At 49.4% G+C, this 69,709-nt stretch overlaps 12 protein-coding genes and 2 pseudogenes across 14 annotated transcripts; 7 read left to right on the forward strand and 7 right to left on the reverse strand.

Moving 5' to 3' along the window:
• Nucleotides 1–182: 182 nt before the first annotated feature.
• EV420DRAFT_1653414 (uncharacterized protein) lies at nucleotides 183–1,027 on the forward strand (the record flags this gene model as incomplete). The annotated part of the gene is made up of 3 exons (XM_060478738.1): nucleotides 183–254; nucleotides 306–413; nucleotides 503–1,027. 3 exons carry the CDS (start codon nucleotides 183–185, stop codon nucleotides 1,025–1,027), a joined length of 705 nt encoding a protein of 234 aa, XP_060321905.1.
• Nucleotides 1,028–6,260: 5,233 nt separating this feature from the next.
• EV420DRAFT_1488195 (uncharacterized protein) lies at nucleotides 6,261–7,520 on the reverse strand (the record flags this gene model as incomplete). Its single annotated transcript, XM_060470596.1, has 5 exons — nucleotides 6,261–6,500; nucleotides 6,559–6,837; nucleotides 6,944–7,022; nucleotides 7,149–7,418; nucleotides 7,471–7,520. The coding sequence occupies 5 exons, from the start codon at nucleotides 7,518–7,520 to the stop codon at nucleotides 6,261–6,263; spliced, it is 918 nt and encodes a 305-aa protein (XP_060321906.1).
• A 1,275-nt stretch (nucleotides 7,521–8,795) lies between these two features.
• EV420DRAFT_1488196 (uncharacterized protein) lies at nucleotides 8,796–9,514 on the reverse strand (the record flags this gene model as incomplete). Its single annotated transcript, XM_060470597.1, has 5 exons — nucleotides 8,796–8,929; nucleotides 8,989–9,036; nucleotides 9,090–9,169; nucleotides 9,241–9,253; nucleotides 9,391–9,514. The coding sequence occupies 5 exons, from the start codon at nucleotides 9,512–9,514 to the stop codon at nucleotides 8,796–8,798; spliced, it is 399 nt and encodes a 132-aa protein (XP_060321907.1).
• Nucleotides 9,515–12,331: 2,817 nt separating this feature from the next.
• EV420DRAFT_1653419 (uncharacterized protein) lies at nucleotides 12,332–12,834 on the reverse strand (the record flags this gene model as incomplete). Its single annotated transcript, XM_060478739.1, has 2 exons — nucleotides 12,332–12,702; nucleotides 12,753–12,834. The coding sequence occupies 2 exons, from the start codon at nucleotides 12,832–12,834 to the stop codon at nucleotides 12,332–12,334; spliced, it is 453 nt and encodes a 150-aa protein (XP_060321908.1).
• A 2,636-nt stretch (nucleotides 12,835–15,470) lies between these two features.
• EV420DRAFT_1594323 (uncharacterized protein) lies at nucleotides 15,471–15,683 on the forward strand (the record flags this gene model as incomplete). The annotated part of the gene is given in 2 exon segments (XM_060474957.1): nucleotides 15,471–15,554; nucleotides 15,565–15,683. Coding segments are annotated over 2 exon segments (200 nt in total), but the record flags the coding sequence as incomplete, so codon positions are not given.
• A 3,977-nt stretch (nucleotides 15,684–19,660) lies between these two features.
• Nucleotides 19,661–20,582, forward strand: EV420DRAFT_1679925 (uncharacterized protein; the record flags this gene model as incomplete). The annotated part of the gene is made up of 4 exons (XM_060479203.1): nucleotides 19,661–20,011; nucleotides 20,039–20,329; nucleotides 20,383–20,485; nucleotides 20,512–20,582. The coding sequence occupies 4 exons, from the start codon at nucleotides 19,661–19,663 to the stop codon at nucleotides 20,580–20,582; spliced, it is 816 nt and encodes a 271-aa protein (XP_060321910.1).
• A 374-nt stretch (nucleotides 20,583–20,956) lies between these two features.
• EV420DRAFT_1653421 (uncharacterized protein) lies at nucleotides 20,957–22,450 on the reverse strand (the record flags this gene model as incomplete). The annotated part of the gene is made up of 4 exons (XM_060478740.1): nucleotides 20,957–21,517; nucleotides 21,564–21,728; nucleotides 21,777–21,881; nucleotides 21,929–22,450. The coding sequence occupies 4 exons, from the start codon at nucleotides 22,448–22,450 to the stop codon at nucleotides 20,957–20,959; spliced, it is 1,353 nt and encodes a 450-aa protein (XP_060321911.1).
• Nucleotides 22,451–23,811: 1,361 nt separating this feature from the next.
• EV420DRAFT_t322 lies at nucleotides 23,812–23,909 on the reverse strand (annotated as a pseudogene). Its single transcript has one exon. The product of its transcript is annotated as a tRNA-OTHER (tRNA).
• A 12,268-nt stretch (nucleotides 23,910–36,177) lies between these two features.
• Nucleotides 36,178–36,275, forward strand: EV420DRAFT_t321 (annotated as a pseudogene). The gene has a single exon. The product of its transcript is annotated as a tRNA-OTHER (tRNA).
• A 19,105-nt stretch (nucleotides 36,276–55,380) lies between these two features.
• EV420DRAFT_1653431 (uncharacterized protein) lies at nucleotides 55,381–57,184 on the reverse strand (the record flags this gene model as incomplete). The annotated part of the gene is made up of 3 exons (XM_060478741.1): nucleotides 55,381–56,045; nucleotides 56,097–57,053; nucleotides 57,106–57,184. The coding sequence occupies 3 exons, from the start codon at nucleotides 57,182–57,184 to the stop codon at nucleotides 55,381–55,383; spliced, it is 1,701 nt and encodes a 566-aa protein (XP_060321912.1).
• Nucleotides 57,185–61,187: 4,003 nt separating this feature from the next.
• On the forward strand, nucleotides 61,188–63,210 carry EV420DRAFT_1653432 (uncharacterized protein; the record flags this gene model as incomplete). Its single annotated transcript, XM_060478742.1, has 11 exons — nucleotides 61,188–61,211; nucleotides 61,265–61,294; nucleotides 61,357–61,369; nucleotides 61,420–61,652; nucleotides 61,701–61,810; nucleotides 61,871–61,979; nucleotides 62,035–62,490; nucleotides 62,543–62,801; nucleotides 62,857–62,928; nucleotides 62,976–63,050; nucleotides 63,107–63,210. The coding sequence occupies 11 exons, from the start codon at nucleotides 61,188–61,190 to the stop codon at nucleotides 63,208–63,210; spliced, it is 1,485 nt and encodes a 494-aa protein (XP_060321913.1).
• A 617-nt stretch (nucleotides 63,211–63,827) lies between these two features.
• On the forward strand, nucleotides 63,828–64,591 carry EV420DRAFT_1217721 (uncharacterized protein; the record flags this gene model as incomplete). Its single annotated transcript, XM_060466426.1, has 4 exons — nucleotides 63,828–64,040; nucleotides 64,091–64,135; nucleotides 64,185–64,443; nucleotides 64,497–64,591. Coding segments are annotated over 4 exons (612 nt in total), but the record flags the coding sequence as incomplete, so codon positions are not given.
• A 502-nt stretch (nucleotides 64,592–65,093) lies between these two features.
• Nucleotides 65,094–66,892, reverse strand: EV420DRAFT_1653434 (uncharacterized protein; the record flags this gene model as incomplete). The annotated part of the gene is made up of 5 exons (XM_060478743.1): nucleotides 65,094–65,369; nucleotides 65,444–66,055; nucleotides 66,116–66,220; nucleotides 66,275–66,479; nucleotides 66,531–66,892. The coding sequence occupies 5 exons, from the start codon at nucleotides 66,890–66,892 to the stop codon at nucleotides 65,094–65,096; spliced, it is 1,560 nt and encodes a 519-aa protein (XP_060321915.1).
• A 572-nt stretch (nucleotides 66,893–67,464) lies between these two features.
• EV420DRAFT_1594357 (uncharacterized protein) lies at nucleotides 67,465–67,891 on the forward strand (the record flags this gene model as incomplete). The annotated part of the gene is made up of 2 exons (XM_060474958.1): nucleotides 67,465–67,584; nucleotides 67,683–67,891. Coding segments are annotated over 2 exons (329 nt in total), but the record flags the coding sequence as incomplete, so codon positions are not given.
• Between the last annotated feature and the right edge of the window lie 1,818 nt (nucleotides 67,892–69,709).

Consider the following 69,709-nt stretch of genomic DNA (forward strand, 5'->3'; position numbering starts at 1 on the left):
CGAGAGTGCGCAACTAACGAGCGTTCAGCCTGAGCAGGTAATAATCGCTGAAGAAGGACATACTTTGGTTGTGACTTGCCAGATGTCCGAACGGAAAACAAAGGCTCATGCCTTCAGGGCTCGTGATTTGTAATTAGTCCAACACCCACAAAGTAACCAACGCTCACCTGGAAACTTCCAAAATGAACCCACCCCGCGAAATGGAGGACTGGGAGGCTCCAATGTCCGATATACGCGACTGGACGTACATCCTGGTGAGTACAATCGCGTATGTTGAGGAATCGCCACTGATCGCCACATCGCAGATCGGGGTCTTTGGCTTTGAAAATGTCAAGGCGTTGAGGGAGAGGGCTCTGGAAACCCCGTTGAATGAGAGGGACGCGATGTTACTAGCCTGCGAGGGTGAGGTTTTGGTGAGTACATCGTATTCAATTACAAAAACTGGGGAACTCATTGGGACCAGAAAAATCATTCTGCCATTGTCGATCGGGTTACGGCCTAGAGGAGCAATATTCCTATCGTACCGAGTCACGAGCTGCCTATTCACCCATTCGATACTCACCGACACTTGCTATCGATCCTGAACGGCATGGACTATGTCCCCGGCGAGGTCCCGGACGACGCGCCGACCCTGCGTACTGGCGAATACATTCGGTGGTTCCTCTTAACTCTCCTTGGAAAATTCCGCTACGACGATAGGAAGGCCTGGGAAGAGCAGGAGGTAGTCTGGCGTAGCGTACAACTACAGCACGATCCGCATACCGAGCCCGACGACTGGGAGGACTTCATGCGCAGCAGGAGGGACGAAGAGACCCGGAACCGTCCCGCCAGTCGCGATGAGATAACCAACAACGTATACAACAATATGTCGCCGGTCAGCCCATCGGGGTTGGCGGCGACAATGCCAAATCTCCCGCCTCAGCTTCATCACTGGCACGAGGCATTCCAAGCAGCCTCGCCGACGCTGCAGCCACCATTTTCCATCCTCGATGCTAGATACCCGTACGGCTTCGCTCCATCACGCTGACAGGTCCGCTCACAAGAGGAAGATTCGGGCATGCAGATAGCGAGTAAACGTAGCTATGGTTTTATTCATTTTTTGCAAGAATTATAATGGTACTGGACGCACCTTTGATATCACTAGGACCACAAGCAAGACATCTCCTCATCGGTAGGTCTCGGGTGCACGCTACAAGAGCGCTAAAAGAACAGCCTTTTCTATGAACGACGGGGGAAAACGAGCCTCACAGCGAGCACCGGTTGAGGTCAATTCTTGACAGGGTAAGAATTGCGGGCAGTGAGTCAGGTTATCGTGGTGGAAGGAAGGAAAGAAAGAAATCAGGCCATGGTTTGCCGTCACGGTCACGGCCATCCTCCCGACGGCCATGAATAACCTCCTTCCGCTCAACATTGCTACCTTTTTCTGCTGAACCTCCCTTCCAGAGTAGTTTCGGCGCTGTCTATGACGGCGAAGAGCAAGAAATGGTACGTTTCCTGCTACATACCGTTGTCACCTCGTTGCTGACCGGCGAGACCATCCTGATTTCCGTAGATCCGTCGCTTCTACCTTCTCTTGACCGGCCCTTTTCATGCTGGAGAGAAGGCAAGGCACATATATGCTGGCTGGGTACCGAATATGCTGCAATTGAAAAACTGACTGGCGACCGGGTATGTCGTCCATGCAGCCTCTCTCTAATCCTTCCTTGACGCTTTCGGGCTCTCTAGGTCTCCACAGAATACTTGCGGTCGAAGCATGACGGCTCCATTATGGGCAGGCTACAATATAGACTCGACGATGACCACGCGAAGGCATCTACGGGTATCAAAGGAATCAAGCTCAATACTGTGAATCAGCCTGAGATATGACATCGCGTCCTCGGTCTCAGTCAATGCGATGTGTGTGCTGGAGCCTAAGAGCGAGGTCAAGCAAGGAAAAGGTGACCATCATTGAGGCTATTTTCCGGTGCGTTGTTTGTTCAATTTTTTTTTTACAGCGGGTCTTGATACATTCATCCAGGTCTCCAGGAAACGCCTCATGTCCAACGAGTTGACCGCGCTCACCAGCCGAATACGTGTGTTCTATTGCTCCTAATGCACCACCGATATCATCGTTGACAGCGACGACTCGCAAATACGGTGCGTGGTTAGTTTTTTATCTTCAAGCAGACCTAACATCTTATCACCTCTCCTAGGGTATCTCATCCCCTCAGACCTCAGTCTCGGTATATGCGTTTGTGATCCTCTGTGTGATGTGACATACCAACGAGCAGAGGTCGAGCAATGAAGAAGACACCATCATTGAGGCGACTTCCTGGTTCGTCATTTATTAACTTGTTCTTCACGACTAGTCTTAACGCATTTGTCCAGGAATCATCTCTATCCGGGATTGATTCGGACATCCTAAAAAAAATTAGATAATGGGCGACTGTACATCGTAATTCCGGGTTTCAAGTGCCTTCACTATCCTTACCAGCCAGACGCATGGCTCTTGTGGATGTCATGTTCAGCCCGACCCGTGAGTAGGCATCATATCTTCGCAAACAGTGCTGATATCTCTTCTAGGACGGTTCCATACAAACGCTCTAAGTACGTGCTAGAAGACATGTATGGTACGGTGTCCTGGATATACGCTACGGTGCCTTTATAGTCATATATGTCGAGTGTTTGAACTGACATTTCCGTCGTCGTCAGTTCATGGCCAGCCTGTTAACAAACACGGTCTGTCGAAATCTTTTCGTAACTCTGAGGGAGACTGGCACTCGATTACTTCGATGTAAAATGATTTACGATGAGACCAGTTCTTTACATGAATCAGACCACGTCGTTTGACAACACTGTCTGGTCAATATACGCGTGCGACATATATGTGAGAAGTTCCCATTGCTGAACCAGTCCAGAGGTACTGGTCCTAGGATATGGAATAGTAGGTAAGACCTGGCATTGAGACTGCGGAGGTCCGTTGATCTTGATGAGCCACTCGACAGTGGATCAACAAAACAAGTTTTACAATTATAAAGACGCGCAAGTCACCGGGACTCGGTCCCCGCCTGAACATATGGTGAAGAAATATTCAATTGTACTAGTAAGTATGACACCGATAATGCGAGTCATTTTAGCATCTTCCCGCGAGCATTCTCTGACAACGGCACCTTCCTACGAGACTCGTTGGGGATAGGTCTTTGAACCGCTCAAGGGAACCTGAGATTTCTGTAGTATTTCTTTTAGTCACCTGTCGAAATAATCCAAGTTGAACGGTGAACATGTACCTCACAGCTGTTGGCGTTTGAAGCGAGGTCGACGCTACGCCACAAGTTTGGATGCCGGCCAGCCGGGTCCATTACAATTTAGTAGGTCATTTAACTCACTGAGAGCAAAAGTGAAGACCAGAAAGGCCAACTCTTGAGGAAATTTTGGGAAAAAAGACGGTGTCTATCACTGTGGCGAGCCGGTCCATGATATAATTCGAACGCGGGTTCTTCGTTAGCGCACCAAGCAATAATTCGCGCCAAACCAAGAGAGAACGACCAGCGTAAAAACTTAATATTCGACGACGAAGGAGGCACCCTTGACTGTGGTTTGCTGGGCGTCCAAAAACAAAACAAAGGCTCATCATGCCTTCAGGGTTCGTGATTTGTAATTGGTCCAACATCCACAAAGTCACAAACACTCACCTGTATACTTCAACTATGAACTCGCCTCGGGAAATGGAGGAATGGGAGGTACCGGTGTCCGAGGTGCAAGATTGGACCTACACTTTGGTGAGTACGATCGCGTATGTTGAGGAGTCGCCACTGACCACCGCATCGCAGATCGACGTCTTCGGCTACGAAAACGTCGTATCTCTAAGGGAAAGGGCCCTGGAAACCTCGTTGAATGAGAGGGATGTGATGTTACTTGCCTGTGAAGGTGAAGTTTTGGTGAGTGCATCGTTCAATTGCACAAACTGGGGTACTCATTGGTAGTAGAGGAATCATTCCGCCGTAACCGATCGAGTTACGGCCTGGAGGAGTAATATTCCTGTTGTACCAAACCACAAGCCGCCTACACATCCCTTTGATTCGAATCGGCGCTTGCTCTCGATCTTGAATAATAGGCCCAATGTCGCCACCGAGGTCCCAGACGACGCACCGACTCTCAATACTGGCGAATACATTAGGTGGTACCTGTTAACCCTCCTTGGAAAATTCCGCTACGATGACAGGAAGGCTTCGGAAGAACGGGAGCTGCTCTGGCGCACCGTACAACGCGATCCGTATACCGAGCCCGATGACTGGGCGGACTTCATGCGCAGCAGGAGGGACAACGAGGTCCAGAACCATCGCGCTAATCGCCATAGACTTACCAATACCATATACGATAATATGGCATCGGTCAGCCCATCGGGGTTGACAATGATGATGCCAAACCAGTCGTACCCACCGCCTCAGCCTCACCACTGGCACCAGGCATACCAAGAAGCTTCTCCATCGCCGCAATCTCCATCTCTTGCCTTGCTTATCGAATGATTCGGTGCTCCAAGCTCGTAGGCTCGCTCAGCATACGAAATGTCGATGCATCCGCCTACCAACCGTAGAGGAAGGCTCTGGCAAGCAAGTAGTGAGGAAAAAAGGCTATAACTATGATTTTATTCAGTTATTTTCAACAATGATGATGGTACCGAACCCACTTTTTATATCGCTAGGACCACGAGCCAATCTCATCATCGGTAGGTATCGGGTGAACACTGCAAGCGTGCTACAAGAACAGCCCTTTCCATGAGCGGCGGGGGCGACGAGCTTCGTAGGCAAGGCGTGTTGAGTTCGCTCTCGAGAGGGTAAGAATTTCCAAAAATCAGTCCGGTTGGTCGTGTGGAAGGAAAGAAAGAAATCGGGCCACGTACCCGTACCCGTACCTCCGGGCCACGGTTTGCCGTCACGGTCACAGCCTTCCTTCCTCCCGGTAACCATGAATAACCTCATTTCTGTCAACATTGCTACCTCTTTCTGCTAAACCTCCCTTCCAGAATAGCTTTGACGCTGTGTACAATGTTGAGGACCACAAAATGTACATCTCCTGCTACATCCCGGTGCCGCTTCGATGCTGACTAGCGAGAATATCCTGATTCCTATAGATCCATCATTTTTACGCCTCATCTACTAGTCATTTTCATGCTGGCAGTAATTCAAAATGTATATATGCGTGTTTGGTGCCCAAGATATCGCCGTTGAAATGCTGACTCGCGACTGGGTGCGTCGTTCGTGCAATTTCTATCTCTTATTCTTTTCTAAAGCTTTCCTCAGGTCTTTATACGATACTTTTGGTCGAAACAAGACAGTTCAATTATGTACCGACCGCTATTCAGCTTCGTAGGCGACCCCCAAGGTGCCGACGGGCCTGGAAATCAGCTTGAGATGCAACGAAGCCTCTTTGGTCTCGTTATATGCGCTCGTAATATCCTGCACGGTGCGCCCGACTGCAAGAGCAAAAGGTCTAGCAGTGCTTAATGAAGAAAAGACTTTCATTGAGACTTGTGTGACTAAAACATCGACACTGCCGACCTTATCAACATCTGCGGTGGCCAACCAGATGCTACCATGGCCTATAGCTGTCCAGAGGTCTGCCAATCGAGAGTTAGAACCCTTAGAAGTGACGCTCATATCCGTATTCTGACTCTTTGCATAGTCAATTTTTTTTCGTTTCTGACTTTCTAGACGTGTCATCAATGTTACAGGTGAATAACGAAAATTCTGTTAGGCATTCGAAGGCTGACAAGCGTACCCTCAGGCGGAAATGCGGGGATTGATAGAGGCGCTTCTGTGCGGACCGTTATTAAAGGAATATCAACAACGAACACCTCTGACACAAACCTTTGGTTTTCAACACTTTACTGCACGGTCCAGTATTACTTGCTTCCGTATCCAATTTCACCAATGCTTTACAGAGATACTTCCGACCCGACGACATACGGAGCCTTGATGTAGCTCTGGACGGGAACTGTTCTAGAGACGGCAGTGTACAATTGCAAGGTACGCATTAGTCATCCAGGAGCAGTGCCCAAACTGATTTGGACTACTTAGTTCTTTGCGCAATTTATGCGGCATAAATTGCACATCTGAAACCATCCAGATGATACTTCCATCGTGACAAAATGCTCTTTTAGCGATACAACCCCCGGATCGCTATGGATTTCGTGTAAACTTGTACACTCGCATCTTCATATTATTCTCGCCCGAAAGAAATAACCTGTTGTTCAACGGCTGTGTCGAATGTAGATGCCATAATTACGGAAAATCTGCCGTCCCATCTCCGCTTCGTTTGTCGTCGTCTGACTCTAGGCCCTCCTCCAGGTCTAATCTTAGGTGAAAAGAGGAGCCGCTTTCAGCACTCATTTCGGAACTGTCTTGGTCGATCGACTGATCTCCAAACTGAAGCGACGACACAATGCTTTCCTCGCTCCAGGAATCATCTAGGCGTGTATGCCCAGCGGTGATACGGCCGAACAAAATTGTAGGCACAATTCCCTAAAGATGTTACGGTCAAAATGGTAAGGCTGAATTAATGGATGCTGGATGCAATTACCTTCATCTCGCTGGTTACGAGAATCAAATAGCTTCCGACTCTGGCGTCATTACGAACTTCAAACACCAACAGGACAACTAGGAAAACCGAGTAAAGGAAGGCCGAGTCTGCTATGACCCCTATCACTCTGCGATATGAGCGAAGTCCTTCGGCAGCGCCACTAACTTTGAAGATGCGATATATAATCAAGATGGTGCACCATAGTAGGGTGGCCATGATGAGCGAGGAATATAGCACAGCCCAGTTGACAGAATTCAGGGTGAAAAGGTCGGATGGATGCTGTACGTTGCCGAAAACGTTATCGTAGAGTATAATTCCTCTACTAACTGGGGGACGACGATGAGTCGCGGGTACCGGTAACAGACCAAATGCATCACAGACTTACTGAGTGCCATAGTAGTACAGATGATCGGAATGAGTACAGCGCGCCAAGACCGTCCCCAAACATTCCAACAACGCCAAATCTACAATTAATTATGAGAAGGCCGCTTCCAAAATAAAGGAGACGTCATGCCAAAGTGGTGTCTGCCAGGAGAGTGCTCAGAGCAGCATTGATGTTCTCTGTTAAGACCATTGGCATAGATGCATACACTGAATAAGCTTCATATGTCGTCGAGAAGTTTTGCCCATGGGTGATGAAATTTTGACTAACACTCATCCAGTCGCAGAAAAGGGCAAAAGTAGCCATAGCATATAAAAGAAGAACAATGGCAATGAAGAAATGTGGCCCCCGAGAATTTTGGCGGTTTTTGCCTGAAACTACACAGGATTGCAACTTGTCAGAATGGTGTATTATTGGTAGGGAGTAATGCATGAACCAAGGGTCCACATTGTTATGCCCACTATTCCGGTGTAAAATCCTGTAAATAATGAGTCGCCGGAAGTTCAGTGGAAGTGGATAGCAACTCTGACCATGTAATGATGCGCAGAAGACCGCTCCGTTCAATGATCGATCCAGGCATTGGAAGATGTCCTGGACTTCGCTGTTGGTTAACTCTGGGATAGGTGTCCCGGCACTATACGTTCTGGGGAGCATTGATCCTTGAAGGAAGAGCAGGGATGGGTTCTAATACTTGCTACTAAAAAGTCAGTGTTTTATGTAGAATAAACCTAGCACAACGTAATAAATTGAAATCACCATTATCAAAGACATTCGATGCAGCCGCTGTGGCCCATCATGATCACACCCAGATAATGATGAGTTTCAGGAAGGCCGAGATGCATGGGGTACCCTGAACCTCTGAAAGGTGAGCATTCGGGCATGTCAGTGGAGACCTAACGGCTGCCGACCGAAATTCTGTCTATGTTATGGCGGTCCGGCACTTGATTTGAAAAAGAGCTGGCATTCGAATAGACTCTGGGTAGTGGAGATCAAAATTATTTCCCGGAAAACGAGGGGAGCGGCCATCAGTATTCAATAAGGAAGTTTTGACAGCAACGCGGGGTTTGATCGAAGTTTGTTCCACTGAGGAGGGACAAGAGCATACGGCACAGTGTATGTTGGACCGCGGTTTGAAGTCTTCTCGAAGTTGACATCGATGTTATTTTCGCATCGAGTCTTGACTCGCTCAGACCTGTACGTTCGTCTTGAACGGTGGCAGGTTCGTAATTTACAATGGCCCGTGATGTAAATCTGAGGTCCAACGGCTGAAATTGGGGCTCATTCAGTGTGCTTATCGCATACCGGTAATTATCTCGTACAAACGATTTTGTATGGATAACCTGGATGCGTGATCTTTACAGCACATCAAGCCTCAAGGCGCACGGTCTCTTAAGTTCCTCGTTGTTGACTGTCTCCTATGGACATTGGACTTGCGAAGAATTCGCTGGGTTGTAATCCAGTGTTAGCAAGTACAACTGAAGCACCTGACTGGGGGTATGCTCCATCTGCCATCTGGGCAGCCAAATTCGAACCAAGATGAGGCTGTGACTCGCTCGTACTTGAAGCTAGAAGCATTAGTACTCGATCGAACACGCACCAAGTACAAGAAACCTGGAATATATGCGAGTTAGTGAAGGAACCAGTTCTAATCGTTCCCTAACTCAGATTTTCGTATTTTACGACGTTGCTTTCCACGTTGGGAACAGGACTGAGTATAGGCAAGTCAAAATCCATTTCTGCGGTCACAAAGGGACAACTGAATGCATTTAGTAAAGGCCCTACAAAAAAATCCAATAATCGTACATGTCCAATGTCCGAGTCAAGATAAACTTCACGTTGCTTAGTAATAGACGTTCTAGTACGATGAACTATAATACACCCAATCGTCGACCCAATCATCCTCACAGTCATCCTCCCAGGTGGTGACATGAACGATTTCCTCGAAGAGCGCACAAATAAACTGCTCGGCCGCTTCCCCAAGTGTATAGACTAGAAGGAAGACCCTCAGTCAATAAACGGTCAAAAGAAGACGAGTTTCAGATACACACCTTGGCAAGAGTTGCAATTGTCGTGGGCCAAGCAAAGGTCCTTGCAGTCTGCGTAGTATAAGTAAAAAGAAAGCCTAGATCACGAAAGAAGACACGCGTACCAATCTCATAAGTCACCTTGTCGACATATCCGCAGGAAAATGGGTTACGCTTGCCGGGCTTCCAGCCTTTCCAGTCATACCTGTCGACGAATACAGGCTCCCAGGTGCACTTATTGTAGGGCCATTGGGAGGGGCATTTGAATCCACAGACGGGCTGTACGGAGCTAATCAGAACCGGGAGAAGAGAAGCAGGAAGAAAAACGTACGTCGTCTAGGCAAGGACAGCACTCCGGAACGTCTGTTGGACAATGCTTGTCTGTTCCTGGCTAGGTATAAGACGGCTTCTATGGAGCGTAAGAACCATAGTAGTCCCTTCCTTGGATGGTGTTGTTCCCTGTTTCCGGCTGGCGGGCGTTGATAGTGGCGGAGAGGCCGGGGACGACAAGGGCAGCAAGAGGGGCGAGTGAGGTGAGTGAGAAGCGCATGATGACGAATGAGTTAAGTGCTAACGAGTAGACAAAGGTGGTTAGACGGGGATGGAGAGTTTGTCTGTGGAATAGAGGCCTCTTTGCAGCCTCTTTATTGCACAGGTGAAGGGCGAAGCATTCAGAGTAAGACAATGCTCGACATGAGGTCGGGAGGCGTGCGGGTAAGGAAAAAGCAGGGCAACATTCATTTCAAGGGCCAAACCTCAGAAGAACCTTGCTTTGAGTGGTGAAATCCAGGTTGGATGGAGAGCGCGAATGAAAGCTGGGTTGTAAAGCGAGAAATGATACACCGCATATTCTCGAGCCAAGGACATCCGATTCAATCACATTGGCTCGGCGATGGCCATCCCATGAACTGTCCAAGGCGATCTTTCCCAAAAAGAGAAAGATTGGCGATTTCCAAACCACAACGAACCGTTCCGTGTCTTCGATTAAGGCAATAGCCGCTGGCGTTTTGTACTGCATATATGGTATTGGTATTGGTGGGTGCCAAGGACTGCCGGTTGAAAAAAGGACGATCGTAATGATCATGTTGGCTCAGCGGTGTCGCGTTCCAAGAGTTTTCTGGGTACGTAATCATTTGTCCAAGGCGATCTTGAAACCGGAAAGAGAGCTTTCCACGCTCGGCACTACAAGTTGTGCTAGCACAAGCGAGTCGCGGTCCGCATCCGCATCAAGCTCCATTTGAAGGGAGCGAGTACTGATGCAGTGAAGGCTCAGTAAGAAACGCGTATAGATCGTCGACTCCAAAAGGACCCTTCGCCAGCCACCAGACCTTTATCCATACCAAACGGGCCTATCAAACATCTCAGATTACGGCCAAAGAACAAAATTATATGCATCGCACCTGGGTAACACCATATATCGTTGTTCTACGTTTCAGTTTAAGCTGGGTCCTGGAGCCAATCCGCCTCAATGGCGGATCCGTAGTGTATGCTACCTTGGAAACTCGTCGCCTAGATCAACACATTAACATACAATTCTCAGTGCTAAGAAGTGGATGCTTTTCCCTCTATAGCGAGTCGCGGGCTGGGCATCTTGGGACCTATAAACGTGGTCGGGATTGGAAGAACACAACAAGAGGAAGGACGCACCTAGTAGTTTGCGTCCACTTCTTCACGCACACCCTTACGCATATCTCGCGCCACTACGAGGGTGAATATTGACATTAGGGAAAACATTAAAACAAATAGCCCGAGAAAGAGCCTGTACAATGTTTTCGCTCAAGCACAGAAAGAGATCAGATAGCTCACCCCTCCTTCTTCGGAATCCCAGGATATTAGCTCGTGACCTGAGAGCTGAAAGACAGATGCAGGAAGAGAGGAATTCTAGTGCAGGTATCGAGTCGTCGCAGATATGGAGGTCCAAGAAGGTCCAGAGAGGTCCCGGGCCAAGCAAGGAGAGTTGTGACGTGACGTGACGTATCCTCTTCCGGGACCTCCGGGCCTGTCCCTCCGATGATCGGTCCTTCCTTTCCCTTCCACAATCACCACCGCATCTGAGTCCTGCCGTCAACGACGCCCTATGCGACACTCTGTGATAATTTCTCCTTGATGAAGAGCAGCTGATGAGAGGATCAGTAGTTGCATTGGTACCGTTGTCTCGCCTCGTAGTCAACCTCACTGATGCAATCATACCTCAAGGTTTACCTGGACTACTCACAGGCTTGCAAGCTTCGAAAAGTGAGTTTTGGAAACGATTTTCTCTGTTCTGAAAAGAAACTGAATGAGGCTTGTAGATACAGCTCGACGTTGCTACGCAATTATTGTATATGTACACGGCACATGATTCACGAACGGAACTGGCAACTCTGCACCGCCTAGCTGGCTCGAGATTGTAGTGTCGATGAGGAGACTCAAGATGTGGAACAATGGAGGAAGCTCGGGAGGAACGATCCACCATGGTAGCTCGTGCCGAGGGAGGGACCGGTCATCGTTGTTGCCAAAGGCCATGGTCGTCCAACAGTATATCTACAAATACTCTGTTCGATGGTTCATCGTGAACAGTGTCGTGGTAACAGATCTTGTTGGCGTTGTCGCGTAGAAAAGGTGACAGTCCAGGCATCGAAGGCAAACTAGTAAGAAATAAAATGTAATTCGAAAATTAGGGACAATACATATATGCTACGCATTTTCTACTATTCCGTAGTCCCTGCTTTGCGAGCCTTCCTCTAGGCTTTCCTCCAAGTCTGGTGTTGTACGCAATGACAACTCGCCTTCAGTATCCATTCGAGTGTTCCTGTCTTGGCTGATTGAATGATTTCTGAACACAAGCGACGATACATCAGGAAAAGGGCAACTTCGTCTTTGACAACTTTGTCTTTTTTTAGACCACTTTCGGGAGCTTTATCTTTGATATGGCATCTTGATCTTGGGCAACCGGGATCTTTCACGCCTTTATGATCTCGCTCTCATTGTCAACTCTTTCGCTGTTCTCTTACCTGGATTTCTCCTAACAGTGCTCTGAATGCTTGATTAAGGTGTTGCACTGACTACTAACTGATATATCAGCTGGGAATTCTGTCTTCCATTGGATGATAATATTATGGGCCATCTGTAAGGGCTCGTCGTAGAGCCGGAGTCTTATATCACGCGATAGAACACGACAACCTATAGATTGAAGTTATACTATGTGTGATGGTAAAAAGACTAAAGTAAAACTAGATGATTGCACTATAATATAGTAACGGAAGAGGCCGCAGCCACACAAACGGATACCACAGGCCGACATGTCCAAGAATGGTGCTACCCGTTACACCCTCCCCCACCAGATCGTTGCATGGTCTCGAAAATAAGTTTTGAATTGATGAAGATCCTACAGACCATCGTCGCCGGGCGGCAAGGGAACAGAGGCGGCGAGTTGAAGGTCAGGATCAACCATGATAGTGTCACTGCCGTCATCCACTTGAGTGTTGCCATTGTCGGCGCTGCCAGCTGTGCCCATACTAGAGTCGGGAACTTGAGTATCGTGCGACGCAGTCTCAGACAAAGGGGCACCACTATTGGGCGGTACATCCTTAGCCTGAGGTGCGATGGGGCTGACTGTAGATTCAGAAGGTGGCCCACTGTTGGATGGACCAGCTACCGAAGTCGATCCCGTGTTGAGGGCAATGGAAAGGTCACCTCCAACACCACTAAGTCTGGGGGATGCGACATCTGGGGGAACCACAGCGGCAGGTGGCAGGTCTGAGATAGTGTTGGTTACAGGAGCATCGGATCGATGTTCGTTCGCCCACTTATCCATGTGTCCCTTTCAGTATTTGGCGATCCAGGTGAGGTCCCACCCTTCATCAAGGGGAGGGGACCAGGAAGGGGCATCGTACCATGAAGGTTCCTCATACCCAACAGCCTTGATCCAGTCATGACTCGCATCTAGCTGTTGTTGCCAATAACTGGATTGATTCGGGCATTGCATGAGCATGCAAGTAGCCCAGGTCTTGCCAAATAGGAGGTAGGAATTCATACTCTCTCGGCCGACTCCTCGCTCCACAAGGAAACGAGAAAGAGCAGCCAGGTCCAAGTTCTGAATCCAGTTCCCAGGGAAACACGTATATGGGTTGTACTCTGAGGTGACAGGGATGGAATGGTGGTCCAAAAACTGACCATACCATCCTGGGTGCAGGGTGAGCATCACGAAGATTTCAGTGAAGCATGTGCAGAGGTGAGGGTTGGCTACTTGGATGGGAGTCAGATCCCGGTGTTGCGACTGCAGCCTATTTATGTGTGTAATTTTGCAATCTAGAGTGTTTTACATGCATACTGAGAGATAGTGAGTGAGCAGACTAAAACTATGCATCGACACTAATGCTACGTGGTGCAATGATATGGAATATAACTTATGGCATAAGAAGCAATGGGATTCTAAACAGGACTTAGTCACAGCACTGTACCTGATGGGCATGCATGATGAGAAGGCCAAACCCTATATCCAATGCCTTAGGCTCTAACTTACAAGCACACTCATGGGAGCTAGATAAAACCTTGAAGATTGCACTGACACTGAGAACACTTAGTGCGCTCGCTAACTGTGATGCGCTGTACCTGAAAATCCAGGGAAATCCTTAAGCGAGATGACAGATATCACCAGCACGAGCTTGGGCAATGGGCTTTGGCCGAAGTCCACGTTCCATTGTTCTGAGTCCCATTGTTCAAAGACTCACTTGTTGCCATGTCTATGAGAAGCCTCTGTGAATCCAAGAAAGAAGTCCTGAATGACATATGCCAGAACTGATAGTTCCGTGCACCTAGACCTGTTGATCGCTAGAGAACAAGCCCGCAGGTGTCGGGAGAGCACCTCTTGGCACGCGTTTAGCAAGCTCACTATAGAAATGAGACTAAAACTGGGAAGTCCGACTCGGATGCTCAGTAAGGCGGTGGTGGCAATGTGCTACGCATGTAGGAGTCTGGGTACTGCACGGTGTTTGTAATTCTAATTCCCCTGTAGTATAAGTAGGCTGGTTACAGTAGGTAGAGGCCAAGTTTCGAGCCCCTGAGTTCCCATGCACGCGTTGAAGGCGGTACTGTAACAAAGGATCAGTTTGTGACTTTGAGCTGTGCATAGAATTAGTGAGCTCACTCAGAGAAATACGAGATACCCTTTTGATAAGACTTCTGAGAGCTTAGTCAGAGTGAATATGAATCAGTGACGCTGTTTCTGTTCTGTTAAGTGTGATAAGTCTGTTCGGAGAATGTGTTGAAGTGGAAATCTGTGTTCTGTTCTGTTCTGTTTCAGTCTGTTCCGTGTCAGTTCTGTTTGAAGTTCCGTTTCTGAATCTGTTTCCGAGCGCTTCTGAAGTGTTCTTGAGTCGAGATAACCTGCTGGAGTTAGTTGGAGAACCCCTACATACAGTTGTGTAGCGAGTGGGCTAAGTCAGTGCTTGCCTGTGGTGTTCTTTTAGCGAGCTCACTAAAGTTTCAGCATGTATTGCCTCTGTTTCTGTCAGGATCAGTGTCCCTTGTGTATTATAACTCAAATCTGCCTTGAAGGTTGCATCGTGCCAGTGAACGACCTTCCTGTAAAAAGTTCCTAGACTTAGGAATTCATTAGAGAAAGCTTAGCTTCACTAAGAGCGCTGAGAATAAGAGAAACTCTTCGAGATATTGAAGTATAGTTGGATTGCATTAGAAATAATTGCTCCCCCTAGAACTTATGAGGGTGATTGTAGTTTGTGTAGTTGTGTGAGTGTGTGTGGGTTTTTGAGGTTTGCCTTTTAGCCTGCTCACTATTCCACAAGTGCCCACAGCCAGCCTCTTCACCGGCTAAGTTGCCAAGCCTCAATGGTTGAGCATACGATGGGACCATCGTGCATGATGAATACTCCAGGGCAGTCGACAGGGCAGTGATTCCACAGACACCAGGAGAACCAGTCAGCAGCAGGTGCTGCCTTTAGTGGCATCGGAATTCTGGCAGGGCCAAATGGTATATCATTTCCCTTTTTGTCTGTGCCCACTCCCGCTGGCCAATGGGCGAGTAGCCAATAAGTCCCAGGAGTACAGTTATTTACTGGTCATTGCAACACCATGGTTCAATGAAACACTTAGCCTCTTGCTCTCCCTCCCTTCATCCTTCATCATCAACTTGTATTACATTGCTGATGTGTATTGTATCTTCATGTTCTGCAGTGATTCTTCATATGTGACATGAATAATATTCCGAGAAATTGAGGCTTCTGTTCTAAAAATATCTGTTTTCTCATGAACTCAAAATCTGACCTGGAAATATGTGTCCTCCATCTGAATGTAATCACCCACAAAGGCCTCAATAATGTTAATAACCTTCTGAAGAACCTGTATGACAGGTTTGAGACCAAGCAGCCATTATCTGAGGAGTCTAGGGCATAAATAAAAGTGCGGTTCTGCCAAGCCATCACCTTTGATGGGCAGTCTGACAGTCCAATGCATCCATTATTGCCCTGCTGCCTCCCAACTTTATTTCTCCTCTTGCTTAATTTTTTACTATGCCTGGACATGCCAAATCAAACTCGAAAAAGTGCCAGATTGCTTGCAAATGCCATGACCAGCTAATGGAAAAGGCAGTCATTGCAAATGATTGCATACAAGAATGAGCTTGTCAAACTACCTGGTGCTCCTCGGAAAGGTGCAAGAAAAATCTGCAAAGATTTTGAGGCTGTATATCAGAGAGAGACTGGAAAGGAGATCTCACTTTTTGTAACAAGCATGCCGACGGAAACCCGACTTCCACTCAACCCAACAAACCACAGCCCAGAATCCTATGGATTCCGATTCCCAGTTTCTATTTCATATTCCATTTTATATTTCACTCTCCATTACAATTTATCAATAGCCTGACATCGGTAGCGAACATGTCATCAGACTCCATCGGCTACTGACCAGTAGAATACATCCTCCGACAACCCTAGAATGTAGACCACTCTGAGTAGGAACTAGATCGGACTCCTAACTAGTATATAAGCCTTAGAATTACACTGTAGATACTCAGTTTGGATATCAACTTGGTTCAGCCCAATCTCTCTCTCTCTCTAAAGTCTAACTCTCGTTCTCCAGTCCGTGGAACTCCGATCCGTTGGACTTATCTCTTACCTCGTCCCTGCCACTCCGCGGACTTCCGTCCGTATCCATCTTAGGGCTTCGGCTCAGGGGTGACGTTGCTAATAGCTTCGCCTATGCCCGACGCATCCCGTGGCATTCCGCTACGTGCACTTACCGCTGCAATCCTATTGGCACGATCCTAACAGTATATTCGAACTCAAACCCTTGAGTCGAAATTTCTTCCTAACCATGTCTTCTACTTTCACTGTTCCTCCAGAAACCAGCCGCAACTCCACGGTCAACAACCGAACCTACACCATGGACGATATCCCTGCCTCTGCTTCAAAAGAGGGTCCCCTTCTCTTCGGATCGGATTCCGCCCCTCGCCAACAATCCCATAGGGAAACCTACCTTCACAGTGGCTTCACTGCTCGCCAATCCGATGTTAACCGATTGCCTAACCCCTTCCTAGCCCAGCGATCAGAATCCAATGGCTGGGGTGAGTATCGAAGTGACCCCCCACGGAACCCAACTACCTCTCTGTTCGATGACATCCCAGGTCGGGATGACGATGACGACCAAGGTTCGGAAGACGGGGAATTCCCCCCTCACACGCCAATAAATGGCCATGGAAACCCATCGGGAAATCCTGGTGGTGGCCCACCCAATCCAGGTGGCCCTGGAGGTCCTGGTGGTCCTGGTGGTCCTGGAGGAGGACCTAACAACAATCCTGGTAACAATCCTAATCCTCCCAATAACGATGCCCAGATCCTGATTCAACTCATGAATGTCCTCCGCGGCATCTCTGATGCTGTCAATGGCAATCGACAACGTACAGTACGCACCAAGGTCAAGGAACCAGATACCTTTGACGGTTCGGACTCCCGAAAACTTAAGGCCTTCATCGTCTCCCTCCAGTTGAACTTCAACGACCATCCTGACGCCTTCTGATCGGATACGGCAAAAGTCAACTATGCTATCTCCTTCCTTTCCGGTGTCGCCCTTGACTGGTTCGAACCGGATATCCTCCACCCTAATCACCGCAACCCCCCTGCTTGGGCATATTCCTATACCGCTTTCCTTTCAGAACTCCGCACCAACTTTGGCCCCTTCGACGCTGTTGGTGATGCCGAAGATGAGCTTGAAAATCTTCGGATGCATGACGGAGACCACATCATGAAGTATATTGTCAAATTCAATCAGTATGCTGCCATTATTGGCTACGGCGACAACTCCCTTCATCATGCCTTCTACCATGGCCTTTGCTCTCGCATCAAGGATGATATGGCCCACCACGGGAAACCCGATAATCTCCGTGATATGCGGAATCTCGCTCAAGAGCTCGACGCTCGCTACTGGACTCGGAAAGCCGAAATCTCCCAAGAAAATTGCAGTAACCCATCTTCCTCTTCCAGCAACAGCAACAAGTCAAAAGGTTCTAACTCTTCGTCTTCCAACTCCAACTCTGCGAGCCAAAAGTCCTCCCACTCGGGCTCCACGGGATCATCTTCGACTTCCCCCAACAACTCTTCCTCTTCCAACCCGAAGCCCTACGCTGACAAGCTAGGCAAAGATGGCTGCCTTACTCAAGAAGAAAAGGACCGCCGTCAGAAGAATAACCTCTGCATGTTCTGTGGAGGTAAGCACAACACCAAAGATTGCAACAAGCGCAAAGCCACGGCCTCCGCTCGGGGCCGTGCAGCTGCAGCTACTCCTGCCCCTGCTCCCGAGTTCACTGCCTCCATTGAAATGGTTCCGTCAGAATCGGAAAACTAGAGAGCAACCCTGTATCCTCCGCACTAGGACAGGGTTGCATTGACTGTCACAGTGCACTGGAGATCGTAACCCTCAACACTGCTGCTCTTTCCAATCATTCCCTAACTGTCTCTCTCTCGTCCGAAGTCGGCTCCGGATCAGAGTCTGACAGTTCACTCATTTCTACTATCCTTCGTTTTCTCGCACTCGTTGATTCTGGTTCTAGCCACTGCTTTGTTGATTCAAAGTATGTTGAGGATCACAATCTCCTTACCAAATCTATCCCACCTGTCCAACTTCGGCTTCTCGACGGCTCCGTCAGATCTCACATCTCCCAATCCATTTCCCTTCCAATCCGTTTCCCTTCCGGAGACATCCTTCCTATTGACTTCTACGTCACTCATCTAGATTCATCTTGTAACATCGTTCTGGGATACAACTGGCTCTCCTGCTACAATCCGTCAATTGACTGGGTAAAGCACAGTATCACTTTCCGTTCACCATTATTGGTTGTTTCTTCATCAAGCGCTTCCGCGGCTGCCGACACACATGTGCCAGTCCGCTCGGACTCTTCCAGTCCAATCCAACCATCCCAATCATCATCTTCCACCCCAAAATCGAGATCCCGATGGGCTCCGCCGCCTTATGAACCTATCTACTCCTATCCTACCATTCCTTCCTTTGGTGCTTCGGCCGCCCCCAAGATATCTATTATTTCGGCTGCCGCTTTTGTCTGAGCTTGTGCAGAAGAAGGGGCTCAGCAGTTCACATTGCAGCCTTCTACGCCTAGTGTTAGTGGCAAGTCTACCTCCGTGGCTCCCGCTAACCTATCCAATGTCCCACCGGAGTACCATGAATTTGCTGATGTATTCAGTGATTCCCTTTCTGAAAAGCTCCCTGAGCATCGCCCTTACGACCTCAAGATCAATATTGAGGAAGGTTCCACCCCTCCACTCGGACCCATCTATTCCCTTTCTGAATCTGAACTAAAAGCCTTACACGAGTTTATTGACGATAACGTCCATAATGGTTTCATCACTCCTTCCCGCTCTCCGCACGGAGCTCCGGTACTGTTTGTCAAGAAGAAAACCGGTGAACTTAGACTCTGTGTAGATTATCGTGGACTTAATAAAATCTCTAAAAAAGACCGTTACCCTTTGCCCCTCATTTCCGACCTCCTCGATTCCACGCATTCCGCTTGTCTCTACACCAAGCTAGACCTTCGTCATGCCTATCATCTCGTCCGCATAGCCAAGGGTGATGAATGGAAAACCGTGTTTCGGACTTGCTATGGCTCCTTTGAATGGCGTGTCATGCCATTTGGACTCACCAACGCTCCCGTGGCTTTCCAACGCTTTGTCAATGACATCTTTTCCAATATGCTCAATGTATCTGTCGTCGTATACCTTGATGACATCCTTATCTACTCCAACAATCCCGACGATCACCGAAAACACGTACGTGAAGTCCTTCGCAGACTCCGAGCCAATGGCCTCTACTGCAAGGGTTCCAAATGTGAATTCCATCGGGACTCCATCGAATATCTTGGTTACATCCTCTCGCCCAAAGGCTTACGCATGTCTGAAGACAAGGTCAAAGCTATCACTGACTGGCCGGTTCCACGCAAGGTCAAGGATATCCAATCCTTCCTCGGCTTTGCTAATTTCTACCGCCGTTTTATTCACGAGTACAGTGAGATCGTCCTGCCCTTACCGGGTTTCCACAAAATAATGGGAATCGATCGGAGTTTTTTTTGGGTTACCATATGTAGCAATTCGGTTGCCACTGCTGTATTTTGCGTCTTCCCTTCTTACCACGACGACTGGTTCTTCTTGTGACGTATCGTAGCATTTATTGCCTACATCTTGCACTTATTATCATGGGAAATCATCATATTCCAACTCAAATCAAGGACATAGTGCTAGAACTTTGGACTCTAGGATGGGAGCTGAGCGACATCTGCCATATCTTTCACGTTTCACCTAGCAGCCTCTACCACTGGCGTAACCTTTTCGAAACATTCGGGACACCTGCAAATCGACTGGCACCCTTCCGTGGACGTCCACGTATTGTTAGCCTTGCGGCCCTTGACGCCATCCATGTCCTTCTGAAATCCCATCCTGATACCTATCTTGGCGAGCTACAGTGGTACCTAGCAATTCATCATGATCTTCCTATATCCATCTCTGCACTCCAACAGAATCTTGTCAGAGCTGGACTGACTCGTAAAGTTCTCCACACGATTGCCTTGGAACAGGATGAGCAGCGTCGGGCTGTATATCTAGCAGGAGTCACTAACCCGGTCAACTTCTCAGGGACTGGATTTGAGTTTGTCACTGTGGATGAGTCCAGTAAAGATGAGAGGACATTTGGTCGCCACTATGGTCGCTCACCAATTGGCCAAGAGGCAGATTTGGGAGATGTATTTGTCCGAGGCGAGCGGTATTCGCTGATTGCGGCTATGTCAATTGATGGATATATTGCAACGCGGGTACAACCAGGGTCCTTCGACTCATTTGGTTTCTTTGATTTCATCATTGAAGATGTTGTGAGTACATTCATGAATTCCTTCGGTCTCTCATGGATCATCAATGTGAACAGCTACCGCTTATGAACCCGTACCCAGAGAAGCAGAGCGTATTAGTTATGGACAACTGCAGGATTCATCATACCGACACCTTGATTGATGTACTCAATGCGTCTCGTAAGTCTCTCGCAAAGTCACCAAAGATTTCTCTGATCTATCCAGATGTTATGATATTGTATCTTCCTCCTTATTCTCCAGACCTCAACCCGATTGAAAAATCATTCAGCACATGTACGTTCCTGCTCTCCCCACAGAAACAATTCAATTGATCTTCAAACAGGGAAAGCTTATCTGAGACGAAACGGGCCAATTCTCCGTGATGACGAGGACCCTATTCTGGTTCTTTTAGACGCGTGTGGTTGTATCACTGCAGAGATGGCATTTGGATGGTTCAAACATGCAGGGTATATATTTTAAAGACTTCGATTATAAGAACGTACAGTGATACAGCGACAAGAAATGATACATGATTCAAGGAAAGCGATAAACACGTGGTACAATTGCAAAGACAACAGAGAAAGCAGTACAGACAGCAGAGAAAGCGGTACAGACAACGAAGAGAACAGAGACAGACTAGGACGCATACAATCATTCCATCCACAGGCCCAGTTTTGCATCCTTGATGAACGCGTCATGCTTCGCCAAGATTGAACGCCACGATAACGCCGGAAAGCCAACGCCGGTCCAGTCAACTTGTTCAAGAGTCTTGATGTCCTTGTTGCCAGGGGTGTAACCAAGCTCCTGCAGGCGGTCGTGATCAGTATCATTGACTCCGTAATGAGCACAAAACGCTTCCAGTGAGACAACTGGCATCTTGGCGGGAGAAGGAGGAGCAGAAGGAATGGAAGGGGGACGGCTCAGTGAGCTACGGGTATTCTGCAACATCTGTAGCTGAAGCATTTGCTGAAATTGTTGATGTTGTTGCTGCTGCTGCTGCTGCTGAAGAAGAAAATATTCTAGGAGGTTTCCTCCAAAAGGCACATCAGAAATAGTCGGAACAGCTGGGGTGGGAATCGGCATGGGGGCAGTGTTATTAGCTTGCTTTGCAGTGTCGGCATGGGCAGGGGGCGTTTTGGGAGGATGTAGGCGCTTCTTTGCATCGAAATAGGCATTGTTCGGAGGAGCATCTTCGGAAGCAGTTCCCCGAGCCTGGTGTGAATTAGAATCATATTCTCTTGTAAAGAGAGATACTTACCCAGTGCGACGCCCAGGAAGATAGTGCTCCAGGGTCCAAGTCGAAGTAATATCCAGCCGTATTCTTATAAACTCGTCGCCCAGGGAAAAGCGTCGGAAAGTTGTCCACTGGGAACTTCTCCTCTAGTTTGACTATCAAGGGCCTCACTGCTTCGTCGAATTTCTTCTACATTGCACGCGTTAGCCCATAGTACGAACGAACAAGAGTACCTACTTTTTGCGTGGCAATAGAATCTTCAGTTCCCTGCCATTCGAGCTGTGAGAAATCGAACCCAGAAGGCGCAGATTCTTGTCCATCTTCATTGGTTGTCGTCCACCACTGTGGGAACGTTAGGCAGAAAAAGACAAAATTGGTAGACCACTCACCGCCTCATCTGAAGCTGGACGCATGGGTGCTGGAGAGAAGACATACATGATCCGTTTGTTGACTGTCTTCGCTGCACGCATCTCCTCGACCAATGCCGTGAAGGCGAGTTCACTTGTGAGGGAGTGGATTTGTGACGTTTGAGGGACCTTCTGCTTGTACTTCAGCTCGTCCAGGATGAGCTTCGACCTGTGGCATTGGAGCGTAGTTGCTATCGCAGTGATGTAGTCTTCGAAGGACTTGTTGGACATGAATTTGAAGGGGCCTTTTTCGATGTAGAGGTCATAGTTGATCTTGCCGTTCGACTGGCTGGTTGATTTTCGAGCCTTTGGAGGGTCTTTCTTGCGAATGTATACGTAGTTGACAAATTCGAAGGCTTCATCGTCGGTTTCGGAGGCTGATCTTGATTGTTTAGCAGAGGGTTGCTCATCGGATGCGCCAGCTTGAATGGATCGTTTCCTTTTGCTGGTGTTGTTGCTGGCAACTGTAAGCGGCGTCGATACCTTGAATTTTGCAGCTATCATAGCTCAGTAAATGCGCCTGTCTTTAGAGACTAGCCATGCGCACCTGCACCTGGAGCATCACTTATCATGCCCTGTATAAGCTCCCTATCAATATCACTCGCAGATTCACCTGCCAAAGATTGGTCTATCACTGAAGAGGAATCATCGTGGTCCATACCCATGTTGCCGGCAGTGTCAGATAGTGAAAACGACGTCGTGGTAAGAAGGGAAGACGCGAAATACAGCGGTGGCAACCGAATTGCTACATATGGTAACCCAAAAAAAACTCCGATCGATTCCCATTATTTTGTGGAAACCCGGTAACACGACTCACTCACAAAGGAACTCCGTGGAAATTTGACGAAGAATGCCCATCCGCTTTCAATGAGTTGAAGCAGGCTTTTACTCATGCTCCTATCCTCACCCACTGGCTTCCCGACCGTCAACTGGTTGTGGAAACCAATGCGTCCGACTACGCTATTGCTGCCATCCTATCCATTTACCTAGAGGATGGCGAGATCCATCCCATCTCCTTCTTGTCCCGGAGTCTCCATGGTGCTGAACTCAACTACGATACACATGATAAAGAGCTTCTAGCCATCTTCGAAGCTTTCAAATACTGGCGCCACTACCTTGAAGGCTCCACGGAAGCCATTGATGTCGTTACAGATCACAAGAACCTTGAGTATTTCTCTACTACCAAGATCCTTACTCGACGTCAAGTGCGCTGGTCTGAATTCCTCTCTCAATTCAACCTTGTTATTCGGTTCCGACCGGGTAAACTTGGTGGGAAACCGGATGCCCTCACTAGACGATGGGATGTCTACCCTAAAGAGGGGGATAGTCAATATGCTCAAGTCAATCCTCACAATTTCTGACCCGTTTTCACTCAAGAACAACTCTCCGCTTCACTCCGCGCTACATTCCTTGAAGGTCCTGTCTTACACGCTAGTGCTATCATGGACATCGACAAGCTCCACTCTGATATCAAGAATGCACAGCCGTTGGATTCCGCTGCCACCAAAGGCTTCCGACTCGCATCTTCCCCTTCCAACTTCTCTTGGTGGACCGTGGACGAATCAGGACTACTACGTCTTGACAGTCGCATTTATGTCCCGGACGCCGATGATCTCCATCTTCGCGTTCTCCAAAACAATCACGACCACATCTTGGCAGGTCACTTTGGTCAAAATCGGACTCTCGAACTTGTCCAACCAGCCTGGTCTGCTAGATTTCTGTTTGAAAGGTGTTAGTTGACAGTTAATTGTGATACATCAGGAGTGTCAGTTTACATCCAGCCCATATACAGTAATTCCATCAGGATGACAAAGTGGCTTAGTAAGCTTCCCAATCTGTGTCAATGATGGCATCATTAGAAAAGAGGGCAATTCCGGGAATTGAACCCGGGACCTCAAAAATAAATCCAATAATGTCACATAACTTTCTCGAGCAGACATGCTAACCACTACACCATACTGGCATTGTATATTTACCTTTTCATCTCTATATATACCCTCCCTCCCTTAACATTTATGACCTCATATTGATGCCCTCCCTTTGCTCCGCTCTGGTGCGCCCTTTTGCCTTTTTAGGCTCCCCAAATCAGCCCATCAATTTTGGCTGGATCCAGTGGCAGTGCCGTATTTTTAATACCCAAAATAGGGGCTATTTTCCGGTCAAAATAGCTATTGGGCTATTCTCAGGCTACTGGCTGGGCCAGGGGATAGCACTATAATCTGTATAGACATAAACAACATAAAATAGAGCCCTCTAATGATGCATAGGAGCCCTGAATAGTGGGATAAAAGGTTAATATAATGAAAATCGCATAAATATTCGCTTTTGGGGGCTGCTGCATGCATTGGATCGGCTGGAGGACTTCACCAATCGATTCCCTGACCTTTAAAACACCCAAACAACCCCTCCACAGTACTCTTGGCACACTTTATTCCTGGAGATAAACGAAAATATTCGCTTTTTAGGGTGCAGCATGCTCCAGATCGCTTTGAAAACATTACCAGTCGATTCCTATGCTATAAAAACCCTAGAATACATCTTCCTTCGTAATATAGATCCAGTATAATACAGTATAAAAGGGGGTATTATGTTAGCCACTAACTCTATCGACTTAGATCATACTAGGATCGCTACTCGCACTTCAGTAGACGACGCTCTAGCAAGTCAAAGGCGATGAAAGTCGATGGGACAGATAGTCACGAAGGATGGAGTTCGTTATTAGGTAGATTAAACCTTAGCCGAAGCTGGGGTTTAGACCAGCTAAGGCTCTACTTAAATACACGTTGGTACACTAAAAATAGTACTGTGGGAAGCAGTCCGTGATGATCGCTTGTGCGTAATCCGGCTGAGTCAAAGAAAGAAAAGGAAAAGAAAGAAAAGAAATGAACAAATCGTAACATTACCCCCTCCTTAAGACTCATTCGTCCCGAATGAGAATGTATCTCCTTCCTTCCCCAAGTCGAGCAAGAGGGTCTCCCTTCTGCTTTAAAACAGTTTAGCATTGGGTCCGCTGGGCCTCGAGTACTGCCGTCGGCCTCATCCCTAGCTTCACCTGGATCCTGGTACCCGTGGATATCCAGGACCGCCTTGCGCCGGTTAGGCTTCTTGCTGTCTGTCGGGACCTGCGGTCCCTAAGGGTTCAATGCTCATGATTGAGCAGTGGAAATCCCCTTCTACACCATAAATAACGCCTAAGACTCGTCCATTTCGAATGAGTCATTCGACTCTTCCCCTTCGGTCTCGTATGACTCTATGTCTGAAGTGCGTTCATCATCATTCCAGTTTTCTGCCACCCTCTGAAGGTGGTCCACGTCGGCTTCGTCATCGGTTGGGGGGTCCAAAAGGACAGGAGGGTTTATATAAGGTCGGTTTTCCCGCTGCGAGGCTTCAATTTCAAGTTTCTGTCTCCTCAGGTAGGAATCCCGGACTCGGGGGTCGTGAAATTTGTGCTCTTCACGGTGCTGGGGATACGGTTCCATGGGGCCCGCCTCGCTGGGATGGTCATGCATATACTTCTTGTTCTTTTTTAATAAAGCCTCGTCCATGGCCTCCGAAATGTCGACTATCAGCCTTTTAAAGGAAGGGGTGGCGGATATTAGCCCCACACTTTGGCCCACGTCCGACCCATTTACTTCTCCTACGACGTTGAGTTCTTCCGAGTGTCTTGAAGCTGTGCACTGGGAGGATGGAACGGTGATAATGTCGCTTATACACGGGGTGTCTGGTTCATGATAGGGGATGGGGAGGTTGCGAGGGATCTTGTCGTCTACCCCAACCGTCTTTCCTTGCTCGTTAACCATCCACCATACCTTTTGGATGCGTGTTTCGTAGTCATTGACGAGCTCTTCGGCGTTGGCCATATCCGAGCGTTTGACCCACGAGTTTTCTTCCGCCAGGTATCCTTTCCACTTTACCAAGTACTCGGTGATGGTACGACGGGTTTGTCCGCGACCAATAACACGGTCTCTCTCTCCTACGATCTCCTCTATCTCGTATTCCTCTTCATCATCAATTAGTTCCAGGGGTGGTCGCTCGGGCCTTGGTTGATTTGGGAATTCGGGGGCACGGTATGGGGTGAGTAGGGACTCGTTGAACCGATTGTGGATTCGCCACTTCGCTGGGAGTTTCAACTCATAGGCTGAGGCTCCCTTCTTGGCTATGATGGTGAACGGTCCTACTCGCCTATCTCCTAGTTTCCTCGTTGGACGGGGGAGATTCAGGTGGGTGGAGTCTAGCCACACTTGGTCGCCCACTCGATAGTCCACCGCCTTTCCCTTATGCTTGTCGTAAGCCTTCTTCATTGACGTAGCCGCCTGCTCGAGCGATTCCTTTGCCTTCTCTTGTACCTCCTGAATTCCCTGAACCAACTTTGATGCAGCTGGTACGGCGTCCAGGTGTTGGGCAGTCTTGATGACTTGCCCGTCACGTCCAAAAACTACTTTGTAGGGAGAAAAACCCGTGGCAGAGTGTTTGCGGTTGTTGTGAGTGAATGCAGCAAGTGGCAACCACTCGCTCCAATCGTCTTGACGATAGCTGACGAACATTTTGAGATACTTTTCAATCTCTTGGTTGACTCTCTCCGTCTGTCCATCTGTCTGAGGGTGATAGGCCATTGAAGGGTTTCCTGTCACCTGGATGAGAGCGTAGAATTCCTTCATGAATTTCGACACGAAAATGGCTCCCCTGTCCGAGATGATCTTTTCCGGCATCACGCCATACGGTATGTAGACGTAATCCTGAAGGATCTTGGCGAAGCCCAAGGACGACAATTCCTCCGTGCAGGCAATTGGTATGATGGTTTTGGAAAATCGGTCGACTAGGACGAGAATAGAATCGTTTCCTTTTGAGTCAGGAAGTTTGGTGATCATGTCAACCGAAATATGTGTCCAAGGTTGGTCTGGGACCTCATTCGGGTGGAGAGGCGCCCTCTTGGGACAGCGGTCCGCTTTGGTCCTTTGGCAAACCTCGCATCCCTTCACATAGGCCTCCACCTCCGAGCGCATTCGGGGCCACCAATAATCTCGTAAGACGAGCTCCTTCGTCTTCTCTATTCCCGGATGTCCCGCAGTTACATGATCATGGCGCAGGGCTATAACCTCACCCCGCAATCGCCTGTCTCTAGGCACATAAATGCGTCCCTCATACCACAGCAGCTCCTGATCTTGGTGAATCCCCTTTTCATGATTAAGGGAGTCTGAGATTCCTCGGTCCCACTTGCAGGGGTCATGAGTGGCTAACTTGATCTTCTCGTGTAGCTCTTCCGCGGTGGGCATGAGGAGAGCTCAAAAGTGAGCTGGTTTCAGGACTGTTACGTCCTGGTTATCGTGCTTCCCCTGGTTGTGATCTGCTCTTCGGGATAGTAAATCAGCTTTACGATTTTGAGCTCCAGGTTTGTGGTGCAGGGTGAATTGGTATTCTGCCAATTCCATCACCCACCGAGCTTGCCTTCGGTTAAGCTTTTGAGGCTTCCGAAAGTATTGAAGATTGGAATGATCCGTCCAAATCTCAAAGTCCTCTCGGGCGCCCATGAGATATTGTCGCCATTCCTCCAGTGCAATCATGATGGCGAGAAGTTCCTTGTCGTAGATTTCGTAGTTGCGTTCAGTAACGGACAAGGACTTGGAGAGAAAGGCGACGGGTCGCCACTTCTCCTCCTGCCATTGAGATAGTACGGCCCCTACCGCTCCTTCGCTGGAGTCGGCCTCCACTCGGAACCTCCCCTCATCCAGTGGTATGGTTAGCACCACATCTTGGCGGAACAACTCCTTCAGTCCTTCGAAAGCTTTTTGCTGGGCCTCCCCCCACTTCCACTCTACCTTTCCGGTGAGAATTGTGAGTGGCTTGACATGCTTACTGTAGTCGCGAATGAATCTGCGGTAGAAATTACAGAAGCCTAGGAACGATTGTAGTTCCTGCTTCCTGGACGGTACTGGCCAATCCAACAGGCCCGCGACCTTCACGGGGTCCATGCGGATTCTTCCCTCGCTAATGAGTACGCCCAAGTACTCCATTTCCTCCACTTCAAACTCGCACTTTTCCGCTTTAAGGAACAGCTTGTTCTCGCGGAGAATCCGGAGTACCTCTCGTACGATATGCCTATGGTCCTTCTTGGTTTTGGAGGCGATGAGGATGTCGTCAAGGTAAACCGACACTTCCCCAGCGGTGATGAGATCCTTGAAGATATCATTCATCATCCATTGGAAAGTGGCGGGCGAATTGGTGAGCCCGAAGAACATCACCAGCGGCTCATAGAGGCCACAATTAGTTCGAAAGGCGGCCTTCCATTCGTCCCCTTGTTTTATCCGAACGTTATTATACCCCCATCGTACGTCAAGCTTGGTGAAATACTTGGCCTTCTTTAGTCGATCCATAAGCTCTCCGATGAGCGGAAGCGGGTACCGATTCTTGATAGTCATTTCGTTGAGCTTGCGGTAGTCCTGAACCGGACGGAGCTTGCCGTCTTTCTTCTTTACGAAGAAGAATGGTGAGGCCATAGGAGACTTGGAGGCTTGAATGCGTCCCATGGATAAGTTTTCATCCAAGAACTTATCCAACTCCTCCTGTTCCATGGGATTGAGGGGGTAAACCTTACAATCCAAGTTGGCATTGGTGTTTGGGATTAGCTCGATGGCATGGTCCCATGGCTTTCGTGGCAGTAACTCGTCAAAATTCTCCTTGGCGAAAACATCCTCGAAGTCCCTGTACTCGTCGGGTACTATTTCTTCAAAGGATTTGGTCTCCTTACGAGCATTAGCCCGAGCGGCCAATTCGTTGGCCTTCGTACCCATCACTCGTACATGAAACGCCTCTTCAAAGTTGACCACCAGAATGGTGTCTCCTTCCTCGTACTCCTCCCATCTGGATGATGGATCCGTATCGGGTAGGGAAAAAGGGATTTTTCGGCAGATGCAGCGGGCCAAAGTGACCGCTCCAGTGTCCCAATCGATTAGCGGATTGTGTCTTTGTAGCCAGTCGTGCCCGAGGAAAAGGGGAGTGGATCCTAGATCTACTACGGCTAGCTCAATCCGTTCCACGTGGTCCCCAATACGTAGCCGTACTTCGGCATACTCGGTGATGTCCCCGCCCTTGTTTCGGGTGCCGTCGGCATTATAAACCGGGATGGGACGGGCCGCCTTTTTGAGGTTGAGGGCATGACTCTAGGCCCAGGCGCGGTCTATGGAGCTACCGGTGGCTCCGCTGTCCACTAGCGCTTTTACGGAGTGCGTCTCTCGGGTATCTAAGGTCTCCAATTGCACGGTAATCGATACATTGCGCCCTTTCCTCCCTCGTATGTACATGGGCGGCTTCGTGAGATCCTCCATCCATTCCCACTTGCTCCTTGCTTCAGCGGCCGTCTCAGGCTGCTCCCTGAGCGCCTCCCATAATTCAGTCGTCACCTCCCCCATGCGTCGGGGGTGTACCCATCGATTGAGGGTGGCGAAAGCGGCCGATTCACTGGTGGTGAGTCGTAACGCCCTCCGGGTCCAGTGCGGGCCAAAGGGTTCATAGTACATATCCAGGATGGGTTTCCGAACCTCGTCCTCTGTCGTGGATTCGGGGGTCACTGGAGACTTCCCCTTCTGTTCGATGGTCAGGATATCGGATCGTAAGTGGGCCTCTTCGTCTTCCACTTCTTCCAACGAAACTTGAGGTTTCTTGCCTTGAGGTGGCAGTTGGTCACCGGGCCGGTCAATAAGGCCCCTCGGCGGCACTTGGTCACCTTTCGTCGAGTTGGTGGAGGAGGGCTCGCTGCCCTGTGTTTGGCCCTGGCCAAGGGCGCTTGTGCACGGCGTTGTAACCTCCACCGTGATTCCGTACTTAACCTCATTCCTAACGCCGGTGGTACTCTCAGAAACTCGAGGCAGACGCACACATATTGGCTCGTCGAGGGGGTCGGCATCGTTTGCGGATGAGTCCACTACTAAATGTAGGTGGTCCCCTCGAGTCCTGGCCTCAGCTGCTTTTCCGCCACTGGCGGGAGGAACAACCTGTCCTACATCTGAACAGGAAGGCCCTGCCGCTGGAGTCGTCGGCCGATTCTCCCTGCCAGGGTGACGACCACCACGTCTGGCGTCCATCTTGTCCTGACCTGAGGCGCTCGCTGGGTGCTCCAGAACTTTCCCCGTTCGGTCAGGCGGGGGTGTCAGAGGTGGACCAGCCCCTAGGGGTTCAGTGTCCATCACTGGCTGCATAGGACGGCGGAAATCCCCTCCTACGCCATTGGCGTTTTGTGATTCTTCATCCTTAGTTTCTTCGACTGGTAACGCGGCGAAAAAGTTGGTATATTGTTCATAAGGAGTACCTACATACGTAGTATAAGTCCGACTAGGAGTACATGAGCGCGCACCAGGTGAAACTAAGTCCTTTGCCGACGCCGTCGAATCGCTTACTTCGACGCCGGCTCGTCTTTTGACGACTTCTCCTCCTTGACCTCCTCGACTTTCGTATCTTCTCCCAATTCCTCCTTTTCGGCTTCAGCGAGTAGTTGGCGAAGGCGAGCGGCGTTGGGCTTTTTCTTGCGAGGTGGGAGTTTGACGGGAAGCCACTTGGACTTGTCCGTTGGGCATTTATGGTCTCAGCTCCACCCGGTATTCCCACACTTGAAGCATCACTTATCGGACCGGAGCTTGTCGATTTCCATCGGCTGACCAGCTCCTCCGTAAGTCGTGCCTGTCACGTCCCTCTTATCCCCGCTGGGTCCGCTTCCTTTTGACTGATTTTGGTTGCCTTGACCCGAACCGCCTTGGGTCGGGGAGGTCTTACTGGCGAGGCCCTGGGCTACGTCGTACCGATAGTTGGCGTCGATCCTCAGGACTCGCGCTTTCCACTGCGCATAGGTTGTGGGGCGCTCGTTGTCCCCATGCATAACCGTTTTGCGTACCGTCAGCCTAATCACCGCTTCTACTGCTTCGAACATCTGCTTCTCGTCGCCGAACTCTCCACACTTGTGAGCCAATCTTTCAAATTTGGCGAAGAACTCAACTGCGGATTTAAATTCTGCCTGCCGGACCTTTTTCCATTCCGCCTTCCAGATCGCGAGCTCCGCTACTTCCCGGAATTCTACCGTGATGTCGTGGGAGAATTCCGCCCACGTTGGAAATCTCCAGTGCCCTTGATCGTCCCGGTAGCGATAGTATTGATCCCCCCACCAGTCCTTGGCTTTTTCCCGCAAATATCCCTGCGCGAATGTTATGCGGTAAGGGTTCTGGCCTTGGTCGTTCATGGTGAAGTGAAGGGGGAAGACCTGGAAGTACATCTCACAGTGATGTAAGAATCGGTTAATGTCCGTGGACTCCCCTGTGAAGTATTCGGGCTGCGTGATCAGTTTGGGCTTCACGTCATTCCAGGGGTTGTTGTCCTTTCCCGCCGCCAATGTCCAAGGCGGTATGGGGTCCGGTGGCGAGGGTGCTCTGGGCGGTACCGGGGGGTTCGGAGGTCACGGCAACGATCGTAGTCGGTAGTTTTCCCCAGGTGGAGGGTAATCCCCTGGGTACGTGGGTCGTCGAGGCGGTTGAGGTGGCGGGACCGTAGACTGCTTTCCTTTGTCAGAGGGTCCAGCGCCCGGGTCGTCCATATCGTCGTCATCTGGCCCTGCCCCTGCCCAAAACTCCTCGGTTTCGAGCAGGTTGGGCATTGGTTGAGGTCGTCGATAGGGTTCGCAACTCTGCTGTTGGTTTTCGGGGAACACGCGGTTCCATACGACGGCAGCCTTGTGCCACGTTTCCACTTCCAGGATATTTTTCATTAAATAAACGTCCCCCAGGGACTTCGCGTAGAGGTAATCCTCTCCGGCCTCCGTAAGGAGCCACTGGGGGTCCTTCTCCATGTCTTCCATCATTATTTCGTACAGCCCGTGCCATGGGAGAAGGTCGAAGATGTCGGGCCACGGGATTGGTCCTCTAAGAAGGACCTGCTTCACCGCTGCCATTACCGTCGGCTCGAGGACTCGGTTTGGGGGTCGACTCGGCATCCTTTGCCTCCTCCCTCTCTCGGGCGATGCGGTCGATCTCCTTGTTTCTTCTCCACCTTCCAATGTCTGAGTCCTCGTCGCTGATCTCGGCCTGGTAGGAGTTCCAGGCCCTTCTTCTTGCTTCAAGGTCGGCGCCCGCCCTTCAGACTGCGCCGGAGTATCGAACAGCGGCAGCGCGTATTCGGTTCTCAACTTCGGCGTCTGTGGCATCGGGCTCGAGTGGTAAGTCCCACCAGCCTCCAGGTCCTTGGAGGGCATCCTCCTCAGCACGCTGGATGCGTGCGTCATGCGCTCTTCCTCACTCCATTCGGGCCTCGACTTCTGGGGTGAGCTGGGCATTTCGAGTGAGTCCGAGGGACTCGACGTACGTGTGATAGAGAAGGGGCCATGGACGCTGGGAGGCCGGGACAGGAGTGGCAAAAGCTCTTGATGCGACGGACGGTTCCCAGTTGGAGACTCCGGCGAGTCGCTCGGAAACGGTAACTGTTCCAAGTTCCTCGGCGTCATAGTCTGGGAACTCGCTCCAAAGCTCCCCATTCGTCGGCTCGTGAGGGGCGACAGTGGGAGCGATCGCTGGGGTCTCGAGCTCTTCAGGGAGTGGGTTGGACTCTGTTCTGGGCACGATTCCGGCCACAGTAGTCTCTTCCCAGTTGTCGGCGTAGACCCAACTGGAAGAGGGGTACCAGGCGACTGGTTCTCCCCTATCGGCTGGCCAGGAGCTTGGAACAGGCTGTGTGTGAGCTGTACTGGTGGTAGCCGTGGAGGCTCCGAGGCCAAGCTCTCTGGAATCTTCGTCGAAGTCGTCCCGGCGTCCTCTTGACGCTTCAAGCCTTGCTTGATCTCTCTCATCGTCCACCTTAATTCTTCGGTCGCGAGCCTCCTCCCAGGTGCATCCTCCGGCGAACCCTCTTCCCCACTCGACTGCACTCCACCGGGTCTGCGAGCGTCCGCTCGTGGAGTCTCCGGTATAGGTTGCATCCTCCTCCTCGTTCGGATAGAGCTCACCGAGGAGGTCTTCGAGTCGGATTCTTTCGATGTCGGTGAGCTCGTCGCCCTCGAACTCGGTGTCAGGGCTTTCTTCGCACGGCTCCAGATACCTGGTGCCTTGTCCTCCGACTCTGTCGGCGCTTGACTCGCCCTCGATTGGAGCGACGTGGAAGAGACCTGGTAGGGGCGAGTCTCCTTGGTCGAGGAGTACCCCCCTGGTATCGGTGATGTCGACGGAAGCGTCGGACTCGGTGGCGCTTCTGTAGGAGTCGGTGCTCGATCCTGAGGATCCTGAGCTGGACCACGATGATGTGTAGAGGGACCCTCCAGGTCCTCTGGGTGTGATGGGTCGGCCATCATGAAGGATTTGTTGCGATGCCTCGGGGATAAAGATTATCGGAGGCGGATAGGCCGGAGTTGTTGGCACGTAATGAAACGGGAGTTGTGCTCGTAGCCGCCTTTGCTGGCGACAACACCGGTTGATCTGGTACAAGGAGATGGACAAGAAAAAGAGAATAAAAACGATGGAGATTGCGGGAATGGCATCTGCAAAGGGCATCCGTGCGCGGACTTATTTTTGAGTTAATCCGGCAGTTACGAGGGACCATGCGATGAAGAGGGCGATAATGGTTAAGGCGGCGAGGGTCGCGATAATCAAATTGAGGTCGGTCTCGTAGTTGGAACCGGTCATCAATTCAATATTGTCGTCAAAGGAAGGGTCAGTCAGTGTCAACAGTACGACTGCTAACAATGAGGCTGACTTTAAAGCAAAGGGGATTGGTTTCGTGTTTGTTTTCAAACGAGACGAGGATATAATCCGTACAGAGCAGCCAGCAGTCCTGCCAACAGCAATGCCGAAATTCCAAGTTCGATGAGAACGAAGGTAAGGAATACAGTCGTGAAAACTGCGAGGAGCGGGTCGTAAAGGATGAAGTAGACAATCCAGGCGAATACCACGAGTCAGAGCAGCAGGTCAAAGGGGATTACCCAAAGAACTACCGCGACGAAGAAGTGTATCGGCTGAATGGTGGGTGTAACTTTTTAGAAGTGTTGGGCAGCGTTCGTTCTCTGACGTGGCACTGGGCAACGTAGGACGAGCTTCGGCTAAATGTTAGCCACTAACTCTATCGACTTAGATCATACTAGGATCGCTACTCGCACTTCAGTAGACGACGCTCTAGCAAGTCAAAGGCGATGAAAGTCGATGGGACAGATAGTCACGAAGGACGGAGTTCGTTATTAGGTAGATTAAACCTTAGCCGAAGCTGGGGTTTAGACCAGCTAAGGCTCTACTTAAATACACGTTGGTACACTAAAAATAGTACTGTGGGAAGCAGTCCGTGATGATCGCTTGTGCGTAATCCGGCTGAGTCAAAGAAAGAAAAGGAAAAGAAAGAAAAGAAATGAACAAATCGTAACATATTAGGGGGCATACATCGCTTATTTTGTTTCTCCCACTTCGGATGGCCTGGGGAGCATCACCAATGGATTCCCTGATATTAAAAACCCCAAAATGACTCCAGCCTTCATTTATAGGGTCTCAAAAACGACAGAAATAATGATATTACAGTTTAGGAGGAGCACATGTAATAAATCCTATTTCTGGGCTTCGGACCACTTCGGAGTTTTTTCTATTGTGTTTATTGACCTGAATAACACTCAAATGACCCCACAGGACAAAGGAAACCATCAGAAATACGTGATAAAAAGAGTAATAGGGGGATGGAGGAGACATACCTTATATTTCGCATTTCTAATAGTTAGGGAGGGTATTCTTGTTATATAACAGACTGTATATATTGTACAATGGTGTGTACGAAGCCCCGTGGATATCCGAAATGTATTGAATGAGATATGAGCAGATCATTCTGTAAAACAGGAGGAGCACATCCCATATTTCGATGTTCTGCTCATTCTATGGCCTGGGGACTATCAGAATCGGATTCCTTGACCCACAAAACAGTAGAGGCACTTATCATCCATAGGAGCCATTTTACCCAGATAACACATACAGCCATATGTAGCTACAGGACAATATAAGTAACAAATGAGAGAACATCTTGTACTTCGGAGTTTGAACATCTGAATACCATGGATGATAGGTGGCCCTACTGTTTTGTGGGTCAAGGAATCCGATTCTGATAGTCCCCAGGCCATAGAATGAGCAGAACATCGAAATATGGGATGTGCTCCTCCTGTTTTACAGAATGATCTGCTCATATCTCATTCAATACATTTCGGATATCCACGGGGCTTCGTACACACCATTGTACAATATATACAGTCTGTTATATAACAAGAATACCCTCCCTAACTATTAGAAATGCGAAATATAAGGTATGTCTCCTCCATCCCCCTATTACTCTTTTTATCACGTATTTCTGATGGTTTCCTTTGTCCTGTGGGGTCATTTGAGTGTTATTCAGGTCAATAAACACAATAGAAAAAACTCCGAAGTGGTCCGAAGCCCAGAAATAGGATTTATTACATGTGCTCCTCCTAAACTGTAATATCATTATTTCTGTCGTTTTTGAGACCCTATAAATGAAGGCTGGAGTCATTTTGGGGTTTTTAATATCAGGGAATCCATTGGTGATGCTCCCCAGGCCATCCGAAGTGGGAGAAACAAAATAAGCGATGTATGCCCCCTAATACCCCCTTTTATACTGTATTATACTGGATCTATATTACGAAGGAAGATGTATTCTAGGGTTTTTATAGCATAGGAATCGACTGGTAATGTTTTCAAAGCGATCTGGAGCATGCTGCACCCTAAAAAGCGAATATTTTCGTTTATCTCCAGGAATAAAGTGTGCCAAGAGTACTGTGGAGGGGTCGTTTGGGTGTTTTCAAGGTCAGGGAATCGATTGGTGAAGTCCTCCAGCTGATCCAATGCATGCAGCAGCCCCCAAAAGCGAATATTTATGCGATTTTCATTATATTAACCTTTTATCCCACTATTCAGGGCTCCTATGCATCATTAGAGGGCTCTATTTTATGTTGTTTATGTCTATACAGATTATAGTGCTATCCCCTGGCCCAGCCAGTAGCCTGAGAATAGCCCAATAGCTATTTTGACCGGAAAATAGCCCCTATTTTGGGTATTAAAAATACGGCACTGCCACTGGATCCAGCCAAAATTGATGGGCTGATTTGGGGAGCCTAAAAAGGCAAAAGGGCGCACCAGAGCGGAGCAAAGGGAGGGCATCAATATGAGGTCATAAATGTTAAGGGAGGGAGGGTATATATAGAGATGAAAAGGTAAATATACAATGCCAGTATGGTGTAGTGGTTAGCATGTCTGCTCGAGAAAGTTATGTGACATTATTGGATTTATTTTTGAGGTCCCGGGTTCAATTCCCGGAATTGCCCTCTTTTCTAATGATGCCATCATTGACACAGATTGGGAAGCTTATTAAGCCACTTTGTCATCCTGATGGAATTACTGTATATGGGCTGGATGTAAACTGACACTCCTGATGTATCACAATTAACTGTCAACTAACAGTGTTTGATGCATCAAAGTAGCAGCTACAGGTGGTCCGACGGAATTACACCTGGCCACAGATGCGTGAATATGTTTGCCACTATGTCAAATCTTGCACTACCTGTGGACGTAACAAAACACCTAGACACTGCCCTTTTGGCTTACTCAAACCATTGCCGGTCCCAGAATGTTACGATTTATTCTTTTCTTTTTCTTTTCTTACGCATTTACGCTTACGCTATGCTGCTGCGGGACTGCGGTTCTGATCGGATGTTCTCGCAGTACTATTTTTAGTCTGTTCCAACGTGTACTTAAGTAGAGCCTCAGCTGGACTAAACCCCAGCTTCGGCTAAGGTTTAATCTACCTATCTTAAAGCTCCTTTCTTCGTGACTATCTGTCCCGTTGACTTGCGTCGCCTTTGACTTGCTGAGTATCGTCTACCGAAGTGCGAGTAGCGAACTTAGTACGATCTAAGTCGATTAGAGTTAGTGGCTAACATTTAGCCGAAGCTCGCCTTACGTTGCTCAGCGTCACTTCCGAGAAAGAGCGCTGCCCAACTCATTTACGAAATATCATCTCGCTTGACCAGAGAGGTCATCGCATACGTTCGTGTGGACAACCCGGTGCTTGTCAACGTACAGCGAGTGGACCGACGAAAAAGCACTCACTTCCAGCATTCATCCTATACATTACATCGTCGCGCTAGCCCTGTGGCTAATCCCCGCTCGGCTACTGCTCCTGTTGTTAGTAGCGGATTTGATTGTTAGGACCATTCGAAACGACGACTTACTCCTTGGAGTATTCTTCACTATATTCTTCACCTTCGTTCTTATCGGACTCGGAATATCAGCAGTGGCACTAGCAGGACTGTTAGCCGCCCTGTACGCGATATACCCCCGTCTCGTTTAAGGACACCACGTATCCCAACACGAAACCTTTCATACTCGCCCTCCAGCTTGCATCGCTATTAACAATCATCTTGTTGATAGTAACAAGCTCCCCTGATTCCAACGAGTGTGAAATCTTGTTAATGAACGGTTCCAATTACGAAACCGACCTTAGCTTGATTATCGCGCTCCTGATCGTTCTTACCGTCCTTGCGGTATACCAGCTTGCATGGTCAATCGTCGACCTACGCAGAGGATAGATCCCTATACGGATGCCTTGGTCCGACGCCATTCCTGCAATCTTCGTAACTTTTATCGCCTTTTTCTTGTCCATTTCTTTGTATTACACACTCCGCTGTTGCCGACAACAGAGAAGGGTCCGACCTCAGCTTCCCTTCCATTACGTGCCCAGCGCACCCGCATATCCCCCGCAGGTGATAGATATCCCCGCGGCTTCACAGCAAACACTACCCGTTCCAGAAACCCCACAGCTAGAGCTACACTCTCTCTATGGAGAGTCCCTCTACGGATCGTCGCGACCCAGCTCGCGATCCTCAGAGTCGAGCACCGACTCCTACAGAAGCGCCACCGCCGAGTCAACCGACTCCATCGACATCACCGATACCAGGAGCGTATTCCTCGACAGAGGAGACTCGCCCCTACCAGGCCTCCTCGACCAGTCTCCAGTCGAAGGCGAGTCAAGCCCCGACAGAGGCCGAGGACAAGACACCAGGCATCTGGTCGCGGGCGAAGAAAGCCCTGATACCGAGTTCGAAGGGGACGAGCTCACCGAGTGGGAAAGAACCCGCCTCGACGACATCCTCGACGACCTCTACCCGAATACGGAGGAGGATGCAACCTATTCCGGAGACAACTGGTCCGGAAGGTCGTCAACAAGGTGGGTCGAAGCCCAGTGGGGAGATTCCGATATCGGAGCAGAGCGGAGAAGATATATACAGAGGCAAAAGGATGACTACGACGCCGACTTCAGGAGAGCTTGGCCTCGGAGCCTCCGCAGCTTCCACCAGTACAGCTCACACACAGTCTCTTCCAAGGGCCTGGCCAACCAATAGAGGCCCCCCCGTCGGTTGGCACCCCAGCACCAGTTGGGTCTACGCCGACAACGGGGAAAAGACTCCTGTGGCCGGAGAGCAGGCCGGACCTTGAGCCCGACACGATCGCTACGAAGGCCCGAGGCCCCAGCGCTCTCTACCCCCATCACCACGCATGAGCAGGAGGGTGGGGAGCTTTGGCGCGAGTTCCCAGACCTCGACAACGAGGAACTTGGAACAGTTACCGCAGCCGAGCGACTCGCCGGAGTCTCCAACTGGGAAGGCGTCAGTCTCGTCGCGAGCCTTCGCGGACCCCGTCCCCCTCGCCCAGCGGCCGTGGCCGCTCCTTTATCACACGTACGTCGAGTCCCTCCGACTCACTCGAGTTGCCAGGGAATCCCCAGAAGGTCCAGGCCAGAATGGAGCGAGGCCGAGCGCACGATGCACGCATTCGACGTGCCGAAGAAGACGCCCTCTACGGACCCGACGGCTTCTGGGACCTTCCCGTCGAGCCCGACGCCACTCCCGCCGAGATCGACAATCGGGTACGAGCCGCTGCCGTTCGCTACTCCGGATACGCCCGGAGGGCCGGAGCCGATCTCGAGGCCAGAACGCGAGCGTGGAGAGTATATCAGGAGGAGATCTCCAACGAGGACTCCGACATTGGGAGGTGGAGGCGAAATAAGGAAATTGACCGAATCACCCGAGAGAGGAAGAAGGCAGAGGATGCCCAGTCGGCCTCCAAACCAGGCCCTAGAACCGACGGTAATGGCGGCGGTGAAGCAGGTCCTGCTTCAGGGACCAGTGCCTAGGCCGGGCATCTTCGAACTACTACCCTGGCACGGGCTATATGAGATAATGATGGAGGATATGGAAAGAGACCCGCAGTGGCTCTTCTCCGAGGCGGGCGAAGACTACCGCCACGCGAAACAAATGGGGGATGTATATCTAATGAAGAACATCCTCGAGGTAGAGACCTGGCACCGGGCGGCTATCGTCTGGAACCTGGTCAACCCCAATGTACCACAGCGGGGGTGTGAACCGTATCGGAGGCCTCAACCGATGCCTCACCCTACGGACCCCTCGAACTTTTTCCCCGAAGGATTCTTCGGCGGAGCAGGAGAAGACGATGACGAGATGGACAACCCAGAGGCTGGACCGTCTCGCACAGACAAAGGCAAGGGGTCTACGGTACCCCCGCTTCCGCCAAAACAGCCGCACTATCCAGACCCCGCCGGATATCCTCCTCCGGGGGAGAATCGAAACTTACGGTCGGTATCACGACCGCCCAAACCGCCGGTACCGCCGCATGTACCATCCCCCCCCGATCCAATTCCTCCCTGGCAACTCGCGCCGGGAGCCGTCAACAATCCGTGGAACGACGTCAAGCCCAAGCTGGTGACCCAGCCGGAGTATTTTACCGGGGTTTCCTCGGATATCACACGCTTCCTACACCACTGCGAAGTTTACTTCGCGGTTTTCCCCATGTATTACTCCATGAACGACGAGGGGCACAACCCCTATCGCATCACGTTCGCTCAAGGGTACTTACGAGGGGACGCGCAACAATGGTGGGTCGACCAATACTACCGGTATCGAGACCCGCAGGGTCACTGGAGATTCCCCACCTGGGCGGAATTCTCCGAGGACCTCAAGCGCGAGTTCCGCGAAGTAGCGGAACTGACCATATGGAAAGCGGAATGGAAGAAGATCCGACAGGCGGACTTCAAATCCGCAGTCGAGTTCTTCGCCAAATTCGAACGGCTGGCTCACAAGTGCGAGGAGTTCGGAGACGAGAAGCAGATGTTCGAGGCAGTTGAAGCGGCAATCAGGCCGACGGTACGCAATACGGTTATGCATGGGGACAACGAGCGCCCCACCACCTATGCACAGTGGAAGACTCGCGTCTTGAGGATAGACGCCAATTATCGATATGGAGTGGCCCAGGGCTTGGGCAGTAAGTCCTCCTCGAACCAAGGCGGTTCGGGTAGAGGCAATCAATCGAAGGGTTCCAGCGGCGATAAGAAGGACGCCACGGGAACGACTTATGGCGGTGCCGGACAGCCGATGGAAATCGACAAACTCCGGTCCGAGAAGCGATGCTTCAAGTGTGGGAATACCGGGTGGAGTCCCAAGCATAAATGCCCCGACGACAAGTCGAAGTGGGTCCCGGTCAAACTCCCCCCACGCAAGAAGCCTAATGTCGCCCGCCTCCGCCAGCTCCTTGAAGAAGCCGTAAAAGAAGAGAACGGGAAGGAGACGAAGATCGAGGAGGTCAAGGACGATAAGTCGTCAAAAGACCAGCCGGCGTCGAAATAAGCGATTCGACGACGTCGGCCAAGGACTTAGTTTCCACTGGTACGCATCCATGTAATTCTAGCCGGACTTATACTACGTATGTAGGTACACCGTATGAACAATATACCAACTTTTTCGCCGCGTTACCAGTCGAAGAAACTAAGGAGAATGAATCGCCCATCGATAACGGCGTAGGAGGGGATTCCCGCCACTGGGCGCAGTCTGTGCTCAGTAACGAACCCCTAGGGGCCGTCCAAGCTCAGGAACCCCCGGCCGACCGCACAGGGAAAGCCCCTCGAGGGCAGAGCCCCCTAGGTCGTGTCTCGACTGCACCCTTGACGAAGGGAGGTCAGCCCGGAGAGGGAGAAAGGTCGTCAGCCCAACCTGCGGGGCCTGCGTCCGCGTCTGTTCCCGCAGGAGGCGTCGGAAAAGCAGCTGAGGCCGGGAACTCGGGAGACCACCTGCCCCTAGTAGCCAAGGGACACCCGACGGCAAAAAGTGCAGACCTCTCGAGGGAGCCAACATGTGTGCGTCCGCGAAGGGCATCCCGAAGTACCGCCGGGTCTAGGAAGAGCAGTAAGTCTAGGACAACCGTGGAGGTTACAACGCCGCGCACAAGCGCCCGAGGCCAGGGCCGAAGAAAGGGCAGAGCGCCCTCCTCCACCACCTCGAATATCAAAGGCGCCCAAGTGCCGCCTCTGGACCTTTCTCGTCCAGGTGACCAAATGCCACTTCGAGGGAAGACCCCTTCTGTATCGCTGGAAGAAGTCGAAGACGAAGAAGCCCACTTGCGGTCCGACATACCGGTAGTAACTCCCAAGAGGCCGACATCCCCAACCGTATCTCTCACCGCGAACGCCAATGACAAAAAGGTGTTCGCGGCGATGTACTATGAGCCCCACGGAATCCTATGGACCCGACGGGCCTTACGGATTGCTCGAGGGGACGCTGCTGCCCGCGCCGTCCTCAACGGATGGGTACACCCGCGACGACGCGAGGAAGTGACTGATCAGTTATGTCATCAACTGGAGGAACAGACCGAGACGGCCGCTCAAGCTAGAGAGAAATGGCAGTGGATGGAAGACTTGCAGAAACCGCCCATGTACATACGAGGGAGGAAGGGGCGTAATGTCTCAATAAAGGTGCAATTAGAGACTCTGGACACGAGAGAAACCCACGCCGTGAGTGCCCTGGTCGATAGCGGGGCCACCGGAAGCTCAATCGACCGGGCCTGGGCCCAAGCCCATGACCTCAATCTGAAGAAAGCGGCCCGACCCGTTCCGGTTTACAATGCCGACGGCACCCGCAACAAGGGAGGGGATATCACCGAATACGCCGAAGTACGGCTGCGTATAGGAGACCACGTGGAGCGGATCGAGCTAGCCGTGGTCGACCTAGGCTCCACCCCCCTGTTTCTAGGGCATGACTGGTTACAACGTCATAACCCCCTGATCGACTGGGACACCGGAGCGGTGACCCTAGCTCGATGCACGTGCAGGAAAATCCCATTTTCCCTCCCCGACACCGATCCCTCCGCGCGGTGGGATGAGTACGAGGAAGGGGATACCATATTGGTAATAGACTTTGAAGAAGCTTTCCAGGTACGGGCCATGGGGACCAAAGCCAACGACCTGGCAGCCCAGGCCCATGCAAAGAAGGACCCTAAGTCCTTTGAGGAAATTGTGCCGGAAGAATATCGGGACTTCAAAGATATTTTCGACAAGGAAAACTTTGACGAGTTACCCCCTCGGAAACCTTGGGACCATGCCATTGAGCTCATCCCCAACGCCAACGCCAATCTAGACTGCAAAGTCTACCCTCTCAACCCAGCCGAACAGGAGGAATTAGACAAATTCCTCGACGAGAACCTAGCTACGGGACGTATCCAAGCCTCCAAGTCCCCTATGGCTTCACCGTTTTTCTTTGTCAAGAAAAAGGACGGGAAACTACGCCCCGTCCAGGACTATCGAAAGCTCAACGAGATGACTATCAAGAACCGTTATCCGTTGCCGCTTATTGGGGAACTAATGGACCGACTAAAAAGGGCCAAGTATTTCACCAAATTGGACGTACGATGGGGGTACAATAATGTCAGGATTAAACAGGGGGATGAATGGAAGGCTGCCTTCCGAACCAACCGCGGTCTCTACGAACCGCTGGTAATGTTTTTCGGGCTCACCAACTCCCCGGCCACGTTCCAGTGGATGATGAACGACATCTTCAAAGACCTTATCGCAGCCGGAGAAGTGTCGGTATATTTGGACGACATTCTAATTGCTTCCAAGACCAAGGCGGAGCATAAACGAATTGTGCGCCGAGTCCTTCAAATCTTGCGAGAAAACCAACTGTTCCTCAAGGCGGAGAAGTGCGAGTTCGAGGTCGAGGAGACGGAGTACCTGGGGGTGATTATTAGTGAAGGAAAAATCCGCATGGATCCCGTCAAAATCGCCGGACTAATGGATTGGCCGGTTCCCTCGAGAAAGCAGGAATTACAGTCTTTCCTCGGATTCTGTAACTTTTACCGCCGATTCATTCGCGATTATAGCAAGCACGTCAGACCTCTCACGATGCTCACCGGGAAGCAGGAGTGGGTATGGGGGGAGGCTCAACAAAAGGCGTTTGAAAAGCTCAAAGAGTTGTTCCGCGAGGATGTGGTCCTGGCAATTCCTCTCGATCAAGGGCGGTACCGGGTGGAGGCAGATTCGAGTGAGGGGGCGGTGGGAGCCGTCCTGTCACAATGGCAAGACGAAAAATGGCGACCCGTCGCCTTTATCTCCAAAGCCCTTTCGGTTACTGAACGTAACTATGAAATCTACGATAAGGAACTCCTGGCCATTATGATCGCCCTGGAAGAATGGCGTCAATACCTCATGGGGGCCAGGGAGGATTTCGAAATCTGGACGGATCACTCCAACCTCCAATACTTCCGCAAGCCCCAGAAACTCAACCGAAGGCAAGCCCGGTGGGTTACTGAACTCGCGGAGTACCAGTTCACACTACACCACAAGCCCGGGGCCCAAAACCGAAAAGCGGACTTGCTATCCAGAAGGGCGGATCACGACCAGGGAAAGGAAGATAATCGAGATGTGGTGGTACTCAAGGCAGAGCACTTCAGGGCTCTTATCATGCCCACGACCGAGGAACTACATGAGCGGATCAAGGCAGCAACTCACGACCCCCGTCGTTGGGACCGAGGGATCTCGGACTCCCTGAACCACGAGAAAGGGGTCTCTCGCGACCAAGATCTATTGTGGTATGACGGACGAATCTACGTACCAGTAAACCACGACCTTCGGGGCCAGATCATAGCCCTCAAACACGATCATGTCACAGCCGGACATCCAGGTATCGAGAAGACCAAGGAGTTAGTACTCCGAGACTACTGGTGGCCGAGGATGCGGCGAGATGTAGAAGCCTATGTGAGAGGATGCAACGTTTGCCAGCGAACTAAGGCGGACCGTCGTCCAAGGAAAGCCCCGTTGCACCCTAACGAGATCCCGGTCCGTCCCTGGACCCACATTTCGGTGGACATGATTACCAAGTTGCCCGGTTCCAAGGGGTTCGACTCCATCCTAGTAATTGTCGACCGTTTCTCCAAAACCATCATTCCCATTGCATGCACGGAGGAACTTACTTCTCTCGGCTTCGCCAAGATATTACGCGACCACGTCTATGTGCCCTACGGGGTAATGCCAGAGAAAGTCATCTCGGACCGCGGCTCAGTTTTCGTCTCCAAATTCATGAAAGAATTCTACGCTCTTATTCACGTCGAAGGAAATCCTTCTACTGCGTACCACCCCCAAACGGACGGGCAGACAGAAAGGGTCAATCAGGAGATTGAAAAATACCTGAAGATGTTCGTCAATGACCGGCAGAATGATTGGAGTGACTGGCTACCGTTAGCCGCCTTCACCCACAATAATCGTCGACACTCATCTACTGGGTACTCCCCGTATAAAGTAGTGTTTGGAAGGGATGGACAAGTTATTACTACCTCACAGAAACCGACGGTAGTCCCAGCGGCGACGAAACTGGTATCAGAAATCGAGAAGGCGCAGGTGGAGACCAAAAGATCCCTGGAAAAGGCAGCGGACTCGATGAAAAAGGCTTACGACAAGCATAAAGACCGGGCCGTGGAGTATCAACCAGGGGATAAGGTATGGCTCGACGCGACCAACCTTCATCTCCCTAGGCCAACCAAGAAGCTTGGGGATCGCCGTGTTGGCCCCTTCATTATCACCGCGAAAAAGGGAGCCTCAGCTTATGAGCTAAAGCTACCAGTCAAGTGGAGGATTCACAATCGATTCAATGAAACCCTTCTAACCCCTTACGTGACCCCTGCCTTTTCGAACCAACCACGTCCTGAACGTCCACCTCCAGAGTTGATCGACGATGAAGAAGAGTACGAAATTGAGGAGATCGTAGAGCAACGCGACAAAGTCATAGGTCGTGGACGGACTCGCCGCGCAATAACAGAGTACTTGGTTAAATGGAAGGGTTATCCAAGAGAGGAGAACTCCTGGGTCAAACGCTCGGACATGGCGAACGCAGAAGAACTCGTCAACGAGTACGAAGCCCACCTTCAAAGGATCCACTGGGAGGTTAACAAACATGGAAGGACGGTCGGAAAAGACGACAAGATACCTCCGGAAGCTAAGACGCCCTACCATGACCCGGACACTCCATGTGTCACAGACGTGGACACAGTTTCTTCCTCCGAATGCACAAACCCAAGGCATTCGGATGTACAATCTTCAGTAGAGATGCGAGAAGTTACCGCAGAAGAGGCCGACGGAACACCCATCATAGAAGAAGCGTCGGACGACGAGGACTCCGAACTAAATCTCGCCAACTTACAGCGAGTCTATGAAAACTGGGAATTCGACTCCGAAGATGATGACAACGATGATGTTGACGTTCCATCCCTTTATACCGAGTCGGCACAGGATGAAGAAGAGAGCGATGACTCATTCGGGACGAACGAGTCTTAGAGAGGGGGTAATGTTACGATTTATTCTTTTCTTTTTCTTTTCTTACGCATTTACGCTTACGCTATGCTGCTGCGGGACTGCGGTTCTGATCGGATGTTCTCGCAGTACTATTTTTAGTCTGTTCCAACGTGTACTTAAGTAGAGCCTCAGCTGGACTAAACCCCAGCTTCGGCTAAGGTTTAATCTACCTATCTTAAAGCTCCTTTCTTCGTGACTATCTGTCCCGTTGACTTGCGTCGCCTTTGACTTGCTGAGTATCGTCTACCGAAGTGCGAGTAGCGAACTTAGTACGATCTAAGTCGATTAGAGTTAGTGGCTAACACAGAACACCTGTGGGATTCCATCTCCATGGACTTCATCGAACAATTACCGGATTCCAACGGATTCACTGCTATCCTTGTAGTGGTCAACTGCGCAAGTAAGCAAGCAATTTTCATTCCTACTCACGATACCATCAACTCCGAAGAGCTCGCTTGGTTATTCGTTAACCATGTGTTCGCTAAACATGGCGTCCCCAATCATATAACCTCTGACCGCGGCTCCGAATTTGTCTCCCAGTTCACTCGCGCTCTTGCCAAAGCCTTGGATATGGAGCTTCACTTCACTTCCGGATATCACCCGGAGGCCGACGGACAAACTGAACGCGCTAACCAAACTCTGGAACAGTACATCCGCATCTACTGCTCCTATCAACAAGACAATTGGGATACCTTACTACCCATTGCCGAGTTTGCTTACAACAATGCTCCCAATGCTTCCACCGGAATCTCTCTATTCTTTGCTAACAAAGGCTATCATCCCAATATCACTGTACATCCTGAACGCGACATCGCCTCTGCTCGGGCCCGTGACTTCATCGTTAACCTCAATGAGTTCCACCAATTCCTTCGAGATGAAATCACTTTTGCTCAGTCCCGTTACAAATTACAAGCGGACAAGCGGCGGTCCCCGGCCCCTGACTTTAAAGTAGGTGACAAAGTCTACCTCAGTTCCAAACATATCAGAACTACTTGCCCTACTGCGAAATTTGCCGAAAAATTCCTAGGACCATTCGATATCATCGCTCAGCCAGGATCCCATTCCTTCACTCTCAAACTCCCGTCGGACCTCCGCTCCATTCACCCTGTGTTCCATGTCTCCCAACTTGAACCCGTGGAGACCAATACTATCCCTAACCATACCCAACCTCCACCACCTCCAGTTGAAGTCGACAGTGAAGAACAGTATGAGATCTCTCAAATCCTCGACTCTAAACTCGACCGTCGGTTCCGCTGTCCACTCCTATACTGAGTCCAATGGTTGGGTTATGAAGGTACCGATGAAGAGTTTGCCTGGATCCCCGCTACAGAATTCTCCGTGGACGAATATATCAAAGACTTCCACCAACGTTACCCAGACAAGCCAGGACCGCTATCCAAAGTCACCATCCACAAAGTCTCCCTCAAACCCTCGCCCATTGCTTCTTGACCTACTCATAACTTATCGGCTCCCTACGGTTCCTGCTCCTCGAATTTCAAATCAAATCCTGGAAAACTATTGCAAATTACCTTCCTAATTGGGAACAGATCCCATCGGACGCCTATTTCTTGCTTTCCTTCTCCCTCTTACTCACTCAAGCCTACAAGCCAAGATATATATAGTTATGCCCACCGGGGCCTGCGCTTTCAAAATCCGTGTACAAGACAACATCCAAAAAATATATACAAGTCCAAGAAGAGCGCCTAGGATTCCGCATGCACCAACTCTCCCATCACCACATCCTCGTCCACCCTATCTTCCCCTCCACTTCCTTCCTGCTCCTCATCACTCATAACAATAAGCTCCAGCTCATCCAGTGCCGGAACGCTGATGGCACCCGTGCCCAGGCACATCTCATCCCTCGTCTTCTCCTCGGGATCCAATTCCCCTTCGGAATCCTCTACCAAAAACTCATCCGCATCCTCCAAATACCTCTTCCACAATGCCCACTCAATCCAACGGCCTCCGAGCGCATAGAACTTGTCCCTTGTGTCCAAGAAATGGTCGCGATGTTTGATGGCCAATCGAAGACCGTCTTTCCCAAGGCAGCTGTACCAAACTTGCATGTTGGTGACCTCAAAGGGATCCGCGGCATCGAGAGTTTCGGTACCCATGACATGGGCATTCCACAACTGGGCAACGTCCTTGTCAAGTCGCATACGCATCGCGATCCGTAGGGCCTCTGAATTCACGTTCTTGAGGTTTCCTAGCTCGACCTCAGACGCCACCCATTCCTCCCTAAACTCCTCCTCGACGAAATCCGATGGCCATTCCGGAGCATCACCCTCATGAAAATCGTCGACCAAGTCATCGACACGGCTTCCGAGGAAATCCACCTTTCCCTCTACCCTTTCCAAGCCTTCCTGGAAATCGTCCATCTTGTCGCAAAGTTTTTGTAGGAGGTCGATGACCTCACTGGACCCCGTGGATCCCGAACCTTCACCTTGTGGAAACACACACTTGTTCTTCTTTAATTTGCACTGTTCGCAAGTATGCCTGCGGTGAATGAAACATTTTACGTTGTCTGCCTTGCAATGACCACAATGCTCTATGCACCAAGTCAGCAAAATAGTCGGAACCCGTGGGGAAGCCTACCATTATCCTTATATTCCTCGTCATCCGCCTGCATCTCAGGCTCGGTTTTCAACTTCTTCAACGGCCGCCCCGACGGCCCTGCGACTTCCTCCTCTCCACTCAATACCACCACACTGGACTTGGCCTTCCTCTTCTTTGAATTCCCTGCAGCCTCCGAATCCGTCGCCTTACCCTTACCCTTCCTATCCTTCCTCTGCTTTACCAACTTTTTCAACGCCTTCCCCTTTGGGTCCTTCTCCCGCTCGTCATCCCTGTTGGACCCGCTACCAACCTTGCTCCCCCCACTGCCACCTTCCTTCTCCTTTGCCTGCTCCTTCTCGGCCTCCGTGGCCTTCCGAGCCTCCAACGCCTTGGCCTTGGCCTCATCCACTAACTTCTCTGCGGTTTTCCTCTCCTCCAAAGCCCTTGCCTCTTCTTCCAATCGCTTCGCCTCCGCCTCTTCCTCTTGTCGCTTCCTCTCCGTGGCCTCCCGCTCCTCCTGCTCCTTTTTCGCCTTGGCTTCGGCAACCCGCTTCTCCCGTGCCAACTTCTTCTCCCGCCGCTCCAACTCCTGGGCCTGTTTCTTCTCCTCCTTCAGCTTTTGCGCCTTCCAGGCTTCATGGGCCTCCGCGGCGTCCTCCCTCGCTTTTTCCATGGCGTCCCGCTCATCAAAGAAAACTTCTAGTTTGTCCGGGCGAAGATTGTCAGGTGTCGGGGTGGGCTCATAGGGCTCGGGAGTTACGGACAAATGATACTCAACGTTAGAAGACATAGCAAATGTTGACGACGGAGTTAGGGAAAGACACGGAGATGGTGGTGGTTACAGGTCAAGAGTTGAAAACTCACGTGACCAACCAGAAAAAATTCCATGCCGACACACTCGGCCATCGGGATCTGTGTCCTTGAGGGCAAGAACGCTAAGGGGGGGATACTGTAACGAGCATGCCGACGGAAACCCGACTTCCACTCAACCCAACAAGCCACAGCCTGGAAGCCTACGGATTCCGATTCCCAGTTTCTATTTCATATTCCATTTCATATTCCACTTTATATTTCACTTCTCCATATTAATTTATCAATAGCCCGACATCGGTAGCGAACATGTCATCGAACCCCATCAGCTACCGACCGGTAGAATACATCCTCCGACAACCCTAGAATGTAGACCACTCCGAGTAGGAACTAGATCAGACTCCTAACTAGTATATAAGCCTTAGAATTACACTGTAGATACTCAGTTCGAATATCAACTTGGTTCAGCCCAATCTCCCTCTCCCTAACTCTAAGTCTAACTCTCGTTCTCCAGTCCGTGGAACTCCGATCCGTTGGACTTATCTCTTACCTCGTCCCTGCCACTCTGCGGACTTCCGTCCGTATCCATCTTAGGGCTTCGGCTCAGGGGTGACGTTGCTAATAGCTTCGCCTATGCCCAATGCATCCCGTGGCATTCCGCTACGTGCACTTACCGCTGCAATCCTATTGGCACGATCCTAACACTTTTCTATAGCACTCGAGCGATTCCGAGTAGCTGACTAATGAGGTTTGGGTACATGGGCTGGACTGTTTCAATGACTCAAAATAGCCTAGAATACCCACACCACGATAATGCTGTGAAAACAGACTTGTACTCGCACCTTTGAGCATCTTTTTTTTACTGTATCTTATTGTTGTATAGTATTACACATTCTTACATTCAAACCTAGTCAAAATTCCCAACCAATTGGAACCTACAGTAAATATCCAGTTTTGCTGTTTCATTGACCGGTAAATAACTGTAAGTACAGAGCCTCTAGTCCAGCTATTGGCACAAAGCCGGGTTCTTGTCTGAAGGTCAGAAACAATGTGTTTCCACCTGTAAGTGAGGAATGCATCTGGGGATGCTTTGACTAGGGTGATAATCTGTTCAGCTTCATCAGCTGTAATTGGGAGGTGAGGTTCGACATGACAGAGTTTCCCAGTAGGAGGAGGTAAGTCCTTCTTGTTGGGGTCAAGCGCGCGGAATGCCGATTTGGACATGGGTTGATACTTTTGGTAGTAATCCCAACCACTGGTGAGTGATTTGGGACTATTCCTATTAGCATGAGAGAACTTTTGGAGGGCTTTCCTGATGTCCTCATCCCACTGTTTGTCATCTGAGTAGTTGTTGCTATCTGAATCATAGTAGCAAGGAGGCATGTCTTGGTGTGAGCCAAACAATCCTCCCTTCGACTTGTTCAGAGGGCCTTCATACGGGATAAAAGCATGAGGCCCAGTCAGGCTATGGAAGGTGGATGGTGCTGGTTGGGGGCCAACATCATCCACTTCCATGGCGTCATTACTGCATTGAGAAACCATGGAAGGTAAGGCTGGGAGAGAGAGTCAGTTTACCCTTGGGTTATTGGTCCTAGATGAGTTGGAAGGGCTGAGACAGTACCTCCTCTCAGTGTGAATCCTTTGTGGTGGAGGAGACTCTCCTTGTTCATGTGCCCTTTTGAAGTGATTGGGAAGGCAGTCCATAGGACTGAAGCTCGTCACAAAGGTGGTGAATCTCAATCTTGCATTCCTGCACAGATTCAGCCCAATGCTGGTTTTTAGCAGTACTTGCATCGCGTTCCTCTTGTAGTCGTGCATTTTCAGAGCATAACCTGGTGATCTCATCTTGTAGCTCTTGCTCTTGCTTCCCTCCTTTGTTTGGAGAGGAAACCTGAGTGCATGCTTCCATGAAAGAAGGTACTTGATCATATTCAGCATCCAAGATGTGGTGCCAATAGGCTCGACACAGTTCACACTCTGAGTGGCTTCATGACAGTGTCAGCTGATCATAGCGCCAAATGCCATGAGCGACATCTCCGACATGTATTACATGTTGGTTGGACTGAGTATTTTGTGGAAAGGGAGGCCCCATGTTGTACATGGTAGGTCCCTGTCCCTGAGCAAATGGACCCTGCATTTGATGCGGGGGAATTGGAATCGTATTTTGATTGACAGGGTGGACAGCAGGGTCAATGGCATCAGCGTTGGTAGCAGAGCTCCCTCCCCCCACCAAAAATCAAGCTCGGATTGATGGTACCATGGGCAACACCCATGATACCACCAACAGGGCCGAAGGTGCCAAACTTGTAGCTGTCAGGCTGGCGAGACATGGCAGTAGAACGTTAAGAAAAGAAAAAAATTTTTGATCAAGATCACCTGGGGTTTAGGTAACCTGCACATGCCACATGTGCACCCACACACCCACAACACATTATAAGCGCCGGCGAGGTTGGCCCGGTCTGTGTTTAGGAGCAGACACTGGCATGATGGGCTTGCCGAGCGAAAAGGTGGGTGGTGCCAATATCCTAGGGAGGTCTTTCCAATGATGGACATTCATAAGCTCAAGGTAGTTGTCCAAGAACTTCACGTCCTATATGGTCTGTGTGGGTTCTGCCATGGTGTCACCCATAGCTCATCAGACTATAATGAACAATTTATCATTCTGCCAGTAATGGCCTTCTATGCCTTGAACCACCTCTTCACCATCAGGAGGGGCACCAAAATCATACAGTTCAGGTGATGTCCTGTCAGGAAAGAGCAGGGCATCACTTTCAACATACGGTCGTAGCAGGGACACATGGAATACATTGTGTATACAGTGCTTCCTCAAATCCTCAGGGAGGTCCAGTTTGTAGTTTGATGTCTTTGGGCATGCTTCCAACACAGCATAAGGGCCCACAAATTTTGGTAAGAGCTTCGATGCACAGTCCTTAGGAAGGTTAAGGTTCTTGGTGGAGAGGAAGACGTGGTCTCCCACTGCAATGATGGGTTCCTTTCCCCAGTGTTTGTTAGTGTGGTGAGCCTGGAAGACATGGCTTGTGATGATGGCATCGTGAGCTTTGGCCAGAGACTGACAAGCCATGGCTGCAAAGGCCCTAATCCCAGGGGTAAATCCCAAGGGATCTGGCACCTTCCACATCATGCAGGGCATATGTCCGCTAGTGAGTTCAAACAGTGTGAATCCGGTGGTTGAACTCATGCTTGAGTTGAGGGCAAACTCAATCATGGGCACCTTGATCAACCAATCTCGTTGATCAGATCGAATAGAGGCCCAGAAAATCTGGCCAATGGAACGGTTGAGACACTCAGTTGCCCCATCTGTTTGGGGGTGGAACGACGTTGACATCAATAGTTTCATTCCCATTAGTCGATGTAACTCCTTCCACCATACCGATGTGAACTTAGAATCATGATCAGACACTATGGACTCAGGAAGTCCATGGTGCCTGATGCTTTCTTTAAGGTATACAAACAATAACTCAGTCGCCGTCATTTTAGTGTTCATGGGAATCAGGTGTGCATGGCCCATAAGGTGGCAAATGACTACCCAGAGGTAGTTGAATCCATCTGTTTCTGGGAATGGGCCAAGGAAGTCCATGGCTATCAACTGCCACAGTCATGACAGGATAGGTAAAGAGTGGAGTTTGCCAGATGGTGGGGCATACAATCCTTTAGAGCACATGCACACCTCACAGGTATTGCAGAACTTCTCTGCCATAGGGAATATACCAGGCCACCAAAACCAGCAACGTATATAGTCTGCTGTGCATTGAGGGCCATAGTGGCCGACTACCATATGAGCCTGCTCCGCAATTTCACCTCATAGTGACCATGAGGATGTGGTACCTTTCGGTACACACAGTACTCATTCCTTTCTCAGATTCTGGGTCCAAACCAGGCCGTCCTTGACAGTAAACTGAGGGTGATCAGCCAGTTTATCAAGAATTTTACTTAGCAGGGGGTCACTACCACCAGCCACTCATAAGTCAGGGAAGAACGTGGGGTCGGCCTCATACATTGATATGCTGTCTACACGTTCACACCTAGATTTTGCGATTTTATAACAATACTATTGCATGTCTATCCTATACTAGTCGTATATCAAGGGCTATAGTTGAGACTTCAGACTGATAGTCAAGTTAGCATGCTACTAGTTGAGTCAGGACTTAGGAATGATACCACTAGTGGGTCAGCCCTACCAGCCAACTGGACTAGCACCTCCAAAGCTAGTATGACTTAGTAAAATATGGTCACTAGTAAAGAATACAGCTGCTAGTGCCCAAACAAGAAGTAAGAACCCACACAGATCTCGACTATTCAGTCGCTAGTGGACTGATCTAGGCATGAATGCCTAAGTCAGGATGACTAGTCACGTGAGCACTTCTGAAAGGACTTAGAAATGAACCAGTAAAGGCATAACCCTTAGCTCAGATCCGGCTAGTGTGATACAGATCTCATACAATTGGCACTAGTATAGCCAGGCTGCACCCTGATCACGATCAAGCAGTTGCTACAGGCACGGTTACCTGACTATTAGTATAGCCGTATCACTAGTGGAGCACCACTGGGCAAAGGGTGCGGAAACAACCCAATAGTGGAGTCCCTCGACCTGCTATCCAACAGAAAGAACAGGCTAGGCCAACTATTGCATGATTATTCACCATATTTCGTGACTAGCCAAGACATCCTTACCAATATTACCCCTAAAGAATCTATTTATATTTATTCTGTACCTGTCTCTGTAGTATATAAGCAGTGCTACATCAGGTATAAAGACGGTATGGTCACCCATGTGACAGGTGACAGGGACAGCCACAACCCTGTGCTCATGAGTCTTCGATCTGGACCCATGGAAGAGAAAACGGACGGCATAAATGGGTGAGCCAAAGCAAATAAGGCAGCGACTACGCAGGTGAAGGGTATCGGTCGATCGGGGAGGAGGAGGCGTAGGTAGGCCAGGTATTTATGTGTATAATATAATATAATAAATAGAACATGCATTTTGAAGGAAGGGAGGAAAGGAAGGAGGGGCAGAACAGAACAGACTCACAAAGTCATTGTTCCCCTTGCCAGAAGGGAGAATGAGAACAACAAGGCAGGCGCCATGCTTGCTTTGTTGGAACAAAAAAAAGGAGAGATTGCTTTGTTAGAATAAAAAAAGGGGAGAGGGTTGAGAGAGTGTAGAGAAGAGCTTGAGATGAGACGAGACGCGAATCACTGCATTTATGTAGACAGTAGGCATTAACCACCCAAAAGAATGCATGTCAGAGAAAAGAAGAATTTAATTTCACCCTTGCAGGTTTATCCTTGTGACCGTAGGCATGCGTGCCTCATGCCGTACCTTGTACCCCTTTGCTAGGCCTGACTTGAATGTCTTTTCAGTCCGTAACCTGACCATCTTTTTTCATGCTTCTGCATGTTTCGAATGCACTTGATTCCCTGCCAAAAATCCTTGGAAGTTGACTAGAGCCTGAAAAATGACATTCGGCTCATTCTCATGAGATGGTATGGTAAGTGCCCTGTTATGTGCCGATTGTCCTTTGTCCCTTTATCCTTGTGAGTCCAGCATTCTTACTCAATATACCTCAGCCGGGTCTATTGCCGCTGTTGCTACAGGCGGGGGACTGTAGATTGCGCTCATGTGTGCAGTGCAGTGCAGAGGAAAGAAATCTATAACAGTATGTACAATGTAGAACAGTAATTATAATGCATTGTGGTCTTAACTTGAATAAATGATCTTACAGAACAGCAGCGAGAAATTATTATCCGGTCTTTGGGTGTACATATACTGCGCCGCCAGGGTTTTTTCGACCCGTAGTACTCTGTCCATTTCCATCCCAACTGTCCTAGCTTCGTCTACTGTCAGTAGTTGTCATAGATTGTGTAAACACTCCATATCACATCACTGAGATTCATCTGATAGATCTGGTGCACACCTTCTCTCCAGCATGGGAAATGTAATGTGTAATGATATTGTACAAAGGAATACAACAAGATGTCAAAAAATCCCTATTCATGCTCAATCACAGTAACTCCTCTGCATCCAAATAAATACCTGACCATGTCGTTGCTACTCAGGGTCGACATTCAGGGATATACACATCCGAAGTCTTGTGTGTCAACTGGTGAGAAAGAACAGGTGCACGTCCAAAGTACAGGAAGAAGATATCTGCATAGTAAGAAGCAATCAATTTTTCAAGGCCCAGGAATTCCTCTTCTGTCCATCCGGAAGGCTTGACAACGTCCAAGGATGCTGGATGCCCTTGCCATGCTCTCATAGCTCTCTTCATTGCAAAGATGCATGGTGCACGCTCTAGCCACAGATGATGGGCCACTCTATAATTTGCACATCTGATATCAATTTGTCCGGGTAAATGTCAGCCATATGGAAAACACTGGCTTAGTTCGAATACTTCTGTGATTTGCCCTGAATTCACAGTTGCTTGACAATGCAGTGCCCTGAACTCACAATGAAAATTGACTTCGGTGAGCTCCCAACAAATTTCATGACGTTCCTCATCTGTGAGTGACTCATATGCCTTTCCTTTCCAGAAGGCTGTGGAGGCGTCATTATCTGCGCGTAGAGGAAAATCATCGAGGTAGCCATCCATCATTCTACTAACCTCTTGGCATTGTTTTGTAGCCTTGTTTGTCTGTCCGCTTGGCTCGCTTGCCATATGAAGAAACCCTAATGCTAAGACTGTGTGCCACTCCTGATGATAAAGGTTTGGCAGAACACACTCAGTCTCAGTGAGACGAGTGTACAATGGTGTGTGGAGACGAAGCCATGAGACAAGAAATGAGTCCACCTTCTCCTCAGTATTCAAGGTCGCAATGATGTCTGGTTGGGGAAAGGCATATTGATTCTCCCGAGGATTGGCTGAGGGATTGGAGAGAGCTGGACGAGCACAAGAGTGGCAGTGCACAGGATCCGCATCAACAGCTAGCAGCGCAAGACGCCATGGTTCCACTAACGGAGGAAGGAGCAGGTGTTGGGGGTCCAATAGGCGTTTAGGCTGAGGCCGAGTGTTTTTTTTATTATCTTAAATATAATTCAGATGTTATAACTTGAGGATAAGACAGGGATACATACAAGGAGAAAATCGCGAAGACAATGTAGCCTTGGCCAAGGGGATATCGTTGCGACTGAGTATAATTGGGGATGCAAGGGCGAAAGGATCTATCCATTGTAGAGAGTGCATCACAAATTCTTGTATCTTGAGGTACTTCTTTGGATCCCTCAAAGAGCCAACAAACATGGAAGGAAGCCTTAGACGACAGGGCTCCTCTGTGATTGGCGACGTTACAAACGGGAACAGTGCGTCGATCCGAGTACCACCAAGATCCTTCATGAGAATGATACGCCAAACAGGAATGCTGGCTTTGAAAAACCGTTGAACAACAGTTGCATCATTGCAGAACGTGCCCATTAGATCCTCATCCACAGGGAGAGATGGCGCATCATGTTCAGGGGCATCCATAAGGGGTTTGAAGACGGTCATATACTCGACAAAGGCTCGTAACTCCTGGGCAACACGCTGCGTCTCTGCAAACGTCAGACAGACATGTGAAAACGAGGTAGGGAGAGCATGGAGTCGCTCAAGAAGATGCTCAATCATGCTCAAGTGTCCACGCATACTGCGTATCACACTCTCATTTGCTTTGACAGTATCCATGGACTCTATGATGATGTGACATGCTTTCTGCAGCTTCAGAAATGTTGGCCTGCACAGGCAACCTACTCCCTCCACAATTGCTGATGGATCACATTCGACGAAGTCATAGTTGGTGAGACTACGGTAAAGCGGGTGAAAGATGTCACTAGGATCTGGTTCGATCCGACGAATGCAGGCGAGATGCGGAAATTGTTCCACATAAGCTTGCGGCCATTGTAATGGGTCATCGTGACCATACCGATAGTTGGCTCGCATATAGACTTCACGATTGGTTCCCATAGGAGGCATGCAAATCATCCCAGCATTGGGGGTGATGATGAAGCAGTCGATGTTGTCGAAGACTGTACCCCATTTACCATCAAAAGGTCCCAAAGCTGGAGGATAAAGACTTAGAAAATGGAATAGGCGAATGGAGGTCAAGCATACATGTGTTTGCTGCACCATTGTGCAACAGAATAGCTGGGTTAGAACGAATTTTTGAGGGTGTAAGATCAGGAGGCAGCATCGAAAATATCTATGGAAGTTCAGAGTTAATTCCAAACACAGTGGTTGTCACAGAAAAGAACAGGTCAAAACACATACGTATGATTGCTGGAGCTAGACACAGAGTGACTGTGTAAATGGCAGCCAGGATACTCAGCGTATACATGTTCCCTGGTAGACACCACCGATGAAAAACGTCAAATGGATATGATGACATGTTTGCATCAGTCACAGAAGAAATTATTGCCAACGAAAGACGTCAAGCAAGGTCAGTGACACAATTGTGTCAACCGAAAGAGGCGAGTAGAAGGCGACAAGACGTGTAGTGGTGAGGGTGAACAATCTTCAGAGTATGTGGGACTTAGCACCCATTTTGGAAGTTAGTGAAATGCCGAGTCCAAAAAAGTAAATAAATAAATAATCCATTTTGGATGATGACAAAGCAGATCTCTTATCGATTATCTGCTCTGCCTCTGCCTCCCACCACTACTGGCACCACACCCTCCCTTGACTGGCTTGATCCTAACGGGTTGGCCATTCTGCTTGACGTCTTTCGTCGGCAGATATTTGGACTTGACGAGCTACGTCGGTCATGGTCCTTAGCATCTTTTGCTGGGTCCATCCTCTTTATTCTATCTACTCCCCATGAGTCTTTCATCGACTTGTTCCTTACCTCATGATAATCTCCTGGAGATATCAAGACCCTGGACTTCTTGGACGCCTCTTGTTTTGCAAATGTTGTCAATGTACCCTTCAATTAGACTGAGTCTGTATAACCTCTTGACCGGGTCAACGCATACTTATCTTTTTTAGTCTCATTGCAGGCTGTCAGTCTGTTCTTTTTTTCTCTTGGAGCATGTTCTCACATGTGGAATAGCCAGATGGTGGTTTTTCCTCGACGCTGGACTAATAGGCAGTGGTGAGTAGCTTATTTGCATGTCCTTTTGCTAATCCATCGTCTGATTCACCTTACAAGGCCCATTCAAGAATGCCAAGAGGGCTATCAATTTCAGCCTCTCACCTTCCCCTTCCTGTGGTCCCATAACGGTGAGCAAACCCATACTAAAGGGAGGAATTATGGTGTTTGTGCTAGCTGATTCTGGGTGGGCATTGAAGATGTCCATATGCATAAGTTCCCTCTCATTGTTGATGGTGCACCCACTCTTAATTTCTTCCTACAGTGTTCCACCCTCCACCAGAATTGATCGACTTCAGCTCTCTCTCCCGCCAACGATGCCCTGGTATTCGCAAGCATTTGTTCTTCAGGTCAGCTCAACTTAGTCTCAAACGTCGGAAGCTGCTCATAACAACTAGTACCGTAAGTGTCTCCTTGGATTAATTCAACCTGACCGCTGACCTTTTCTATGCCTGTATCCAGGCTGTCATCATGGCACCCAGCATAATGCTCTGCAATAACTGTGGCCACTCCATGGATGCTCAAGTTCCCTGCTCTCCTGTTGATGTCAACAGGTACCTGCGCTACAGAGGGCGGATCAGCGAAGCAGAGGCAGATCTCTGTTCAAACACCATCATACATTGGCAAGAACAAGTTTTTGACTACGATGCTGAAATTTTCCGGATGAGATTTGCTTTAGGGAAGCTTGAAGGTGTTTGACAATCTCTCATTGATTGCATCCAAACATCAGATGGGCTTCTTGCTCCCATTCGTAGGGTTCCTCGTGACATACTCCAAGATATATTTGAATATGTGTATACACATTCCTGAGCTCTTCTCTACCAGAGTGTTATTATTGTGCTGGCTTTTCGAAGAGAGTCAGTGCAGGCTTTATCACTCATCGCCATATCAGATGCAAGGAAGAACAGCAGACGTCATGGGTGTGGTAAGAGGCATGTAAGGATTGGTCCAACCACGAACCATCGGACCAGAAGGCGGGTTCTGTATATGCGCCATGTTGGTTGTTGGCATTGTTCTGACACAACAATCTCCTCTTTTCCCAGCCCAGTGAGTAAGGAAACTTCTCCTGGCCTTCATTGTTCCAACCAACGTGATAGTCATATTGAGGTTGGGATCAGATGTGATGGATATAGCCATGTCGCAAGCTTTTGGTCATAGTTTCGGCGGCTGAGTGGCTTGCTGTGGATGCAGCAGGGAGCTGCTAGAGTATAAAGCATTGGTGCGAGATGCGTGTAGACTCCCATCCTTGGTGGTGTCATGCTCATCGACAATGAGATGAGTAGTCTCTGGAAATGACTGTCATGGAATTCTCAGCCCGCACTGGTTCTAGTTCATTACCCAGGCTCCTTTCGTGCTTTGAGTACTGTATCCCCCTCTGAATGCCCCGATATCATTCTGAACCAGCATTTATATGCTGTTGGACCCTGTGACCAGCACGATGACCAGGCTTTGCCTGCTCTGAAAGTCTTTCACGCAGGCTGGCCCTTACGGTTCTTTGCTGTCAAGTAACGGGGAAACTTTCTGATGCTTCAAGTCGTTCCTGGAGAAGCAGATGAAGAGCAGAACCGTATCTGGCTTCGTCCTCATGTGGTGCAGATTATATAATGGGCGTAGCCTATAATTGCCTCAATCTTGACTTGATCATCCGTCAGGCCTTGAGACGACGTGTTTTCCCTTGGGGAGTGGTATAGTGGCAAGGATACGTTGCTGATGATGGAAATCGAGGTATATGTGTGCAAGGAAGGCCCCACGGAGATCCTAAGTGAGTGCTTTTGCAAGCTGAGTAGCGTTCGCATCCTTACCCTCTCAGTACAGCATCCCCTCTTTGCATCAACACTTCCCGTACCTTCCCTCGAGCATCAAGTCACCAAATTCCGAGCGACACCAACCTCTCCATTTGAGTATGACGACTGCTGGCATTTCTTGTACCCATTTTAGCACTCCACTTGCTTCACTTGCCGTTGGCCTGGCATGCGGCAGTGACTATTTGCCTTCATCGTTGCCTGTTCTTTCACAAGCCCAGGTGACTTGTACTCATGACCAGTTCACAACCAGCCTACCAACCTTGCCGTTGTCATCATCATGCCTGCTAAATGCCAAGACCTCCGAGTTCAAACCCTTTCGACGACCACTCTCTGCTGCATCATCTAATTCAGGCCCTTTACATGCAAATACTCCATCAACTAACCTCTGGTCACATAGTCCATTCAGAGTCACATTCAATCTAGCCATCTTGATGCCCCTTCTTCCTGATCAACCTTTCCTTAGTTCCTCTCTTCTTTCTCTGCTCTTCTCTCATGAACATGACAGTGATGAATGCAAATGCTTATCTCTTGATACACCTCGTCTTCACCTACCTCTGCACACTTCTCGTGCTTTATTTTACATACAAGAACTATCATCGCTTCATTCGCAGCAACTCTTCTCACTGGTGCTGGTGCTTCCGTATGTGCGTGTGCAGTCATGACTATGAGCCTCCCATCACATCTCTAGGGGGAGCATGCTCTAGCAGAATACTTAAGACGTGCAGTTGAAATGGAGTACTATAGGGTGGGCAGACAAGGAAATGCCCTCCGGATTTTGGCTGGTACAATGGAGACAGTCTGTTCACCGACATGTACACCTTTGCACTGGATCAAAGCCATGTCTCTTAACGGAGCATCTTGACGCTTGCTTCGGATTCCTTTGTTGGGTTTCAATATACAACACCATTCACCGTGACATTTCTACTCTTGCACCTTCCAAGCTGCAGGAGGCGCTCACTGCCAATGCGTACAGTTCTCACCAATAGTACTGCCAGTCGCAAAGCTATGGCCAGTTAGGCTGACAACCTCCATGCTTGATCAGTGATTGTCGCATCCAGACCGTCACCTCGACTCAAACACCATCTTCCAGCACTACTGAGGGACTTGTTCCTTGTACTTGTTGACTTATGGCATACTTAGAGATTCAGTAATGAGAAAGATGGTCCAGGTAGATGCAACCATGCTATCCCGCTGAGAGAGAGGCGGCTTGAGTGCAGAATAGAGACTCGAATGCAGATATTCTGTATCTTAAAATCTCAACACGATATGAAACACCTCCTATTGTATCCTCGGCTCTTACCACCATGGGTGTTAAAGGTGGTTGGGATGTACGTTCATCTGTAGTGGTCTAGGTATTCAATGTTACTCATGTTTTTCACAGTTATTAAATCCAGCAGACTCTATGTCGTTAGTTGAATGGTCCTGCTCAAAACATTTCGACCGGTACGCTTCACAACTCGGGCCCATGCATAGGTGTCGATGCCAGGTATTTAACACGTGCATATCATCCATGTTGAGACTGACTAATCTTTATAGCGGATGGATGTTTGCTGCGAAGTACCATTATGGACAAACGAAGAGTCCAGCGCAAGCAGTCATTGTTCAAGTGTTTGGGATGCCTTTTTCACCTTCCAGTGTCGCCCATATTTGTTTTCGACGGTCCAAAGCGTCCTCTGAATAAGCGTAAAAAGAATATAACCAAGACAAGCGACTGGTTAACTGCGGACTTCAAGCGACTGCTCGAAGGATTCGGGTTCCCCTATTGGGATGTACGTTGATCTATCTTTGTCCTGTTTCCTCTCTCATAAAGGACTTAGGCTCCTGGCGAAGCTGAGGCTGAGCTAGCACTGCTCTCAAACAATGACCGGATCGATGTCGTGATGTCGGAAGACTTCGATACAATGGTATTTGGTGCTCAACGAGTGATGTGAATGTGGGTAGTATCTTCCTCACTCTATCAATGTCATTATTGAATGGAACATATTAGTACTGATGAAAGCGACTCCAAGTACATGATTAAAGTATATGAAAAGGGGGCACAGTTTTCTCCAAATGAGCTCATAATGATTGCATTACTTGCAGGAGGAGATTATGATGTAAGTCATTTGAAATCATCGGTGAACTTGTTCTTACACATGCATCATGCAATAGGATGGGATTCAAGGGTGTGGAATCCAGACTGCTGTTGACATCACCCTAACCGGCATCGGTGAACGACTCTTTGAGGCCCTCAAAGCATCTACAGTTGAAAATTACCCCGCTATTGCTTCCATGTGGTGCCAGGACCTCTATGCAATGTTGGACTCCCAAGGAGCTGGCCGTCTTCATTCCCGACGTCGTGCACTGGCTTCGCGCATCCCTCTGGATTTTCCAAAAGTTTCAGTCCTGATCCAATATATTCAACCATTGACATCACAGTCAACTGGCTCGTTCACTCTACCTGCTGCTCCAGTACCATGCCCACCCGACATTCCCAAACTTGCACGGCTATGCGAGGAATTATTCATCTGGGGACATTCGATGGGTATTGTCCAGAATTTTTGCGATCATGTTTTTCCAGGACTGGCAATCCGTGAGCTGCTTCAGGACTTGCATAAGCGACGAGGTGTTATGCAGGAGAGTGATATGTCATTGTCCTCTTCTGCTATCATTTCCAAAGTTTGTTCCATCCGCTGCAAATCAACGTGAACGATCAGACTCCGAGATTTTCGTCTCCCTTGTCATTCCCCATGCAGTTATCACTCAGATCACTTCATCAATTGATGGGGTATACGACACTGATATCACCCAGAACTCCCTTGAGCAGTGGCTAGAGAAACGCGAAGCTCGCGTATGGCTTTCCCGTGTACTAGCGCTCCATGCACGGCCAAACATCTTAGATGATGTGGAGCATCCAACATCCAACGCTGCGAAGAAACGTAAACGTCAAAACTCGCGCAACAAAGAAAAGGGAAGAAGAATGGAAACTGCCAGGGCCGACATTGCCACCACAGCAGTCTAAACGGGTGGATACTAAAGTCAGAGAAGAGAGCGAACACCGGCGAGGTGAGACTCACAGTTTGAGTCAGGAATGTATAACTCATGTGCTATAGAAACTCCCGCAGGGCAACGAGCTCGCTCTGTTGAGGTTATCAATATCTCTAGCGATGAGGATGAGAGGGCGACAGGTAAGAATTGCCTGAGTTGATGTCTTGGAAATGAGTAACCTCAAGCTATCTTCTAGAAATGTCAGTGAAAAAACGCCACCGTCGAGCAGCGTCCCCGACGTATCACATCCAGATTCACTATCTGGAATCTGGGGAGATCTTAGAGCTTTGTACAGGATGATGAAGGCGCTTAAACAGGGGTGCTACTCCTATTTGTCATATATAAACCATGTACTTTCGTTTCCTCACTTTCTGTCTCTCCCTCTGTATATTGCGATGACTGCTGCAACCAAGAACATGGACAACGGCAATGATATTACAAATGCCAAAGGGATTTGCAGAATTCTTGACAAGTCTCGAGCTGATTATCCGGATCAAACTGAAATTGAGGACGACATTGAAGGGGAGCAAGAAACCTGCGGCGATTCTTTCAATCATGACGATGATGGTGATGTACAAATGGATGCGAGTGTGTCTGTTGAGGACAATGATTTTCTTACTGTCATCTGAGAGGCATCGAAAGGCGTCCAAGAAGGCACTGGCGGACGCTTATGAAGGGTATAGCCAGGCTTGTTTACTTCTCTTCTCTATCCCGCTGATTGACTTTATCTTTTCAGTGTCATGAGACAGTTCAACGAATTTCTCGTTCAAGAGCAGGTTCATCCAACCTGGCACTGACATCTTCAAGCAAAAGGTGCTTGATCCAAAGATCGATTATTATATTGTCGGATTTATTATGAGCAAGTATGTATATCCCTTGCAATTCGCAACGATCATCTAACATTCATTTAATTAAGATGCGATGACTGTGATATGCATGGGGTTGATAAAGGGCCGAAGGACGTTCAAAGGACCTACTCACACGTGCAGAAGCTTTGGGCAGGTACCACATATGGCTTTCGGACAGCCGGTGATAGAGATAATGTTGCTTGGAACAGGGAAAACACCTCCGGAAATCCCTCGATCTCACAACTGGTTTCATGCTACATGGTTGGTTTACAAAAACGCAAGGTAATGGACAATGAGAGAAACTACTATTACCTGTCTGACGAGCTTTCCAGGTAGCTAAAGGAGAAACTCCAACCAGTGCTCGGGCCATTGGTCCCGTAGGTCATTTCTTCGACTCGTGTTCCTCGGCTCATAAATTTTTCTAAGGACGATCTTCTGCGGCTGTACGACTTCAATCGCCGGCCTGAGAACTGGGATAATACCAAGTTATCTGCTGCTAACTGGTGTGGAGGAAATATGCGCCGTCTCCTCCAAGCGGTCTATCTTGTTGCGTTTACGTGCCTACTTCGCATTGACGAGGCGCTGAAAATACAGGTTCACGATCTACGTTTCTATGATGATGAATTGGACGGTACAGCTTGCGTGTCAGTCACTTTGCCATTCCGTAAGACAAACCCATATGGCAGTGAGTTTATCTAGCGCACTGGGACTTTTGTTGTAATGCTGACTTCTGCACAGAGATACCACCATTCATACTCCGAGAGCTCCCAGAACATATGGCGCACCTATGCCCTGTTAGAGCACTCGCAGAATGGGTCAGTGCCTCAAACATTCTACACGGTTATCTGTTCCGCAGGATGGATAAAAGAGATAGACCGATTGTTGCGAAGAATACCCATATGGTGAGGTACTTCATTTCCCTATCATTAGACTTGATGTACTTATTCTTGATCCCCGTCAGACCGTGGAAGCATTTCTCGAACTCTTCCGCAACAATCTATGGGACCTAGGCATAGCACCCTATGCTTATGGCATGCACTCGTTTCGCCGCGGGGGCTGTCAGTGGCTCTCTGTCGATCTTTGTTGGTCACTTCGCCAAATATGCGAGTGGGGTGGCTGGAGCACTGAATTTTCCCACTTGACCATCATTAAATACCTTATCTCTTGGAACGATAATCCAATGCTTCGACGAGATGAATTCTTCAAGCTTGACCGTCAAGTAACCATTCAATGCTGGACTTGTGGTCGGACATGCCCATGTGCTTAGGTATCACCAATAACGTAGTTATTTGTCCAAAAAAGTACTAGTGAAAATTGTAATTATTGTTCTCGTTGTCAATCCCTCTTCGCATTCGCCATCTTCTTCCTGTAATGACGTGCAATATCACAATCTTTTTTCATAACAACCCAAACCTTCTCCTTCTTCTTTATGTGGCGAAACTCATGTTCGAACCTGTCACCATACTCAGCCTTTGCTTTTGTGGCTAATTCTTTATCAGCCTGCTTTCGGTCAGCAAGAAGGAGAGTAGAGATTCGAGAATATGAGAGCCTTTGACCACGAGTATCTGAGTACTTAGCCCAGAACACGTCTGGTGTGAGAGCCTGATAGGCCTTCATAAATACTGAATAGCCAGGGAAATCAGGGATAAGCAAGCGAGACAAATTGCATCTAGAAAACAATGTACCTGCCAATTAGTCCACTCATTCTTCAGTCGTTTCCATTCATCCCCTGTTGTCCTGTTGTAACAGTACAATTCCTTCCAGAGTCTGACAGGAATGTCATGTCCACGGATCGCTATCAGGTGATCACTAGGAGGATTCCACTCGGGGCTGCCATCATCCCAGCTGGCAATAAGCTTTTGGATATCTGATGCATATCGGAATGGTGTCGTAGGTGGAACTTCACTTTGATTGAAACATAAGCGACTACCATCAGCAAACAGTAAAACACATAATTTGGAGCTGCTGGACGTGGCATCAGAAGCTGCAGTGCCAAGGGGTTCAGTCAGAGGTGGACAGGCCATCACCTGGGGAGGCGGAGACATGGAGGGCAGAGCAGCTGACTCAAGGGTAAGATCTTTGAATGGTATGGTGGGCAAATCAGGCCGATCCACATCATCAACAATGTTGACAGAATGAGCTGTAAGCCCCAGGCTAGTGGTGTCAAAGTCAACTGAGGGACATGGAGAAAATGAGGCCGTAGTAACGTCAGTCGATGATGCATGGGCAGCCAGCCAGGCCTCGACAATGGCAGCAACACGCTCGGCAAAGAGCCGGTTGTTGAGCAGATCTGAGTCCTGCAAGAATTCATCAATTGTCAGAGCAGAATCAGAGCAGAATGACAGCAAGGGACTTACTGAGGGTTTTCTATAAGGCATGTTGTTTACCCTCCGCTCGGGCAGATGGGTGTGGCGCGGGACTCGCGGCAGAGCATTGGCAATCTTCGCCAGCACGCGATGACACTGAGAAACTTGTTAGAAAAGTTGTGTCATTAATACATAGGATAGGGAGCGAACCCATGGTATGATCCCGTCAACCTCAGCCTGAGTCCAAGTGTCCTTCGAGCGTTGAATGGAAAATCCCACTGGAGAGGTATTCAATGGCTGGCTTGCATTTGCGTTGAGGAGGCGTGCACGTCGTTGAGTTGGCTTTCTTGCCTTCACTTTCGTGATACCACCACTTCGAACGCCTTTGTGAGAAATCTGCGCTGGGAGAAGCAAGCTGGAGGGCAATAAGCTACTGAAAGAATATCATGAACACTTATTGACGCACCTAGATCTCCATTTCTCCATTCCACCTTTGCTGAAGTGGATGAGTCGCTCCCGTCGCTCGGCTTTGGAGCCATAGCGGGGGAGATGGAATTGCCGGCATAATTCTTGGAAGCCTGTACTCGTATTTGAACTCATGGACCTAGAAAATGTCAGAACATGGGTAAGCAGGATATCGGTATAGGTATAAAGAGGGTGGATGTACAAGTCGATGTCCTCAACCCCAAAGTCCCCATTCTGGTCCGGGCCCATAGGAAAGGCGTATTTGGCTTCTTCATCTGGGGCCATGTTGATTATCGCCGAAGGAGGTGATCCCACTGGCCTGGGCAGAGGCATGGATGGTGGTTCCTGTGCTGCGTCGTTCATCGCGAGTCTAGCTAGCCCAATGGGTTCAGCACGTCGGTGTCGAAGACTCCTGAGCTTGAGGTGGACAATGAGGATGACCACGGATACAAAAACAACGAAGGCGCCGAGTACTGCAAGACCAGCAGCAAGGTCTGGTATGTTGGAGGTGGTGGTAGTACTGTCCTTTCCACCGGAACTGCAAGGAAAGGTCTCAGATATTAGTAATAGGAGCTAGCGAGCAAAAATAATGGGTGCAAGAGAAAATAATAGGTGCAAGGAAGAGGGAGGGGGAAAAGTCTCGACGCGACGCGACGCGACATGACGTGAATAGCAGGGCAGGGGAGAATGGAAGAAAAAGAAGATGCGCAAAGAATGGAATGGGGAAGAAGATGCAGGGGTAAGGGAAGGGATGGAAGACAACACAACCGGCAGGGAATGGGGAGGGGGAGGGAGGAGGACACGATCGGCCGCGCCCAACAAACGACGATCATCTCATTGGAGGATGAGACGGAGGCAGTGGAGGGGAAAGCCAAACACGAGAGACGGCCTGAGGACCGTCTCTCAGACGCCACGCGAGACATTGATTCCGGCAAATGCCGCGTGATGGAACCGTCATGATCCCGAGAGAAGGGGCTTGGAACGAACCTATCTCCCTGCATGTTCTCGATCAAAGAGGCTTATTTTATCTTGTCAGATTCTGTTCCGTGACACAGGTATGATGTCAAGATCCTTCCAAATTGAAACAGAGATACAGGATGGCCTCGGCTGGCACAGGGTCATCTTGATGTTGACGAGGAACCGTTGATGAAAGATTCGGACCATTCAGTGTGGGACGCACAAATGCCGCTGCGACGGCGTCTACGCAATAACAGACAAGCAAATGGAATTGGGACATCACTTTGTTGCTTGCAGCAGCTGCTCCGAGGTCATATGGGTCGAATACAAGTTTGTGGGGCAAGAAGAAGTTAGAAGAGGGTCTCTCGTAGCAGTTTTCTGTAGGCTGATGTCACACAGGCTTAAGTTGCAATCAGTGTTGTGCCGAGGGAGCCGAGGTCAGGCACAAAGTCAGGGACAAGCCAACCGAAGCCAGTATTTTCTGCCCTGACCTTTTCCCATGGACTTCGGTATGGCTCATAGGAGCCAGGCTATATCACCTGGACCTGGTTACCACCGTGCCTTCGTATTGTGTTCGCGCTGAGATTTAAGCAGTTCTGAGTCATTTCCACAGAAGTTCCTAATTAAGCATGGACAACGGAAGCTAAAGCGTCGTCAATATCAGACTGAGGGTATGCAATCTCGAGTATACAATCACTACAACGGGAGTGCGTGTGGCACTTTTCCCCGGTCACGTTTCCGACCAGCCAACCTGTGCTGTTTCAAGCACCGACTCATCAAGGTCACATAGCTCATAGAATTCCGGGTCTGGCCTAGAATTCCAATTCCTCTTCTAAACTCCGTGTTGCACCACGCTGATGAGTGACAAACCACGACATTGATTCAAAATTGAATAAATCATGAAGAAGGAAGGAAGTAGGTTTCATTAGTCGTCAGTACTCCTGGATCGTGGGTCGGAATTGAAGCCAGAGCTATATCGTGCTGTAATCCTCCGTGATGGAGCAGCCGTGATGATAAGAAACAGATCACTCGTATTACGTTCTTGAGAATTATCGATTAGCATTCGTCCTCCAGAGATATATTCACGATGACGAAGGAAGAAAATGGTACAATGTCGATGTATTGCATCCAGAGAGAAACATCAACGTCATCCCAGCAATCGTACTAGTCTTGCCCTTTCGGACCCGCCTGTATCTCCCGCATGTACGGATTCGATAACCTTCGCACAGCCTAGTCTACCGCTGAAATCAGGTGCAGCAAGTCCGGCGGTACCAAATATGATACGACATCAATGCAGGAGTCTTCTGCAATGGATTCAACGGCCAGCTGGTACACTACGAGCGCAACTCAATGAAGGCACCGAAGTTGATGGTATCTAGCATGATGTAGATCTAGTGGAGAGTGAGTAGTAGGTAACTACGAGGTGATGGAGTGAACGAACATCGATCTCCGTTGTGGCATACAGATATCTTGATGTTCCTTACTCAAAAGGTCGTCCATTTTGGATCCGACGTGGAGCACGGAAGGTCCGAGTCAGCTCATACGTGAAAAGAGACGCGATTCGTTTCGTCTCAGCAGGGCTCTGAACCTGGACTAGCTAGTCCGACTGTTTCCTCGCCAGACAGAAAATTCCTGATGTGCTCCTTTTCGGATGCCTCCTCTTTACCCCTCATATTCGGATCCCGGTCTGTCGACGCGTTGGCATGAAGATGGCCGAGTACAATTAGCAGGGGCCATTCATGCATGACGCATGGATGTTGTTAACATGAGCAAGAACTAGACGACGAGGAGACGACGGGTTGACTTGCGAAGGACAGAGGATACGCGAAAGAAGATAGAGCAACGGTTTGGTGAACGACTCAAGCTTGTTGGCAACCTTCTTTGATCGTTATGAACTGCACATGAAAGTGACATCAGTACGAGTTTAGCGGGATAGGCATGGTGGACTTACCCAAGATTTGGAGAGCTTTGACAGAGCACGATGCAGAATCCTGCAACTCCCTCCTTCCCAGCCATCTCCCTCTGCACAAACTATCGGGTTGATCCGTCGTCCGATTCTCATTCAAGCTGAGGAACCCCTACTCTTGGAGGTACCCGAAATCTGGCCATGGGAGGGGGCTTCTGTAGCGTGCGTAGCTAGGTGCGCAGGTGAGGAATACTGGTTGTCGATGGTGGGAGACGGAAGAGATTTTTGATCGGACTTTCGGATCCATCTTATCCATC

This window comes from Desarmillaria tabescens (assembly GCF_030435595.1).
Source record: "Desarmillaria tabescens strain CCBAS 213 chromosome Unknown EV420scaffold_160, whole genome shotgun sequence".
Lineage (NCBI taxonomy): Eukaryota > Fungi > Basidiomycota > Agaricomycetes > Agaricales > Physalacriaceae > Desarmillaria > Desarmillaria tabescens.